This window comes from Amblyomma americanum, chromosome 6, assembly GCF_052857255.1.
Source record: "Amblyomma americanum isolate KBUSLIRL-KWMA chromosome 6, ASM5285725v1, whole genome shotgun sequence".
NCBI classification, from domain to species: domain Eukaryota; kingdom Metazoa; phylum Arthropoda; class Arachnida; order Ixodida; family Ixodidae; genus Amblyomma; species Amblyomma americanum.
This window is the reverse complement of record NC_135502.1, coordinates 115,421,957-115,482,904: the sequence shown is the minus strand read 5'-3', so window position 1 is coordinate 115,482,904 and position 60,948 is coordinate 115,421,957. Positions and strand designations below refer to the sequence as shown.

The window sequence follows — 60,948 nt, the reverse complement described above, 5'->3', positions numbered from 1 at the left end:
TGTGAGCTGCCAAAAGGTGGCCAAGGTAGCTGACCAAACACTGGAATGTGTGCAGTACATTACAAACAGCGGCATGTTACTTGCTCCTCAACCCGGTATGGAAAGCGCACACGTCAATACTATGTACCTGCCTCATTCAATTGTTTGCCACCTAGTGGATTTCGCATGAATACTAAATAGACTCTGAAAAAAATTTTGCAGTCTGTCTCTGCATTGCTTCCTGCCCTTTATTTCATCTGATCTCATTGTCTTAATTTCAAATTACTGTCATCTCTCTTGATGGCATAACAGTTGTGTCAATATTTGTCTCTCTGTGTTGCTGACTTTTTTTTCCAAATTCATTAAGTCTTTATTTTCCTTTGCTTTACCATTGCTCACTATCTGCCAGACACTGCCACTCATGCCATTTGAGGCTTTAGTAGGCATGATTTATGCTGTATGAAAAGTGACATGAAAGTGGCGCCCGCCCGAAATCAGCTCACAAGACTAGCCAATCACAGCAGCATTTGCGAAGGAACTTTTTTTAGCATGGTTTCAGCGAAGAAGCTGCCAATTCTTGCTTCATCTGAGCTATAGCTCGGTGAAATAGTTAAGCGAAAACTTGGTGGGCATAATAGAGCCAGGAAGGTCATTTAGGCTATTTATTATTAACTATTATGGTTGTGGGAGACTAAACTCACTTCTTGCCAAATTTTGGAACACTCACAGCATCCCTTAGAAATACAATATATTACTAGATTTTTCATTAGTACGGTAGTCATACTTCATGCTGCTGAGTCTTAAAAACGGGGAGTTAGTATAATTACACTTCTTCAATGCCGTGAGGCGAATGAACAAGGTGACGAGTGACAGGCGATTGTGTCGCGGGGCACACCACCAAAGAACATTAGTTCATGCAATTACTGCTTAAGAGTTTGGGAAGTGTGTCTGGTATACTGCAACCCCTCCAGTGCAGCAAGCAATAATTAGAATGCTTTCAAGAGTATGCCAGCCGCCTCGAAATTGGACTTGGAAGGATAGCTGCATTGCAGTATCTGTGGGTACACACCTCAATACGCGGACGCTCTCTGAAAAAACAAAGGTCGATTGACGCAGGAAAGTTCAGGCTCTGAGAATAGCAAGGGGACTGTGTCACTGTCCGCTCGCCTTCACTTCTATCAAAACAGTTCGCAAATTCACGGTCACATGCAGGAGTTAACTTTTTCTACACGGTTTGTTTCCCCACGCACAAATATTGTTGCAAGGCACCACTATATTTGTCGCATCTTGTACTTACAGTCGTCAGCACACCTATTTAAAGCGCTACAACGCCACCGTGTACCACAAAGAAAGTGAAAGTTTAGAACCTGTACTCGGTTGTCAATATTATGCTGGTGCTAGACCGAAGGCGCACTGGCACGCTGTGCGTCCTGTCGACTGCACTGTACCAGATACAGAACAGCTGAGCCAATATTTCACTTTTACGGTTCCTCGGCAAACCGCTCCAGCGACCGCCAGGCTTGCTGACTGCACTTGCCTCGCACACGGTTAAGACAAGCATGAATCGGTACTCACGTCTGGGTTCAAGATGCCCACACAAGGCATCCGCTTCAGCGCAGCCGTCAAACTGCGGTTAAGCAAGCGACGAGTTGCCTCGGCGTCCGTCGAGGCAAAACACCGCGGCAACACCTTTGCCACAAGCACGACAGGTGCCACGTCGCGCACCAGAAGCAGGACAAGGGCCTGTGATACGAAAAGATGTATGACAATTCCGTACTGAAATCGACAGCAATTGGAAGTTCTCAGCAATTACGTACTACCTTAATTGACGTTAACGCATATCGCTTGCGGACCGGCATTAGGCCTCGCAAGGTCATTCCCTCCTACGTAAAGGATAACAAAATCTGCGGGCTTGAGATTAAGGCGCCGCACAGCGCTTGCGAGGTGCACAGCGTCGTAGCCCCCGAAGCTAAACGTACAGGTCTCAACCGACGGGCATAAACGTAGGCGACTTCTGCACAATCGCTTGAGTTGGCTGTCGCCGACAAGTACGTACAGCCGCGGTCAAAAATACGCGGCCCACGGCTCCGGCGCAAGGAGCGGATGCGGGGCCGCACCGCGGCGCTGCTACCTGCGTCGGGCGCTCAGTGCGAGGGTGTAGAGAGTGACGACAAAGCTTCGCCCTCACTCTTCCCTGAACACGCCACACGGCTGTTGAATATTAAGTGCAGCGTTCAACTGTTTCCCGGCGGACGTTCCGTACGAAAGAGGGCTCTGCAATGCATGCTGCGTGTGACTTTCATCGCCTACTCGGATATCTCGTATTCCCTATGCACAGAACGGCTACGGCAGGCGCGCGTTCTGCAGTTAATAATAATAATAATAATTGTTTTTTTGGGGGAAAGTAATGGCGCAGTATCTGTCTCATATATCTTTGGACACCTGAACCGCGCCGTAAGGGAAGGGATAAGGAAGGGAGTGAAAGAAGAAAGGAAGAAGGAGGTGCCGTAGTGGAGGGCTCCGGAATAATTTCGACCACCTGGGGATCTTTAACGTGCTCTGACATCGCACAGCACACGGGCGCCTTAGCGTTTTTCCTCCATAAAAACGCAGCCGCCGCGGTCGGGTTCGAACCCGGGAACTCCGGATCAGTAGTCGAGCGCCCTAACCACTGAGCCACCGCGGCGGGGCTTCTGCAGTTCGACTAAGCGCGTCTGCCTGCGAAGCGTCCAAGTTCGGTTCGCATTCCATACTCACGCGCGTCTCGCGTCCGGGTACGCCGGGCTCCAGTGCCCGGCGCTGGGTCGGGTTAACCCTAATTAGTAGCTGGAGCTCGCTCCTTTAAAAACGTTAATTCAAAGCTAAAAAAAATGTAAGCACGTTCCTGCTGCAACGAAATTACGAGTAACACACTACCAGAAACAAAACAGGGCTTCACCGAGTTCACAGACCGGGCTTCTGACGCGACAATAACTTGTTCTGCGCTATTTCTTGAGCACCGTAATGCCCTTGCACCAAGGCTCACCACGCATGGGCGCGTGGGGCATACGAGAGCGAAGCAGAATCGAGGCGGCAACGGCGAACCGCGCGCACTCCCCTTCAGCAGAACGCCGCACTTGACATTTATCAGCCGTGTGGCGTGCTCAGGGGAGAGTGAGGGCGAAGCTTTGTCGTAACTCCGTGCACCCTCGCACTAAGCGCCCGAAGCAGGCAGCAGCGCCGCGGTGCGGCCCTGCAGCCGCTCCTTGCGCCGGAGCCGTGGGCCGCGTATTTTTGACCGCGGCTGTACGTCCCGCATAGCCATTGCTAAACTGAAATAACGCAACCAATGTGGCCTAGGGCCTGTCAAGCTCTATGTTCAATAAGCTGAGCAGCTAAAAACGCTAGGCTCAACGCGCTAGGGACACTAGAGGGCTGGTGTACCTAGGGTGTTCCGCAGACAAGCGTTTCGGTGCAGGTGGGCTGGAAACGCTGATTGGTCAAACCAAATAAGACGTCACGCCTAAAACGTCACGTGACGTCATGGTCACGTGACTTTTAATGACGTCGTGTTCGGTTGGGAAGAGACATATTTTCCCTAGGTTCTTCTCGGAATTCCCCACGTTTTTGACAGCGCGCGCGGGTTCAAAAAGCGCACCTGATGCGCCGCGCTTTCACACACTGCATGCGCGTTTCTATATTTTTATTATATATGATATCCTTGAACTGCTGGTGTATTATTTTAGTGCGCTCGAACGGCGCGCTTCGTTGTGCATTTATTATAATCGCCACTGCCTGGCGGACCCGATACAGCTTTTGCAGACCTGAGAGGTTAAACACGTACTATCCATGCAAAGCCACGCAAATGCGCCTACAGGTGACCACGCCCGTCTATCAGCGCTCCGTCGAGTGCCTGCATTTACAATCGAGTGCTGTAGGACTATGAACCTGACCTAGAGCATACATATTATAATTTTTCCTTGTATTCTACATTCTCTACATGCAGGAGACTACACTCATAGCTTTCGTTAGTGCAGAAATTTCGTACAACCGTGTCAAAATTTGGCGGTCCGGTTTTTTTCTGCACGACGTTTTGGAGGAGAAAAGCATTGGGTCTTTGAAGGACGACAGTCTATATAAACTCCTATTCACTGTGTCGTCGTACCTATCGTAATTAATGACGACATATAAAGGCTTTTGATACAACTCTCGTGATTTAAAACAAAACTGTTCGTTAGCACTAACCCGCGAAAAAATATTGCGCGCAATCATTCGCCACAGCCCGTTGCTGCGTAATTTTTGTTTTGTGCGGATTTTCTTTTATAATATGACAGCTGCACGCGATAGCTTATATATATAGTTGCGCAGCCGACCACTGCAGGTACCAGTAAACACGTACCCCGTTTAGAATGAATTTAAAAACGCGGTCGGGAGTTGGAATTATTTGTCCGGGACGCTGCGGTCAAAGTTCGCAGTTTTGAAAATTGAAACACGGAAATTTTTGCGCATAGCTAGTCACTCTTGCATAAGTAAATATCTTATTCCTACCCATCATCCCCTTGTCAAAACACATATATTAATGAGAAAAACGACCCATTTGATGCAATTAAGTTCACAGTCCTACAGGGTGGGTTCCACAACAAAGAGAGCAACGGGAGTCGTACTTTATTTACAAATTTGTAACAATTCCTCACGGCATTAATGAAAGTCCGGATTTATTGACCTCCATCGCCCCTTTCAGAGCCAGTGCTCACCTTAGGAGTGCCGGCGCGTCAAACCTCGGTCGTTTGCCGCCAGCGGCATCTTTTTCAAGCTTCGCTGCCCGTCCGCTTACACAAAGCTCATAATTCATCCCCCACCCCTGTCTTCCCAGTTCGACGTACCACCTTGTCGAGCGGGGTGCAATTGAAGAACCGAAAACCCTTGATTAAATGCTCCTGCCATTCACCTTTACCCCCCCACAGGACACTTTCGCGAACTCGTATGTTTTGCCGCCTTTTTTCTTTTGTGTGTGTGTTTTATGCACAGTGCACGTGTGTGTAGTTAAGCTAACTGCGCCGCTGATTCCGCCTTCACTATTCGTACCGAAGACGCTCCTGGAACGTCTCCTGCCCTGTCTGAATTTATTGTTTATTTGTTTGCTCGTTTTGGCCGGCGGCACGGGCAGTACATGCATCTATGATTCTTATCTGCTCCGGGACTCCGCCAAAGTCTGTTATTGTTGCTTTGAGGGCCCGGATGCCCTCCCTCCCCTCGTTATTCCTTTTTTCCCCCGGGCTGGCCTCCCGCGCAAGCTCGCTGGGCGGCAGGGGACAAAGCGTTTTTCTTTTTCTCTGTATTTCTTTCTCCTTTTTCTAGTATTTTTCTTTTGTGCCCATCAAGGGTTCTTGGTTCTTCAATTGCACCCCGCTCGGCAAGGTGGTGCGTCGAACTGGCAAGACAGGGGGGGGGGATGAATTCAGAGCTTTGTGTAAGCGGGCAGCGAAGCTTGAAAAAGATGCCGCTGGCGACAAACGACCGAGGTTTGTCGCGCCGGAATTCCTAAGGTCAGCATTGGCTCTGCAAGGGGCGATGTAGGTCAATACACCCGGACTTTCATTAATGCCGTGAGGAATTGTTATTAAATTTGTAAATAAAGTACGACTCGCGTTGCTCGAGATCTCTTTGTTGTGGAACCCACCCTGTAGGACTGCTAACTTAATTGCATCAAATGGGTCGTTTTTCTCATTAATATATGTGTTTTGACAAGGGGAGGTAGGGATAAAATATGCGCTCGGTGGTTATTAAAGCGAATTCGTATAAAGTTAACGGTCTGCCCAATGTACTGCGTACTGCACACACTGCATCCTAGGAGGTATATTACGTTGCAGAAATCCCAATCAGAGTTGTCATTAATTTTCCATTTGAATCCTGAAGCTGTGCTTATTTCACAGCTTGATGTTTGTAATGTGTTTGCAGACCTGGAATCTACTTTTTCCACAAGGTCGACACCCCAAAACCGGCTCTTTATGTGACTGAGTGTATTAGAATGTTTCGAATGTTTTTCGGTCGTCTGTAGACTGCATGAGGGAGAGCAGTGAAAATTTTGGCGAGGCGCTAGCTCGCTTTGTTTGAGAATGTTGAAATGTTTTTTTGAAGATTTTGTTTACGTACGTTAGGCGGCTGGTTACTGGTGAAGGGGAGTACGAGATTTGCCTGATGGTCTGTTTGCTCGCTGTATCGACGTCACTCCAGTATTTGCTCTCGGTTGGGTTTAGATGTCCTTTGAATGGCATCGTCGGCAATGGCGACGGGTATCGCTGCTTAATGAGGACTTCTTGCATGCGTTTGGAATTTTTTACGAAGTCTTCATCTTGGGAACATATTCCTTTAGATCGATGTGCCTGAGAGTATGGGATGCTTGTTTTAGAGTGACGAGGATGGCAGCTTTGGAAGTGTACGTATTGTTGACGGTCCGTCGGTTTACTGGTGGTGAGTGAGCTTTCGTTTACCAAAATCTCAACATCTAGGAAGTTAATTGTGGTGTGGGCGCACGTGTAAGTGAAAGATATGTTGGGGTGGACGAGGTGTGTCAGTCCAAATTAAAAAGATGTCATCCAAGTAGCGTTTGTATAGGGTGGGCTTAATGGGTCAATCTTTCAAAAATTTACTTATTACTATGCATGAAGATGTTGACGTAGGTGTGGGCCATCCTTGTACCCATGGCTGTGCCGTTAATTTGTGAATAGTGTTGATTGATGAATTCGAAGTTGTTATATTCGAGTACGATTTTCGACAGTATTTATAAAACACTTGGAGCAGGGGAGCATCAAATCACTGATCGAAGCGTATGAACGAAACAGAAAGGAGGAATCCCCTGCTGCACGTGCATTAGATATGTTGTTCACAGCAACATCTTGCATGAAGCTGCAGGGAAGAGAAAACTCGATGAGACGTAGCCAGTTGTACTTGAGCCGTCTACATCGAAGGATTCACCACCGATCCTCTCACCAGGTTTCGTGAAGCTTGCGCTTTATCGTGCCCGTTTTAGCACTGTCCTTCTTGCTAGTGAAGCGATTATTTTTTTAATGTTCTCTTTTTGCCCCATTTGCCATCTGCCATTTTTGATCGTGCCATCTTCTGGGCAAGTACTACGTTTGAGGTTCGAAAAAGATGCATAAGCGATCACGACCTATGCAAACAATAACAAAGACGAAACACGCTACAAGAGCACCACTAGCTGCATATCTGCATATCGCGCGCACACGTGCGACTGATTTTCGCTGACGATCGGCCGCTCCCGCTGTATTCAATTAGCTGTGTCGCCAGATCGTCTGTCGCGAGGCGCTTTCGCTGTGCCCGCATGACCGCTTGTCTTGACCTTCCAGGGGAATTGCGCGTTGCTCGCGCGCGGCTTAGCCCGAAGCCGGTAAACCGGCTGGCCACCGCCACATCTGGACCTGGTTTGACTCAAATTGGTCTCAGCCGCGTCTTGTTCCGTTCGGGCGCGAACAATACGCGAGATTCAAAGCGCTCGGCCGTCTCTGTCTCTATGGGGGGGGGGGGGGGCACTTGACCCCAAGGGCGCTCCTTTTCAACACCACCCCGCCGTCGCCCGCCTCCGATTGAACAGGCGGGGGGTTCAAAGGGGAGCTGCCGCGGAGAGGCCGGGCAGCTCGTCCTAATGACAGCGCAGAACATGCGTCACTGACAGCCCCCTTCCTTTCGCCGTCTTGTCCATCGTGCGTCGCGCCGAGCCCGACAAAGAAAAGGCCGTCACCCCCCCCCCCCTTCCCCTTCTGAATCGGGGGGCGGGGGACGGAAATTCCGCAAATAGTTTCCCAGAGGCATCCTTTTTTTTTTCATGGGGTCAAGAGAAGCAAGCTTACACTGCAAAATTAAACCTTGTCTTTCTCTTCCAAATGCAATTAACTAGGAGTCCTGTCCAACCATTCCAGCTTGTTATAGGGGCACCCCCAACCATTTTTTATTTCCGTGTAACTCGCAGCCCTTCTTCACCTTGGTCATTGTAGCCGCTATTGTTTCTCAAGTACCATGCAACATCTTGTTATTAGCAGTTGCTAATTCAAGCCTTCTGCAGGGTTTGAAGGACCTTTTTAATTGGAAACGAGAACATGTGCACAGGGTGGAAAGCGCGTGATCTGCCAGGAAACACTAAAGCGGCCCCGAGAAGGGATCTTTATTAAGGATGACAGCCATCTTGGGCCTCTCCACTTGGCAACGACGACACAGCGTGTGCGGTCCCTATGGTTAGGCCCCAGCTGTGGAAGCCATCCTCGGACACGACCATGACCTTCGACATCTGATGTTTTTATTTAAAAACACAGGGACCAAAGTCGTGCTGTATGCAGTGCGATCGCCATGTGGTTCCATAATCATCCACCTAGCCCGGCTCTTTGGACGGATTCAGGAAACGACTGAAAAGAACAAAAGTAACGAGCAAACAAAGGTGCGTTGCATAAAAGTTAGAACGCAAAGAAACGAAGGCGCGCTGCACTGGGATAATGCTGTAGCGAGGTCTAATATGTAAATTTCCATGGCTGGCGTGGATTTCCACAAAGCGCAAGTAGTCGCTACGGAGACAAACAAAGGCGCACAGGAGCTGGGTATGTATCATGTTTAACTGCGCAAAGAAACGAAGACAGAGAACAAGAAGGCACGACACGAGCGCAATCTATCAACAGATTTTTTATTCAAGGAAAAAAGGCCTATATATGCATCTTCATCCCGCGAAAAACATGCTAAAAACCCGAAAGCGCAAACCCTATCACACACCATCTTGGCACATGTAACGTGATGCCACTGATCACAACCTGAAAGCAATCTCCGCATCGTCAGAGACAAGATACAAAACAAACAAACAGCGAACTCACAGGCACACTCCTGCCAAGCTAGCGCTCCACACCGCCTGCTTGCGCTAAAGAAACTGCGCAAAAAAGGTATCTCCCCATCAATGAGGCCTACAGATGGTGATGCTACACAGTCATCTGATTCCTTGATCTGGTACGCTTCCACCAACTCCCTGCAAACCTGATCCCTGTGTTTAAACAAGACGCTGGTCTTGTTCAATCGTGGGAAGCAATCTTTGCACTCTTTGCAGTGCAGGGCGAGATTAGAGGAAGGTGCGCCCTTCAACGACCTGCGATGTTCTGCTAACATCTCGTTAATACATCGACCCGTCTGGCCGATGTACTTCTTCCCACACGAGAGGGGGACTTCGTATACGACTCCAGTCTTACACTCTGTGAGCCTGGTTTTCTGTCTGTGCGCTATCGAGCACTCAGCTCCAGCACGATTGCTCTCAGGCTCGAGCTTCTTTCGCACAGCACTACAAATCCTTGAAAGCTTATTCTTTGCCATGAAAATCACGTCCGCCCCGTATCTCGCCCCAACTTTTTTGAGCCGGTGTGAAATTACATTCCCTGAACGTTCAGGACAATCATATCCGAGCGCAACACTTGGCAGCATGTTGTGTCGGGATTTCTACAGCGACATTTGAGCTCACTCAAGCTTTCGGATCCTTTCTTGGTGAACAATTCCGCAAGTGTGGTTAAGTACCTGTCTGGGTTGGATAAGAAAAAGTACTCTACCTTCAGCATCGATGTGGAGGACTTATTTTATTCGCTACCCCATGCTCAGCTCATGCAGAGAGTGAAAGACTGCATTGTAAAAGACAATGACGAGTTGGTGTTCGTGGCGGGGTGCGGGGGTTTCCATAGAAAGTTTCCTGGAGCTGCTATCATTTTACCTAGAGTCAACCGTTGTTGGGCGGGGCGAAAAGGTGTACGTCCAAAAATCGGGTGTGTGCATCGGCTCCCGTGTGGCACCCGTTTTGATGATGATTATGATTATGGATTTTTATGGCGCAAGGGCAGCTATGGCCAAAGAGCGCCATGTCACAAGGTATTTTTTCTTTTTCTCAAGGTGGGGTCAGAGACCCATTTCCCAAGCATTTCACCCTAAATAAGCCGAGCACCAGACCAGGGGAAAGCTTGTACCCATTGTATCACCGGTGGGTACCCGGCGGCACTGGGGATCGAACCCCGCACTTCCCGCATACGAGGCGGATGCTCAACCACTTGGCCACCGCTGCGGTCTGCACCCGTTTTGAGCGATATTTACTTGAGCAGGATGGATCAAGAACTGGCACAAAATCTTGCTGACCTCGCGCTAAAAGTGTTCCGTTACGTCGATGATTTTTTAATCATTCTTAAGTCGAACTCTCCCAGGGCAGTTCCGGACGTCGTCAAAATCGTCAAAGATACAGGTAGTGGCCTGCGATTCACCTTCGAACTACCCAGCTCAGCTACCCTGCAGTTTTTAGACCGACCGCAGCGGTGGCCAAGTGGTTGAGCATCCGCCTCGCATGCGGGAGGTGCGGGGTTCGATCCCCAGTGCCGGGGATACAATGGGTACAAGCTTTTCCCTGGTCTGGTGCTCGGCTTATTTAGGGTGAAATGCTTGGGAAATGGGTCTTTGACCCCACCTTGAGAAAAAGAAAATACCTTGTGTCAAGGCGTATTTGGCCATAGATGCCCTTGCGCCATAAAAAAAAGTTTTTATACCTCCGGATCCATTATCTAGAGAGCAGGGTCTGTTGCGAATATCACCATAGGACAAAAAAAAACCTCTCTTGAACGTCAGTTAGGGGCATTCCACACTCGTCAAGGCGGGTATAGCGACTTCATGCTTAAAAGAGCTCTTGGGAAATCCTGTACACACAGAGCGGAGGCTAGCTTCCTGGGGCAGGTAGAGAGGCTGAAAGAAGCCGGGTGTCCTGATCTGAGTTGGCTCAGATCTCCGAAAGGATCCTGTTCAAAGGAGGGAGGCCCATGCTAGTAAAAAAGAGGACGGTGGACGTAGACAAGTGGTGTGGGCATTCCATACATCCATTGAATTTCACACCGGCTCAAAAAAATTGGGGCGAGATACGGGGAGGACGTGATTTTCACGGCAATGAATAAGCTTGCAAGGAATGTTATCGGCGGTCGCACGTGCATGACAATCCTTTCGACATGCGTGACGATGCCCACCGAAGGCATTTCAGGCTGTCGAAGGGACTTGTACGCTGGCTAAGCGAAGAGCGCGGAACATGCGTCACTGACAGCCCCCTTCCATTCGCCGTCTTGTCCATCGTGCGTCGCGCCGAGCCCGACAAAGAGGAGGCCGTCACCCCCCCCCCCCCCACCCACCCTTCCCTCCTGAATGGGGGGGGGGGGCGGGGGGCGGAGATTCCGCAAATAGTTTCCCAGAGGCATCCTTTTTTTTTTCATGGGGTCAAGGAAGGTGGCCCAAGCAGTGTGAGGCAACGTTCTCTGTTCATTCTAGAGAAGCAAGCTTACATTGCAAAATTAAACCTTGTCTTTCTCTTCCAAATGCAATTAACTAGGAGTCCTGTCCAAATCCATTTCAGGTTGTTATGTGGGCACCCCCAACCTTTTTTATTTCCGTGTAACTCCAGCACTTCTTCACCTTTGTCATTGTAGCCGCTATTGTTCAAGTACCATGCAACATCTTGTTATTAAAGGACCTTTTTAATTGGAAATGAGAGCATGTGCACAGGGTGGAAAGCGCGTTATCTGCCAGGAAACACTAAAGCGGCCCCGAGAAGGGATCTTTATTAAGGATGCCAGCCATCTTGGGCCTCTCCACTTGGCAACGACGACAAAGCGTGTGCGGTCCCTATGGTTAGGCCCCAGCTGTGGAAGCCATCCTCGGACACGACCATGACCTTCGACATCTGATGTTTTTATTTAAAAACACAGGGACCAAAGTCGTGCTGTATGCAGTGCAATCGCCATGTGGTTCCATAATCATCCATTTAGCCCGGCTCTTTGGACGGATTCAGGAAACGACTGAAAAGAACAAAAGTAACGAGCAAACAAAGGTGCGCTGCATAAAAGTTAGAACGTAAAGAGACGAAGGCACGCTGCGCTAATGCTGTAGCGAGGTCTAACATGTAAAATTTCGCGGCTGGCGTCGATTTCTACAAAGCGCGAGTAGTGCCTACGGAAATAAACAAAGGCGCATTGGAGATGGGTAAGTCTGTATACAAGCACGAGTTTTTGTCTCTACCAGCGATTTACTAGCTCACACCGCGCGATTTTGATGTCTGGCGTCGATTTCGACAGAGAGGGAATACGGGCACGAAACGGGACGCTCGCGATCTGCCAGGAAACAATGAGGTGGCCCTAAAAAGGGCCGTTTGCAGGAGCACTTCAACCGCGACCTGCAGCGGCGTGGCGGCGCGGTGAGCAGTAGTCTTGTGCCCTTTGGCTCCGCACCGACGACACCGGTGCACGACGTACACCTCTCCTGGTCTTGCCCTTGAAGCCGACGCTATCCCTGGTCCGTAGATCTTGACGAGGGCCGCGACGATAATCTTTGACATCTGGTCGATGCCCCGGTCTGCGGCAAACAAGGACAGCATCGGCTCGCCAGAAGCATCCAGGAAACGATGCTGCAAAAAAAGTTACGTTACAAGCGCCCCAATTTGGCGAGTTCTGCACGAGAAAACTTGCGAAAAACGATGCTGCAAAAAAAGTTACGTTACAAGCGCCGCAATTTGGCGAGTTCTGCACGAGAAAACTTGCGAAAAACGATGCTGCAAAAAAAGTTACGTTACAAGCGCCGCAATTTGGCGAGTTCTGCACGAGAAAACTTGCGAAAACGTTGTTCAACCCTTACCTCGTGATTGAGAACGTGCACGCCAGACAAGCGCTTCATCGTGGCTGTCAGACGGCGGTTCAGATGGCGACGCCGGCGGTCCTCAAACCGCACCTTATGTGGGTCGTCGTAATGGAGTTGCAAAATTTTGAACACCAGCACGACGTGCTCCTGCAGCAGGAAAACGAGGTCCTGGAATGCGCAAGGCATGTAGGTAAGCGGTACAGCACTTCATGAAGCGAAATTTGAGATAAAATGCGTACCTGTATGTCGCTGGCGATTTCTCGCGGGTCAGCGCCTTTTGGGGGTCGTCGCAATGTCGTGGAAGCAAGAACTGTACAGAAATTTCAGCTGGCTGCGCCGACGAGCGCACCACGCAAAAAAAAAAAGCCATACCTGGACAGCTTCCGAAACGCGCGCGCCGCCGCCTACGCTCACGAAGAGAATGCCCGCAGACCACGCACGCCCGGCGGCCGGCCAGCCGGCCCTAGCGATTCCCTAGGCACTCTAGGGACAGGCCGAGAGAGGCGCGGCGAACCCACGTCCGGTTGAGAACGAGGGAGAAGCAGAAAAACGTCACGGAGAAGCGCATCCCATCGACCAATCAGCGTTTCCAGCCCACCTGCACCGAAACGCTTCTGTTCCGCAGAGGTTAGTCGCGTCCGTCTCGCCCCACAAGAAACGTGCCAGTCACAGCGCGAGCTCGCCTCACGTGACCCACGGCTTGCTTGCTACGAGCGAGAGATGGCGCTGGCCAGCGTCGCGGCATAATAATAATAATAATAATTGGTTTTGGGGGGAAAGGAAATGGTGCAGTATCTGTCTCATATATCGTTGGACACCTGAACCGCGCCGTAAGGGAAGGGTAAAGGAGGGAGTGAAAGAAGAAAGGAAGAGAGAGGTGCCGTAGTGGAGGGCTCCGGAATAATTTCGACCTCCTGGGGATCTTTAACGTGCACTGACATCGCACAGTACATGGGCGCCTTAGCGTTTTTCCTCCATAAAAACGCAGCCGCCGCGGTCGGGTTCGAACCTGGGGCGTCGCGGCATCCCCATCAGTGCTTCGGCGGTGGCGATGCGCTGGTGATTGGTGCGCTGGCGCAGAAAAAGAAGCTCCCCCCCCCCCCCCCTTTTTTTCTTTTCTTCGTCGGGAGATTCACGCGTCTTGCGCCACGAAAAGCTCCCGCTGCCAAGGAACAGAGAGCAGATGACGGTTTTATTTCATTTGGCAATATACGAGGCGTTCCAAGTAAACGAGTCTCCGACGAGTTTCGTGTTTGCACTGGGCGCGGGATATACGATAAACGAATTTGCATCTCCTGCGCTCAAGTAGCACCACTGTTGTGTATTTGCATTTCTCGCGCTATCTTTTACAGCTTGAAGCAAAAATTACTCGGGCGGTACCTTGCTGCGAACAAGAAGTTAATATTTAAAAAGCTAGCTAGTCAGTCTAAACTTATTAATCGACTGTGCAGTGCGAAAAACAAAGTTAGACAGGGTTTAATCATGGTTATACCAAAGGTCGAGCGAAAGCGTTTTGGCAATGGCCCAGACCAGATTGGAGGTTGTCATCGTGTCGGGAACGCTCACTTATGGTTGTACACTCAATGCGGTTGGACGCTCAGTTATGGTTGGCCAAATCGGCCGAGGTCAAATTTAGAGACTGCCATCGTGTCGAGCACATTGAAATTAGCCTGACAGTAGATTTTGGTCCAAATAAATGAAGGTGAAATTTCGGGGGTGGGATAGGCAACATTTCGGAAACGACCCAGGTCTAATTTGAGACACCATCGCATTGGCCAGTGAAAATATGATTGTCATCTGACTTCAAGCTGTATCTATGCAATCGCAAAGTGCGAAGGTCACTTTAATGTCATATACGCACACTTCAATGTCATATACGCATATACGCCTTGAATAGATACTGCAGAGTAGGCCACACGACCCTCAGCGGTTCTGAACCCATTTTACGCGCCAAGCACACTTCTGCAATTGTTAAAAACGTGGTGAAATTTAGCTAGACACCTGTTCAATTTACATGGAGAGAGAGAGAGAAACGTAGGGGAAAAATTAATCCCTTTACTCAACAAAACATTGCCTAGTTCCACAACTGTAAAATACAAGCATTTGCGAAAGACATGGTTGTACACAAAGATGCATATCAGAATAAAATGCATTAAAACAGACAGGAATGTAAGCAAAACGATCCGGTATGCAATGATATTAGCATGGCGGATTTATGTCTTTCAGACACTCATTGAGTTCTGCTATCGAGAAAAATCTGGAAATTTGCACGTGTATTAGCCGATACTGGTAAAATATTCTCCAAACTGTTTTGCTAGCCTAATTATCGAACATTCGTATAAAGACCAATCTAGCAAGCCCTGGCAAACCATTCCTGTATGTACAGCAGAGTTCATTACCACTTACATATGTTCGAATTCGTTCATATTGGGCAGAATAATGTGACTGCAGTGCGCGCAGCGCTTTAATAGTAGCTTGCTATATTCGTATAAATATGTTTTGGTGCTGTACGCGTGGTGTCTCGCTGTAAAAACTGTGGAGTTGTGAAAAGTTATACAACTAACTTCAAACTTTTGCCACCGCTTGCGATATCGCATTGTTTTTTCTGCGATAATAGTCATGCGAAGCAACGCAAGCAGACGACAACGACTTTCACCGCACCTTCGGCATCTCCTTCGGAACCAGCCGCCGCCACTGTTTCTTTTTTTTTTTTCCACGCGGGAGAGAAAAACAGCACTGGCGTAGAGTCACGTGGGCGCAACGAGTGACCGCCACACCTGGTTTGCCGGTGTCCGGCGCCTCTTTCGATTAGAACACCGCGCCGCTCCGTTAATGCCGCGGTTTTTGGCTCCGTCGGCGCCGCGCCGTAGAGTAGGGCGGCTGTGAGAATGTGGGCTTTAAACGTACATTGACCACCCGAGGCCGTGACAGAGCTTTAGGGAAAGGGGGAGGGGACGTTTTTCCCGGAACCTCCCCCTCCCCCTTCCCGAGGTCCCCGTTTTGCGGCGACAAAGCGGCTGCGCGCGGAGACAGGAGCAGTGACCCTGTCGAAGCCGCCATACGCCGGCCGCCCCATAGGTTCGGACGCTCCCGCTTGGCTGAGAACAATTAAGCGTAGCGTACGGTCAGCGCGGACGCGGCTTGCAGAAGCCCGAGGACGGTGCTTGCCTACGTTAAGCGGGCCGTCTTAACGAAACGTACATGTGCATAAGGTATGCGACGCACGTTCAGAGGCCGCAACGACAGGTTGGCATCGCTTTCCAGATTTTGAGGAGACGCCTGTCAACAGTCGTGACGAAGACGAGTAGCTTGTTAATCGCGGTGGTAGCGCCTCGTTTGAGATCGATAATTGGCGAAATGCTAGGAGCCGCCAAGGTAACGAGTTCTCAGGGAGTCGGCGACACGTGAGAGTGGTTTGGTGTATTTTCATGTGCTTCTCTTTTTACTTTTAAGGGAGAGAGTTTGAGTAACACTGTGGAAGTATGGGGCGTGGCACGTAAACGTAGTGGGCCAATCATTTTGTGGACCCATTCATGGATTGCCATTTTCTTTAAAGTAATTTTGATGTTCTTTTTGTGTTGTTTATTTTCGGGGGAGGGTTTTGAGCCTCGCCGAAACTGGAAGGCGTGCAATTCAGTTTTAAAGCAAACATGTGTTGGTTTGTTGTGATTAGGTGAGGCAAGGGGTGGGCCAAGAGTCTAGGTATTTAAAACCGGGCCTCGGATCCTGGGATATTGTTCTGAACTAGATTTAGATCCCTTGCATCTTCGACTATGTAAAGGAGGGAAGATTTTTCCTTAGCCAGATTCATGTAATCATGCTTCCTGTTTATTCTGTTGCATGTGAATTCCTGTATACAGCTTTAGTTTGCCTTCCTTCAGTAAAGTTTTGCCTGATATCGTCTGTTATACCATTTCGAATAGTGGGGCACCTGCTGTATAGCCCAAAGAACGAATATTAACATGTAGTCTTCGAATATGGCTATAAAGCATCAATAACTTACTTTTATGCTGTCAAATATACTGGCTTCTATGCTATTTGAGCTTTTATGCACGTAAGCCTAAAGCCTGTTTTCCCCGCGCAGATGAACTGAAACTGTTCACTTGTTCATGCGAAGGAGGCACTGATTATGAAGTTCAACTATATATTTACATAAGGATACATTCCAAATAAAAGTGCAAACTTACTAGGAATAGTCCGATTGAGTACACTGACTTGCGGTCACACTGGTGGAATTCATAAACACTTTGTAAGTTTCACCACAGAACGTCACTACACTCTGCATGAAGTCGTCGTCGGGACCAAATGATTTCTTATTTGAGCTTTAACAATAAGCCTCATTTTAATTCATCAATATCTTACATCATCCGGTATTACTCATTCCCTTGGGCACCCTTCGGCAGATATGAGATACAAAGCATGAGCCCGCGGCTGCTCTTGAGACAAGTGGCTTGTGACCTTGACCTCCACTATGCGGCAGTTCGGGCGGCATTCCACACGTTGTACTTTTTGCAGGCATCTAACCACGACGGTCATTTCGAATCCACCTGGTCTAACAAGTAACATACAACAACCTAATGAGTAGTGGATTATCAGGTGTTGCACTCCCAAACCTGAGTTTTCGAAACATCGCAGCTATCTGGGTGCACACTTACCATTAGAGCGAAGCTTGCACATTTTTCTGAAAGGAAAACTGAACGTGCTTTGCGGGGAGTTTTCTGGCTAGCCTAGTAGACTGCACTCGTAGTCAGCCGCTCGTGTGTTCGCAGCTTTCATCCCAAGCGGTCGCAGATTCTATGCACAGCGCTTCAACCTTCGACAATACTGCGTCCAATATACAGCCGGCCACCGTGTCTGGGTGCGGACTAATTCCGTCAGCGGAAACTCATGTAAAAGTTCCTAGGCAGGTTTTACTGGCAGCGCCGAGTTAGAAGCACCTCGGGGACTAGAACTATGAATGGCGGCCGACGGAACAGGACAGTTGCGAAAACGAGCTCTTTAATGCTATGGCGTTAAAACGCTAAAATTAGCAATTGGAGCTTGTTGCCGTTTCACCCCGCTACTCCCTGTAAGTATGGTCTAAATGAGCTAGCTGTTAGGAGTCTGCTATGCATCTGTAGCCGTCCACACACTAGCAATTCTTTGTAGCAACAAACCGCGGGCGTTAGACTACAACCGCCTGTAGTCGCTGGAAGGTGGTGGTGGTGAAAACATTTATTACGGATGAATAGGAGGTATGTTTGGATCAGCCCCGTAAGGGACCGATCCGTACAAGCACTAGGTGGAGGTCCCTAGTATGGGACCCCAGTGGCGGTTGCCGCCGCCCGGGCGCGCCCGACTAAGGCTTGTTGGGCCTGTAAGTCGTGGCAGCCGAGCAGGGTCGCCTCCCAGTCCTCCCGGGTTGGGTTGGGGATGGGGGGAATAGCGGGGTTGGAGGGGCAGGCCCAAACCATGTGATAGGTGTCAGAGGACACTGCACTACAGTGTGGGCAGCTGCCACTAAAGGAGGGGTCAAAATGTTTTAGCGCTGCCGGGCACAGCAATGTATTGGTGAGAAGGCGGAGAAGGGGCCGCTCATCCGCCTTCTTCAGGCCTTTACATGGACTAGGGTAAAGGCGATGACAATTTTGATAATATGTTGTAATATCTTTGAATGTATAGACCGGATTAAAATCGGGTTCCTGATCGGATGGGGAGGAGAAAGCAGCCCGGTGAGAGAGCACGCGGGCGGCTGCGTCTGCTGCCTCGTTTCCTGCCAACCCCTGATGAGCAGGGGCCCATATGAGGTAACGGTGTGCGGGGTCCGTATCCCGTATGCAATTTTGGTATATTCGATAGGCTAGGAAGGGAGTGCAGCCTTGTTCGACGTTCCGACAGGCCCCTCGCGAGTCGGTGATTATGTATTTTGAATTTGAATGTGAGGCCGCGAGAGCAATCGCGACCTCTTCTGCTTGTGTTACACTGCGGGCTCTGAAAGTTAGGCCGTTAACTGTGTTGCTGTTGTGAACTACCGCGGCCGTGTACCATCCCCCGTGGTGAGGGCCGGAGGCGTCCACGTAGTAGACACCTGTTTTGTTGCCATAATATCGGGCTAGCGCTTCCGCTCGTGCCAGGCGCCGACCATTATGGTCTTCGTGTGACATGTTTGCTGGAAGAGGCCGCACGTGGAGGGCACGTCTCCACAGTTCCGGGATGCGAAACCTGTCTTCCATTGGAGGGGTGTGTTGGATATGGAGTCGAGCAAGAAGGCGGCGACCCGACTCCGTTAGCGACAGGCGCGTGTACTGGTTTGTAAGGTGCGCCTCCCGGAGCTCCCGGAAAGTGTTCACCACCCCAAGAGCCATAAGCCGGCTGTTTGAAGTAGTGATGGGGAGGTCAAGGGCACGTTTAACAATTTTGCGAAGGATGACCTCAAGGGCGTCCTCCTCTTGTTTCCGTAGGTGGAGATAAGGAGTCGAATAGAGAATTCGACTAGTTACGAAGGCGTTTGCCAGCCGCAACGCATCCTTACTTCGTAACCCTACGCGTTTGTTGGAAACCCGGCGGACCATGCGGCCCACCTGGTCCCCCACCTTACGGAGTTTGGCCAATGTAGTGTCTGGCCGCCTGTGTTTGTGGATGTAGAGTCCGAGTACCCGTATCTCATCACTTTCGCGTATGGGACCGCTCTCAAGAGAGAGAGATATTTTAGTTGTGCACTTCTGTGAGGGGCGGAGGTGCACAAATTCCGATTTTTGAGGGGAACATTGAAGACCGCAGCGGCGGGCGTAGCGGTCTACTATCGTCGCCGCTGTTTGCAGGCTGGTTTCAATGTCTCCTGTGCTGCCCTGTGTGGCCCACAGAGTGATGTCATCGGCGTACAGGGCGTGCTGCACGCCGGCGACACCACTCAGCTGGGCCGGCAGGTGCATCATGGCCAGATTAAAGAGCAGCGGGGAAAGTACCGCGCCTTGAGGGGTTCCCCGCGTGCCGAGTAGGTAAGGACCATGGTCTCTATCTTGAATTCGAATGTAGGATTGACGATCCATTAAAAATTGGCTTATGTATTGGAATGTGTTGAGGCCACAGTCGGTGTGACTTAGGTTAGTGAGTATGATCTCATGTGTTACATTGTCAAATGCCCCTTTAAGATCCAGGGCGAGTACTACCCGGTCATTATGGGGGCATTCGAGGGGGTCAAGGACTTCCCGATTGAGTTGCAGGAGGACATCCTGTGCGGATCTGTGTGGGCGGAATCCGAACATGGTGCTCGCAAAGACTTGTTAGTGTTCAAGATATGTAGATAACCGATCCCGCACCATCGTCTCCATTAGTTTGCCCACACATGAGGTGAGAGAGATGGGGCGGAGGTTATCTGTGTCAATTGGTTTGCCAGCTTTAGGAATAAAAGTCACCAAAGCCGTTTTCCATTCGATTGGCAGGGGGGTGTCCCCGCGCCAAATCGCATTGACGTATTCCAGGAGGGACTGGTATGCCAAGTCGGGCAGGTTCGTCAAAAGCTTGACGGTGACCTTATCCCGTCCTGGCGCAGTGCCCCGTTTCATTTTGGCGAGAGCCGCCCGCAGATCATGGAGCTGGAAAGGTTGATCCAGCTCCGTGTTCTCTCTGCCTGCATAAGAGTACGCAGATCCACGGGGGTCTTGGGCTGTACACAGATACTGGTCCCGAAGTTTCTGTGCCAGTTGAATCGTGTTGCCAGGAAAATGGTGCATGGCTCGCTGCAAATGTTTTTGTGTTTCGGTTCGTGTTTGGGTTGGGTCGAGTAGGGCTCGAAAGAGACGCCAAGTGTTTCGGCTGGACATTTGTCGCTCGGCCGTGTTGCATCTATCTACCCAGTTGGAGTCGGCGAGTTGGGCCGCGTACTCTGCCGCTTTCTGGGTAAGCTCGGCAATTCGAGCTTTAAGCTTTCTGTTGTGTTTCTGGCGTCGCCAACGGCGGACGAGGCTGCGACGGGCTTCCCAGAGGTGTAGAAAGTGGTTATCCACGTCCGTGACCGACTCTGAGAGCTGGATGTGTGTTTCATGCGAGGAAAGGTGTGCCAGCAGCGGTTGGGACCATGCTGTGTAGCCTTGCGCGGATATGGGTGTATTATCAAGTGAGTTAAAATTTTGCCTGAATTTCGTCCAATCTGGGATATGGGCTTGTGTTCTGGGACGCCTGAGGGGGCGTGTGCGTAGTGTAGTGTTAATGATGCAGTGGTCGCTACCGAGGGTCTCCTCGGTGTTGAGCCAGTCTGCGTGTTGTATGTTGCGAGTGAAGGTTAAGTCCGGACACGTATCCCGTGTCACGGAATTTCCTAGCCGGGTTGGGTGGACAGGGTCCGTGTGGAGGGTGAGGCCCAACGTGGACGCAAGCTCCGCCAGCTTACGCCCGCGTGACTCCTCCTTGCGATACCCCCATTGCTGACTGGGAGCGTTAAAGTCGCCCACAATAAGCAGGGGATCGCGGCCCGCTAGTCTTAGCGCGCGGCTAAAGAGGTCCGCAAAAGTCACTCGCTTTAGTTTGGGAGAGCAGTACACGTTGAGTATATGCAACGGTGGGTCCCTGCGGCGGACTGGTAGGAGGGTCACCATTACATAAGAGTACTCTAGTGGGAGGTCGAGATCCACTAGATTTGCTGCGTAGTCTTTGTGGACAAGAAGACAAGACGCGGGATCCTGTTGGAACGTCGTGTAATTTGAAATTGTGGCGCCCAGGCCTGGCTCTTGGAGGGCAACCACGGCTGCTAAGGACTCGAAATTTTCAAGGTAGAGGCGGAAATTGGCCCGCTTAGTGCGGTCCTTAAAGCCTCTACAGTTCCACTGTGTTATTGAAGTTGACATGGCCGAATTGGAGATGGCGGAATTCCGTTGATTAAGGTGTCTCGCCATGATTTAAAATTCTTGGGGGGGGGAGGAGGAGGGATTGGCTGCCTCAGAGCCAGCTACTTGCGCCATCAAGGGGGTGATGACGGAAGGAGCGGGGCAGTTGTCCTCATTGTCCGAATCAATAATCAGACGGGTGAATTTTGAAGGGCGGGATACGTCCCTAATGGGTCCCGTCCGACGGAGGAGGCGGGGGTTGTCCGAGATGTGTTTTGAGACCACCGCGGGGACGGCAGATTTGACCTTTGTCAAGATCTGGTCCATGGCGGTCTCGATCATATATCGCAATTTAGAGGTTAAGCGCTCCTCCATCGCAGAGATGGCTGTCACGAGGGCAGGCGAGATCTCCGCGTCGCTCTCCATTGCGTCCGAGTTCTGCGGGCTCGGTGCGGCGGACGCCAATTTTGATTCTAAATTTTGAATTTTGTTGAGCAAAAGCTCATTTTGTGCCCGGAGCACGTCTATCTGTTTTTTGTATTCCGCGTCGAGTGCGGAGACGGTTACGGGGGAGGGTGAGGGATGGGAGGAAGAGGAGGCGATCTCAGCCCAGCTGCTCACCTGTTTGTGGTGTTGAGGCGCTGATGCCCGGGCGTCGACAACGCCAATTGTCTTGAGGGCCGGGAAGTGGCCAGTGTCTCTGCCGCTGGGCGGTGGAGGCGCCGTCTTCTTCCCGGGCGCTGGTTTCACCGACGGTGAAGAAGGTGACGATGTCTTGTGGTCGGTGCCGTGAGCACCACGCGGCGTTCCGCCACCGGCACCTGGTTTTGAATGACTTGGCTGCTTGCCAGGTCGCTGGTTTTTTGGCACCTCTGGGCGCTTAGCCTTGGGGCCATGCACCTTGAGCTGCCGGAATTTTCCCGTGCAGTCGCGGGAGTTGGTAGCGTGGGCTTGCCCACAGACTGCACAGGACAGACTGCATTCATGCTGCGCCTTGACTCCGTCGACGGTCGGCGCCGTTTGGCCACACAGGCCGCCCTTTTCATCCGGGCAGGGGCAGGTGTCTGCTCGGTGGCCCACAGTGCCGCACCGCACGCAGGCCGGAATGGTTCTCTTGTACGGACGCACAAGGGTCACCTCAGAGTTGTAATGCACATATCGCGGCACCACTTTTCCCACGAAAGTGAGCGACGTGACGTCGGATTTGCCAAGCTTGCGGATATCGGCAAGCTCTCCAGCACGCCACTGGATCTTGTTTTGGAGGGACTCACTGGTCTCGTGCTTGGCCACGGTGATGACGCCGCGGCACACGTCTCCAGTGAGTTTCAACTGGCCGTACATGGAGAGCTGGCCCTTCGGTGATGTTAGTTGAAAATCCCGCAGAAGCTTGTCCGCGACGTGCGGCTCTCTGGTGCCTGCGACGATCAGGTTTTGCTCCCATGTGGGGAGCAGGCTGAGGGATGCTGCGGCCTTGGCGCCCAGGTAGTCCGCGAACGCTGCTCCCAGCTCGCCATGTTGGTAGACATCCCTGAGAGCGACGGCCACCCGGGGCTTCAGGATGATGACGATGTCTTCTGGATGAAGACGCGGCAGTGGCTTTGGTTTCCAAGAGGGTCCGGTCTTAGACTGGGCCCCTCCGTGAAGCGCTGCAGCTCGCGCAGCAGCGCTGTGCCGTGTTGAGCGGCCTGCCGATGTGGCGTCCGCTTTCTTGGAGGCGGCGTCCCGCTTGCGAGAGCGGCGTTCCACTAGTTTGAAGAGCCTGGGGTTCTCGATGGGCGCAGAATCCGGACTCTCAGGCGTTGGAGCTGAAGGAACCTCGGACCAGGCCATGGCGTCCGGGTCGTAGCCGCGTTGTACTTTTTGGGCAGCCATCTTGACACGGGTGGGCGACTCACTCACGGCCGAGCGTCGGCGTAGGCGTTAGGCCTAGCGCCGTCGCCACGAAACGCAAGTGAGGATCGGCCCTAAAATGCGTAAATGTTGCCCCACCTGTGTGTGAGTGGTGTCCACAGGTAGCTGTCGACTTCGCGAACACAGACGCGGCTGTGTTGACGGGGTTCCGGCCGAGGAACCGTGGCTCCAGCCAAAAGTTGGTGGAGACGATGCGCTGTATACGTCAACTCGCTTCGCGCGCTCACAGCGCCACCCTCGCTGGAAGCACGCCGCCCCCCACAAAGACCTCACGTTTTTGACGAAAGGAAAGGGTGCATGCAACTCTAAGTTCTCGAATGTTTTACATTCTGAAAATGAAAACTGGTTTTGGGGGAAACGAAATGGCGCAGTATCTGTATCGTATATCGGCGGTCTCCTTGGCTACGTTTCTTGTCGAGTGACTGGCGGTTTCCATAGATAACCGTACTGACACACACACAGTAGTAGGAATTATTTGTTAAACATCTTGGTTTCTTCGAAACGACATTAAAGGCGGTCACGCAGGAAAGTAAATGACAATTGCTTTGGGGGGAAAGGGAATGGCGACTGTCTCACAGGCGGTCGAAATTATTCCGGAGCCTTCCACTACGGCACCTCTTCCTTGCTTTCTTCTTTCACTCCTTCCTTTATCCCGTCCCTTGCGGCGCTATTCGGGTTTCCACCAAGATATGTGAAACAGTTTCTGCGCCATTTACTTTCCCCAAGAACCGATTTTCCTTTACGCTCTGTTCGGGTGACAAATCGGCTTGCGGCGAGGCAGTGACGAAGCGCGAGGCTCACCTGTTGGGTCTCTCTTAAACCCCTTAAAAATTTTCAAGTAAAGACAACCTTAGCCGAACGCCGCCTTTCACTCTCCAGCGCTTGTCACCTCTTCCCATTGGTCAATGGTTTCGCGCACAAAACTACTTTCAAGGCCATATTGCTTGTATCCACCAAGATATCGCATAACTGATTTAATATCTGCTGCGAGTCCTCTGATCCAGGATATTAAACTTAATTTTAGAATAAGGCGGAATGCTTGGCTTGCATTCTGCCCGGGTCGGCCCGGTATTGTACTGCTTCCGGGATCGGCCCGGGCAAATTATCGCGCGGCTTTTCTTTCTATTTTGCTCTCTTATCCTTTACCTCTCCTATATTTCAGCACGCGGCAGCGAGCGTGGCTCGGTTTGAGCCAGTAGGAAGGCTTGTCCACTTTCCTATTCTTCCTATCAGCAATAGCAACATCAGCAGTCGCTCCAACCATGAACGGTAGGCACAGTTGAAAGCGATGCGGGCGTTGTCAACGTTGTGCCCGCACTTACTGTACAGAGCTGCTCCTTGTTTTGCTGCTATGCTGGGTGGTCTGACGAAGCGTATATACACATCAAGCTGTTTATTTCTGCGACATGACGGGTTCCTGCTCCTTTGGGTGCAACAACCGTCACGGCGGTGCTGGGAAGCGGTTGTCTGCTATACCATTGGGGAAGAACAACGCGGCCCGGTGGAAAGTTTGGATGCACAGAATAGGCCTGGTGAATTTCAAGGAAACGCCATCGACCAGACATTGCAAGGCAAGTAGCGCGTTCAATGGGCGCGCAGTGTTGCAATACATGGCCGTCTTCGAAGGGACTGATTATTTTCTTGTCAGAAGAACTCTTTTTTCTTGGGGGAGGAACGTTTTCTCCTACAGTGGTCGTGCCCATTCATTTCTGTTGCCAACGATCGCAATTTTCTCGTCTTTAGACCAAACTTGCGCTTAGGTCTTTTCTTTTTTTGGCTGTGTCAGATTATTGCTGTTTCATTCTTCTGGGAATAGGTATGCTATCCTGTCATAAATGGCTCACAAGCACTTCCTGTTAGTTGCTCAAAGATGCTTATGCTACCTCTTTAATTTTCTCGCCTTACATGCTTAGCGTCATGTCTACTTGCGAATGTCAATATATCCGGCAACCTTGGCATGTGTACGTATGTAAATAAAATTTTTGTCCAATCAGTAGCGGTCCTTTCAATGAATTTTGAAATTTCCTTTTCCGCGATACGCTGCGCGGTAGAGCTTCTTGCGCACAGGTTGCTGAGGGGCATTGCTTAGCTTTACTGGGCTCACGTTAAGCTGAGCAAGCGCAAACGCTTTAATTAAAAACGTGACGCGATGTACGCGTTATTGAATTATATAGTGTGGTGCCTTAAACTCGAACGCATGTCGCAGGTACGCATGCATGCGTAAGCATACTGCAGTATAATTGCTACATGCCTACATGAGCATACACAGCATTTTAATTATTGTGAGGCATAACAGAAAACACGCCTCTGCCTGTACCACTTTCGTAAAACAGCACAGCTCGAAATACGCTCAACCATGCTGAAACGCATGCGTTCCGTGGTAGTCTTATTCGTTTACGGAAAACTCCAGAGCTAGCGCGCCAGCACGCATCGTTAGAGTACCGCCGGCGAAAACGACAGTTAGCGCGCGCTGGCTACCTAAGATGGCTCAGACACTGGCTCTTGAAAACGGCCGATGTTCGTACCCTCTAAATTTGATCGCTTGTTGGAGAGGAGGGCGCAGTGGCATCCACAGTACAGCCATCGCAAGCACGTTGTTTGTTAGTTTGTTTTCTGTCATGAATCTGGTCTTCATTCTAGATCGCTGCTAATTCGCATCAAACCGTAATCGGCAAACCGCCGGCTACTTAAAATTCCGGTGCTCAGTATCCTGCACCCAAGCACCGTGCACACATAATTCTGTCTGCGCCTGCTTGAAGTCAGCCGCAATGTGAGAACTTTTGTTTGAAAGTGCGCAGGCTTTGCCTCGTCCAACGTCGAGTGTTCGAGCTGTGTGTGCTAAACAACTCCCGAACAATTTTTTTTCATGATTGTAGTCTGCCTTCCGTTTTGTTTAGGATCATTTCCCCGTCGACCAGTTTAAACCGTTGGTCTTTTGCAAGTTCGGTGTACAGAAGTTTAAGCGCGATGCCATAACGAGCATCTTTTCACACCGCAAGCAGCCCCGTCACTAGGAAGCCGCCTGCCAACGTAAGGGCGAAGTACAATTGCGTGTTATGGAGAAAACTGACCTTTTGTATAATGAATGTTTTTGCTGAGATAGAATACTGGAGTCTTTTGACCACTGACAAAATAAATATTAAAGCAGTATTTTTAATTTGTGCTATTGGCATATTTATTGTGAATTGAGATCCGTTATATTGATATACAGCCTTTGTCGAAAATATACAGACTAAGGAATTTGCTTGCAAACCATATAGCGGGGATCTCTAGCCTATTTGTCAGTCCTACGCTTAGATGGTTGAGGACGGGAGTCTTTTCCGGGGGCTTCTTGTGATTAGGGTTGAAGAGGATGCAAAATTAGCTATGCTGCAAGACTCTGAATGAAACCCCTTTGGCTGTATACTGGGCAAGAACTGTACCAAAGTGATCGGATTGCACGAAGGTACACCTACATGTTCATTTAATAGCTTTTTTTAAATGTCCCTATACGTTCAGCCAACACAACTTATTTTGCACGTGACCCACAAAGCAACACGAGCAGTGAGTGGGGTCTTGTTCAGGGCTATACGTCGGTTCATCCTCATGGTTTTCTATTTTTCTATATTAAGGTTCTCATGATCATGCACAGGAGTCAGAGGAGTGTACATCAGGAGGTAATGCAGGCAATCTTAACAGCCAGAGCCAATTTCTCAACTGTGCTCATTTTCTCCTCATTGCATTCACTGACTCCTTTTGTGCAGGCTCAAACGCTTTGCCAAATGCAAGTGGACTGGACTTGTTGCTGGAAGCTGCAAGGCATGTTGACTGTGAGAGTCTACCGCTGTGTAGTACCTATGAATTTTCTGATACACTTGATTTCACGACTTTTTTCATTCGCAGCTTCACAGCCAACAAGCACAGATGAAGGTCACATACAGGTTGCGCGCCAAGACATATGTGAGTATTGTTATGCATAATACAGTCGGGTTGCCTGCAGTCCACGTCTTATTGCTGATGTGCTGGTTTCCTTTTCCCTCAGCTTCCCAGCCCACTCCAGGTCACTCTGCGCCACAGTGCTCAAGGCAGGGTCTCAAGCCAGGGTAAGCTGCTAAGCGAAGTGTCCTGTCATGGGGAAATTTTCTACGACTTTCCTAGTCTTATGACTGTGCTCCTTATGCAGAATCTGCTACAGCGTGAGGGGTCGAGCAAAACATGGAAGAATCTTATGTGAGCTCGTGCAAGTCCTGGTTCGTTGTGCACTGTAATTGCACTGCACATTTCACAGCTCCTTTTTGTGATATTTTTGTTTTCAGCACATGCATTACGCCCTGACGTGTGTCGCTTGCAGACGGACCGCTCCTGGCAAGACGGAGATGGTGAGATTCTCTTTTCTGTAGGCTCTGCGGAAGTTTCCTCAGCTGGGTGAAATAAGAACGAATCTCACACCACCTTTGAGTGGCGCATTGTTGAGTGCTGTCATATTAGTGCCCAAACGCCTGTCTTCATTACCACTGTTTTATATTTGTATTTCTGACGGTTCGTCCCCTTGTGATCTTTCCGAGGGCATGGAAGATTGTACGCCTGAAGGTAATATCAGTATTTCCAACTACACCCCTTTCATTTCATTTCATTTATTAAGTCCTCAAAGGCCCCATTTAAGGGGTATTACATGAGGGGTGGGCGGGGAGTACGGCAGTTATGACAAAAAAAATGATTTTCGATGGCAGTCTTGAATTGTTGAAGATCTTCAAGGGAAGCGATATGGCCGGGAAGGTCGTTCCAGTCCAGGGCAGTACGGAGGAAAAATGATTTTTGGAACGTTGTGGTATGGGCGCGCTGGGGGTAGACTGCTTTGAGATGGCTGTGACGGGATAAACGATGGGCTGGGCGGATGAGTGCGTTGTTCGGTGGCAAGCTGTGAAAAAATGTATGATAAAGAGAAAGGCGAGCTAGTTGACGACGGGATGCTAGGGTACGAAGTTCAAGTCGAGATTTTAGTCCAGTTACACTAGCGCGATATGAGTACTCTGAAAGAATAAATCGCGAAGCGCGATTTTGGATAGATTCCAGTAAATTCGACAGGTTGGTTTGGTGAGGATCGAATATAGAACTGGCGTACTCTAGTTTAGGTCGGACAAGTGATATATAGGCAATTAGTTTGACGGAAGGGGGTGCTAAGGAAATGTTACGCCGTAAGTAGCCAAGGACGTGATTGGCTGAGTTAGCTATATTAGTAACATGACTGTGCCAGGATAGCTCACTGGAGATATGGACACCTAGGTACTTAATATTGTCGGTTTTACTTCTCTTCCTCTAATCACTCTCACTGACTGCTCTGTGCAGGCTCGCAAACTCTGTCATGTTAATGTCAGAGTGGACTCAATGTGTTGCTAGCAGCTGAAATGCATGCACACTGTGTATTTTCCCCTGCTCTTTATCCGTTCACCAGACAGGGTTGAAGAGTACATTCATGCCGCGTGCAAAAATACCTGTGAGAACTGTCTTGCTAGTACTGTAGCCAGCCCGTGGTTCAAACTTTGTCACTCTACGCTGGCGCCATTCTTCTGCAGCGTTACCAACTTCTCGGGACTGTTTTGAGCCGCATAGTTTTTGGCAAGGTAAGAAAAAAGAGTTTAACACATTCGTAGCAGATATGTGACATGCCTCGCTATTTCATTTTGACTTGCTCACTGACTTTGCTGCAGGTTCTGGTTTGCCCGTTGCTAGTGGTACTGAGGAGTCCGCCAGAGAAGCATGCTCCGCTATTGACTGTGAGTCGTACCCACTACTGAAACTTGTGTCTTGTCTCAAAATCCCTTTCACTTTGTCTTAGAGACAGTATTCCATGCGCCGGTGCAACTGCTGATCATGGAAGAGACGGATGCACTGATGTGTATGGTGAATAGCAATATTGAAATTGTACATTATACGGTAGCACCAACACCATGGTTTTATTCACTGCTTTCATTATCCTGTACTGTTACTAGGGGACTGCCCAACTACCCAAACTAATGCTACTGAAAATTTGGCGGCTCTACAGATGAGGATACGGAAATTGGAGTGCCAGCTGCAGCATGCTCGTCGTAGAGTGGCAGATGCACGAAAAATAAAAACAAGGCTGTTGAGCAGAAGAACAAGCTCCAAAGGCAGGTACAGCACTTCTTGGCGCCCGACCAGCTACGGTCTTTGGAAAGACCCAGCAGGTAGGGGACGCCACGGTCAAAAAGCATGATACAGAAGGCCCTCAAGGTGCGCCTGTCATGTGAAGGCCTGGGCTATAACGTTGTCCGGGAGCTTGGTGTGTCGTTGCCCATCAAACAGACGTTTCAGCGCCACTTAGAACATATTCAGTTTGCTCCTGGGATACAGCATAAAATCTACTTTCTTTTGCGGTCAGAGTAAGTAGGGCAAGTAATGGCAGCCGTTCTGTTGTAGACTTACTGGCTATGCATTGATGCCCTGGTTACGCAATGCCCACATGAGTGCAGAGGCGTGAGTGAGTCAATTTTTCGTAATCTATGAAGGATACAAACAATGCCTGCTATATTCTGCAAATTTCTTCGCCACCTGATTGATAGTGTGAATATAGCTTGTTGTCAAGCAGCCTTTACTAAACTCAGCCTGGCCCTCTGGCTGACTGTTGTTGCTCTAACAGTGGTTACATAAGTGAAGATCTTCTAAAAAGAGACATTAAGTTATATTGGCATTCTTCCAAGAATCCGGCACTCTCGAGATTTCGAGGCTTTCACATCATGCCATTTTATTTTCTGCAGGTGAGTGACATAGATGACTTCGAGCGGAATGCTGTCCTCATGCTGGATGAGATGCAGCTGACAGCGGGTCTCGCCTATGACTAGGCAACCGGAACTGTTATTGGAAAACCAACTCTCCCTCTAGCATACGCCACTCTGCCGGTGAATGCACTCGCTGCGCACGGCCTTGTTTTCAGGTAGGGTGGTGTTACTACCCATTGGAAACAATCTGTCGCATACCATCTCACTGGAAATTCCTTCAATTGCGATGCTACCAAAGATATCATTGTTCGCATACTGCAAGAGTGTGAAAAATAGCCATAACAGTTGACGCCATTGTCAGTGACATGGGAGGTGGGAATCAAGGTCTGTTGAGGTCGTTTGGTATTCTTGTAGGCAGACATTGCAAGAGCAGGGTCTCTTGCCCTCACCCCTGTGAGCCTAGCCGGCAGCTATAGTTTATGGCAGATGTTGCACACTTGCAGAAAACTTGCGTAACCACTTGACACGCGGCCAGTCTGTTATCTTGCAAAAAGTCATAATTCAAAAATACGCATTGCCGTGCAGCGAGGTAAACATTGCACAGATAAGAAAGCTTGTTGAAATAGATTCCAAGCTCCAATTGAACAAAGCCTCTAACCTCAATGAAGCTTGCCTTGATCCAATGCATTTTGAGAATATAAATGTTGGGCTGGCTTTTTCCTTCAATAATCATACCACAGCAGCAGCTCTGCGTTTCCTCATTCAAAGAGGGGCATTGAACGTGATGCCCTGACAACAGCCTTTTTCTCGAGATTGTGTTTAAGTGGATTAAGGTTCTCACTTCACGTCCAACGAATCTTGCAATTAGCAGGCTGGATGAGCAAAAGTAAAGTGAGGCAGTGGCTTTTCTTGAAGATGTTATACACCTCTTTGAAAGACTTGGAATTGGTGATGCTACCAAGCACTCTTGAAAGCCAGTTCAGACCGGCATTGTTTTGGGGACAACTGTTGCTTTGAAACTGTAGGAGTACTACCTCAACACAAAAGACCACATTTTTGCTTCTCAGCCGGCTTAGGCAGGATGCTCTGGAAAACATGTTTTCCACATCGCGGTCCAAAACTACAGTCCCAATGCCATTAGAATTTCGCTGCGCTATTCGAGCAGCGACTATGGCTCAGTTTCTAAGCCCGAGCAAAGATGCGAGCTACAGTATTGACACTCAATTTTTTCTCTCTGGTTTGAGCAAAGAAAACTAAAGGAAAATGCAAGCCCTTATGGTACACCAGTTTTCTTTTCAGACGAAATTCTAGCACTTAGGCATCACAAGGAAGAATCCCTTGTGTATCTTGCTCAGCATGTAACCAATGTGAAAAGAAAAACATGTGCTGGGCCGATTGCATAAGTGAAATGACTTGCGAAGAGGCTTGCACACTAACAAGCCTGAAATCTTATACTGAGAACACCAAGCTTTCCCTCGCGGCGCCTGCGATGGTGGAGTTATTGAAAATGGCTGAGAATTTCTTTCGAGCAAATGACATGAATCTTCTTCACAAGGAATTAACTCTTGCTCAATTGGAGGCCTCGGCTCCAGAGCGTGTGATGTCTGTTAACTGATTCCCCGATTGCGCTAACGTTGACGACAAATAGGTGAGTGTGTTTTGAGGGTCAGAATCCAGATTCTTTTGCGTAAAGAAAATAAGAGCGTCGTAGTTCACAGCAGATCAAGCGTACAATGTGGAAGCCGTAGTATTGGCAAGCAGGTTGCAACAAGTAATGTGAAATAACATGTTGGATGTAGTCAGTGCATAGCCCTTACTAAATTGTGTGACTTTGTGCCCTGGGGTAACACATCGGCTTTGAGGCCGATGTGTTACCCACTGAGCCCCTATGATAGGTATGGATTGCTTTCAATGTTGTGTTTTTGTTCTGTAGTTTTTTTTGGCAGTTTCTGTTCAGATCTTCGCTCATCCGCCTAGTTTGTAGTTGAATCCAATAATATTGCTAAAATGTGTGAATTCTGTTACTAGCATATGCATCAGTTGTTTCGTTGCTTGTGCAAAGCTTCAAAAATGAACTGACATTATGTGGAGTTTGACACTGGGAAGCTGAATGTGGCTCGTGAGGTGCAGTAGTGGAGGGGTTTCGTTCATTTCGACACCTGGTTTTCTCTTAAATGTGTGCATATTGCACACAATACACATTTTCTACCCTTTTGTGTGGAATTGAGTGGAATTTTGTGCAAATTGCAGTCTTTTGTATTTTTCACTATGGCTATTCGAAATATAGCTAGGCACTGTTGTATTTGCCCATGAACTTCACAAGAAGAGGGCAAATAGCTACTCGCAAGACGTCACCAATATTGGAGTGGAAAAACACTTCAACGCAGTCCGCTTGGTGCAGGTTCTGAATGAGGCATCCTCCTTCACCACTCCTGTGAATAATTCTATCATGGCTTCTGATGCAGTGAATGAGCCCTGATGGTATTTTTCTCATTTATACAACTAAATGTTACCGATTGCGAACGGTGAGAAAATGTGTTATTTCATATGCCAAGTTCGGTGTTCTATTTGAAGTTAGGTTACTACCTCTTGCCGCCAAGCACGTTTTCGACATGGTAATTAAGCGCCTCTACAGACAAATGCAACAGGCTTGGTGGAGGAGTGTGTCGTTTCAACAGTGGATGGATTTGATTTGGTGTGGAAGTGAAGCAGGGATGAATGTTTGCGCATGACGAGCCCCAGAGGGAGTGCTCAAAGCACGAGCTTTCGTTGCAGTTGTGACATTTCGCCTGGTCATTTGGGCATTGGTGGTGACAAGCAATGCGGAGGCTATGGACAGATTTTTGCTAGAATCATCTACATTGGTTGAGGGTGGTGGCGTAATCAGCAGCCTTGTCCTTTCTCTGAGTGCCTCGAGAAATGCGCGGCGTTCATAGCGGAGCATATTTTCCATTTTGCGTGGTTTCTAGGGCCCAGGCCATCGGCCGGAGTGCCCAAAAAATAGCTAGCATGGGCGAGTTTGTGGGTTCATTATATTTACTCCATTCTCCTGTAGCGGCGAATCAACTGATTTGCTATATTATTTGAAACGTTGCAGACAGATGAAGCTATGTAGCATACTGTGGGCGTAAAGGTGTGTTCTGCCATCGCAGAATTGCCTGCACGCTTCATGGCAGGTATTGTGAATAAATGTGTTTTTATACTGGTAATGAGGGCGTGTGATGATTTCTAGGGTTGCCGAGGATCCAGCATCCATGGGCGGAGGCGTTTCTGTGTGTTGAAGGATTTCAGTAAGTGGCCCTGTGACGGCTGCGGGACATGTCCCGGCAGCAAACGTTGCGTCGGTGTGCTAGGCGGTAATGGTTCATTAGTTTTGCTGTTGAGTGACTATATGCTCAGTTTACTGTTCACTGCGCTGTTCGAGCTTCTTTTGGTGCATGCCTTTGAAGTAGAAGAGGGAATGCCAGTAGGTGGGTTGTTGCGTACGCGATCAGCTGGAGCACACCTCTGCCTGTGGAGAGATCTGACTTGATTTCAGCCAGTCATTAGTTGGAGATGCATTCTGCTAATATGTTGAATAGCTTCATTCTTTCACAAGGGCGTTTGAAGTAAAACACAGAACCCCCTTTGCAAGCCGCGTTTATATATGCAGAAGCACCGGGCATTTTTTGGAGGGAAGGCAGTTGATGAAGTACTTATCACTAGACTACTGCTTATGTGAGTTTCCTTAGTGCATGTTCCTTGTGTCCTCAATCTCTAAAGCTGATTTTTCCTGAGCATATTGAGTCCTCTGTGAAAGCTGAGGACAGTTTTTCAGCCAGGCACTCATTTTTTCGTCTTCTTGCAGATGAAACCCAGCACTCTTAATTGAATACCAGGGGTTGTAAGGACTCTGTTCAAGGTGTCTGATGACATTTCATTGCTCCGTTCAACGGTGCTCGGATTGGTTACCCATGCTAGGGCAGTAGCAAATGTCGAAGTTTGAAATATAGGCTCATGTGGTGTTGAGATCTTCCTGGAAGATTGCTTTCTGACCTACGGAATCATCGTTGGACCAGATAGGTTTATTGACCACAAAACTGCTTTGACAAAATCTCTTGATTTGAGTTCTTGGATAGCCTGTCCATTATTATATTTTAAAACGTTGGCAATAGTAGCGAAGTCTGCACTGTTGTTCGTGTTCATGTTCGTGCGGGCTTTGAATAGCTCTTCGTTAGTTTATGGTAGCACAGTGCTGAATGTAATGGAGGAGTATTTATACATGAGAGTGTCTGGCTTGAGAGATGAGAGGCTGCGTAGGAATGCTGCATGATCAACTTTGTCGACTGTACATGTGCAAGTCTACACAATTTATGGTGCGACTTTTATTGAGACGGGGATTTATAGAATAATAAGGTGTTTATTCTGAGCTTTGTATTTTGAGAGTTAACACAATTTTTTAAATGTGTGTGGCTCCTAATTAACTTCTCATCGTTACTTCTGTGCAACGTTCTAACCAAACATTTAAAGAATGTTTGTATGTGTGAAGTTTCTACAGTGTCTGTGCGCTTATAACAATGCATGTGCCAGTTCACCCCGCTTATGAATTAAATGAGAAGAAAACGCCAGTATCTTTTAATGTCGTCTTTTTTGTTTCATTTGTTCCGCAAAAATGACTGCTTCCTTCCAGTTATGCTTTGCTTGGTGTCAGCCCTTTCAAGGGCGTTCTCTTTTGATACCTGTGGCTTGCAGGCTCATTTTTGGAGCCTTTAATCTTAATTGCGACTCTGTTTCTTGTGCTTTGATATGCATATGCATTCATTTTGATCCGTTCATTCAGTCGCACCTGTGATTTGTAGTATTGTTTGTGGAGCTTGTGCTGTAACTCTGCCCGTTTCTTGTTCCATTATCACTGCATTCACTCATTATGATGCATCTGTATTGGTGCTGCCTTATGAAAATAATTGCCAGTTTGCATTTGCTCCTCAATCCTCCATGGCTCACTTTTGCTTCAACCATTTTATCTGATAAATAATGCTAGCGTACCTTCAGTTCTGCTCACGTTAGGGTTTATATGAATTTTGTATGGTATTTTGCTTACCACACAAGTGATATGAAATAAGCTTTGCAAAAGATAGCTATAGCTTCAGGGTTCAATTTATCATTCTATGTCCATGGGTTGCACTAATTGGGATGTATATGTGATTATGCTTTTATTAATGCATTTCGCATTTCACTGCGGCCATTAGCTCATATTGAAGCTATTGCGAAATGTCTTCTGGGTTCAGTGTTGTTTTCACTTGTTTTTAGGATGCTCATGAATGTTTACTGCACTACTTAGATCACTTTGCTTGCAGCTTGTATTCTGTGTAATGGAGTCCACGTGGAAGAGTTTGAGTTTGGTGTATGGTGATATTAGTTTATGTTCCTTTACAAATTTTGTTGTCATCTTGCCATGTACATGCATGCATTCATTACATTGCACTCTAAATTTTTGTGATTTCTGAAGCCGTTGCCTTATGAGGTGCCCTTGAACAATAGGTTGATGTGTGTTGCTTACAGATTTAGAGCCTTACTTGTTTATTTTTACTTCAAGGTCAGGTTCCTAAATATTGTTTTCTGCAATCGGTCTCCAGAATAAAACCATTGTGGACATAATAAACTAATGTATTCTTCACCTGCTGCTTTTTGTATTTTCTTTCCTGTTCATGCTATTTGTTTTAACCGGGATCCTGCCGTGTGCTGCGGGTTTTCCTTTCATTATTTCAATATATGTGTGCAGTTAAAGCCCATCCTGTCATAATCTGAGATATTTACAGTCTCTTGAAGCAAACTATTTAATACGCTTTGTCAATAAGATATTCCAGAGTACGAGGCTGCACCGGTTCTCTAGGGAGCTCTTTGCATTAGTTCACGCAAGGTATTGTGAATTAGGGGCAGGGATAGTCAAAAACAAACATTTGATAAAACCAACAGGAAAATTTAAAATGTTGACTTCAAACAATAGCACAGGGGCTGTGTTCTGTGCCATGTCATTTTATTTTGCATTATTTTAACCAAAATGTTGCTGGACCAATTCGTACCCAGTTATATGCATGTGCGGCTGGAATCGCACGATGAGAACGGAAACGGAAAGGTTTACAAGCACACAACAAAAACAAACAACCCACAGTTGAATCAACTTTGGTCCATGAGTGCAACTTCACCATTCGTGATCTATGCGGCAGATTTGAAAATGCATGCGTCCAAGTATTTGGTGATTTGATATGCATTCAGCGCCGCATGCTTTTAATAACTGTTATAATGTCCGTCTGCTTTTTTGCGCTCTGTTTTAGAGGAATGTTACCAGCTCATCCCAGATCGTTCTATATCCACTATTTCCAATTCGTATAAACTGCACACTTAGGATCAAGCCCTGGTCCATTGTCATGCTGGCTGAAAGTTGATAAAACAAGCGACACTTCAGACCCCACATAAAGATGATCCATAAAAGTTTACTCTTAGCAAGAGAGAACACGCAACTGCGCCAAAACGTTCGGATGTACACATAGTGGATGCACTGTAATTCGCAGGTGTCAATGCATCCTTGATTCATTTCCTAAAAAGTCTTTTTATAAACACTGATGCCTGTTTTTGCGACCTGTATATTGTTAGCACTTATTGTACAGTACCCAAAGCAATATATATAGACCATACGAACACGGAAGATTATCAAGCGGCTGTGTCAAAAGCGAGATTTCTTCTCACTACGCAATAAATGAAATTAGACTGTTTAGGTAGGGACTTCATTATCACAGTGCAGGCTACAGATATTCGCGAGGTAATGTTTCCTCTTCATTAAGCAACTGCTACAAACAAAATGTTGATCTGACACTTTATTGTCCCAGTTAATTCACGCGAGCGAATATTCGTGCAGTCATACATATTATATCCGTAGCGCGGCCTTGATACCGTGTTCCGAGCACTGTTTTAAGTGATTTAGCTGGTTCGTGACACTCCAAAGAGGCCCGACGCCATAATCCAGTAGCCGTGCAAATGCAATTACGCGGACTTCAAATTCCTTCACTTGCATATGCACTTTCGCATGGCAGATGAGGAATACATGGCAGATGAGAATACGTGGTGGAAACCGCCTCCCGCGTATCCCGTCGCTCTAATTGCAGAACCTTCTTCACCGAACAGACCACGGCAGTTTCGCTCACAGCCTTGTCATTTAAGACCACGCTGAATGCTCGCCCCATCCTTAGAAGGCTGACGTGCCGCAAAGCGCCACAAAAGTCTGGTTGCGCTGCAGCGCTCACGGACACGACGAGCGGGCGGATATGTGCCAAAAATAGAGCACCTATGCCTGCTCTTTTCACTTTTTGCATTAGTGTGTCACCGAAGACTCCGAAGCATTTAAGCGACCAGACGCACGATATTCGACGAAAATTCACAATAAATTGAAGGGCACACAAACCGAGCCAGGCCTCCAACTGATTGAACTGGTCAGCTAGTTTCCTTGGAGCGGGCGAGGGGTCACCACCGCAGTCGCATGAAATCATAAAAAAAAACTGCGCTCGCCCGGAGCGAAGAGGAGGCGGCGGGAGGAATGGGCGAGTTGTCGCTACTTTAAAATTTCGAGAGACGAGTCATTTCTCATGGTTTGACCTCTACCTACATTCAATGTAAAACTTGTGGCCACACTGACCTCTAGGTACATTCAAGATCAAATTTTCGGCACCGCTGACGGCTTCAAAAGCTGGCGTAGTAAACCTTTTCGCTTCAAAAACAGAAGCAGTGTTGTTCTTGCGACTGCATGAAGGATAGAAAGGAAAGTGTACGGGCTTGCCTACTGACTCAAGCTGAGCCACAATCGCGGCCACGTGCAGACAGGAAAATTAAAAGAATTGGTCCTTCTTCAATTTACATGCATGGATCCCTGGGAGTCCTCCTGCCACACCTGGCGCAGTGGTGCAGTGGTTAAGCGATGCGCCACTTCGCCCGAGATGCTGCCGCCGCGGTGGCTCAGTGGTTACGGCGCTCGGCTGCTGACCCGAAAGACGCGGGTTCAATCCCGGCCGCGGCGGTCGAATTTCGATGGAGGCGAAATTCTAGAGGCCCGTGTACTGTGCGATGTCAGTGCACGTTAAAGAACCCCAGGTGGTCGAAATTTCTGGAGCCCTCTACTACAGCGTCCATCATAGCCTGAGTTGCTTTGGGACGTTAAACCCCAATAAACCAATAAACCAAACTTCCCCCGAGATGCTGGTGCCGCCACCGGTATGCCTTGTGCGACCCAGGTTGCTTTTCGCGAGCGACCAATCATTCTTCTTTAAATGCCACCTGCAACGGTGGGCGGTTGGCTCACAATCCAGTGGGCAGGTTGCCTGAAGGCGCGAGGTCAAGTGACACAGGTGGCCCAGCTGCCTCCTACGTTCCTTCTCTAGAGATCTGTCGTGCAATCTTTCGCTGATGGTCAACGACGCCAACGGCGGCGCCGGATTTTCTGTTAAACGAGCTCTTTAGCTCTACGGCGTTAAAATGAAAAAATTCTGAGTTGGAGCCTGTTGCAGTATCGTCAAGCGTCTGAAGAAGAAAAAATTGCAAGGCACACTGGAGCTCCGCCTTTAGAGTACAACGCGATAGCGTAATTATTTCATTTCCTTATATGCAGAATCGGTCATTCTCAACTTTCCATTCAAGGATCCCAGGGTAGGTAGGCAGGTAAAACCATTATCGATGAACCAAGTACACTTTAAGCAAAAAGGGGGTGAGAGGTTAGTCTCTTTGGTGACAAACTTATTTTCCACAACCATTAATCCTTTTCGGGATCAACTGCAAAGGGTGCAACTGGTGGTCGCCTAGGAAAGAGGTGCCGCAGTTAGTCCCCGGGAGAAACCTTTTCAAGAAAAAACGCAAACGAAGCGCGATCTGCAGTGCAAATTAGAGCGGGATTGTCCGGGCGGAAGCACTTAATACATATATTTATTTATTCAGTCCTCAAATTCCTCTTGGACAGGGGTTTTACATGAGGGGTGGGCGGCTTCACCGACGATTTCAAGGGTGGTGGCTTCATAAAAAAAATTTGCAATGGCTGTCCTGAAATTTGTCGGACTAGAGTTGTGAACCACTTCTTCAGGTAGATCATTCCAGTCTCTCTCTGAGGAAAAAACGAGTGAAGGTGCGAAGATGTGCGCGTGCGGTGAATATACAGACTTGGAATGACTGGTCCGGGATGAATGGCGGTGAGCGGGAGATATAACGCTGTTATCAATTGGAAAACAATAGAACTTAAGGTAGAGAATGAGCCTGGCTATTTTACTTCGAGTTTCAAGATTTGCGAAGATTTGCATTATATTTTAGAGGTGATACACTAGTATAGGAAGAATAGTCATTCAAAATAAACCGAGCTGCCTGGTTTTGAGAAAAGTAGTCTCATGAGGGTCCCAAACTGAGCATGCATATTCTAGCTTGGGCCTTACCGGTTTTAACCGGCCTTAAGGGTTTTACCAAAGGGGAGCAGAATTTAAAATTTCGCCTTAGAAAGCCGAGTGTGGTTAGCCTCGTTAGACATTTTGTCTATGCGAGAGGACCATGAAAGATTCTGTGTTAAAAGAAGACAAAGATATTTATAAGATGTGGCAGAGGACATAGCTGTGCTACCAAAAAAGTACGTGGGCACTACTTGAGAACGGCGGCGGTGAAAAGTAATTAATGACGTTTTGCTTGACATTTAAAAACATTAACCAATTTTAACACCATTTTTCTACTGTTTTTAAGCCGCGTTGAAGAATGAGGGCATCTGAACAATCGTTCATTGGTAGGTATATAGCACAATCATCAGCAAACAGACGGATATTAGAAGATATATCGTTAGGGAGGTCATTGATGTAGATTAAGAAGAGCAGTGCGCCGAGAACGGAACCCTGAGGCACACCAGAAATCACAGGAGACAGATGAGAGAAACGATTATTTCCGAAAACGAACTGATGACGGCCGATTAAAAAACTACGTAACCAGTTATAGACTGGGGGATGAAAATTTAGGCGTGAAAGTTTCAAGAAAAGTCGATTATGAGAAACTTTGTCAAAAGCATTCTCGAAGTCTAAAAACAGTGAATCTACAGGTATGTTGAAGTCTAGGTGGGAGTTGATGTCATTGATGAATAATGCAAGTTGTGTATCGAAAGATAAATTCTTAAGGAATTCATGCTGACTGGAATCAAAAAGTTGTTACAAATAGGAAAATTCATGATTTGGCAAAAATTATAAGCTCCATCAACTTAGAACAAACGCTAGTAATGGAAATTGGCCGGTAGTCAAGGCATGATGATGATGATCCTTTTTTTAGGAACTGGAATGACCTTACCTGTTTTCCAATCCAGCAGCACCGCTCCAGACGAAAGAGACTGTTGAAAAATGTACGACATGATGACACTGGTATTTCTTTTTGTGCTTTTGAGTACTTTAGCGTTGATGTCAACTCCAGCTGATCAGGTTAGCTTCAGTGGTTCGATTAATTTGCAAATGTCGTGAGGTTCAGAAGGGATGCATGGCATGCCAGGATGTTGAACGTTAGGAAAACAAGAGAGATTGCCTTCGCGTTCATTGGTGAAAACTGAACAAAATTCAGTGTTTGAAGTGGTTGACACCTTGGTATTAGGAATAGGAATGTCGTTTTGGTCAAGACTTGTGGATTTCTTCGGCCATGGATTTATTACGTTCCGAAATTTACGGGGGTTAGTACGCAGCATATCAGGAAGTGAGCTAGAAAAGAAAGATCGCTTAGTTTTTGCAGCTAGAGACGAGAACATTTTATCAGCGCTGCGGTACTTTTCCCATGCGCGTGAAGTGTTACTTTACTTGGCGACGCGATAGAGTCGTTTCTTTTTATTGTTAAGGTGTTTCAAGGTGTTATTGAATCGGGGGGGGGGGGGGGGGTAAACAGCCGTTCGGTTACGGTAATTGTGGGAATATGGGCTTTGATTAATTCCAGCATTTTTCATTTAAAAATTAGCCAGTTATTTTCGACCGAACGACATGAGAACGTATCAAGAAAAGAAAAACTAATCTGAGTTAACTTTTCATTGAAATCAATTTAATCGCCTCAGTCGTAGAGGGTTATTTTCTTCTTCACTTTTTTGGGTACGCTATACGAGATTGATAAGTAACGTGAATTACGGCATGATCGCTGAGCTCCGGGAAAAAAGCGCAGAAAGGTTATCAGGATGTGTGGGGAAAAAAATATCGAGCAGACTGGAAGACTGATTATTATGCCTTGTTGGGGCGCAGATAAGCTGTGACAAGCCAAACGTAAGGCGCGTGTTAAGATGATTCACTTTCGGTGTTGTTTTTCGACATTGTTAGTGCTATGTCCGGCCACATTATGGCTGGAAAGTTGAAATCCCCGAACAAAAGGATTGGTGTGCTAGGAAAGAGATTTGCCAGAATGCAAAATACCTCGGAGAAAAATGGGACAGAGCTTGGATCGGTGTCTGAGGGTCGGTAACATGCTCCTAGTATTAAAGGTGTGTGGGAAACTTTAGTGTAAACTTACAGTATTTCCAACGGAGAGGAGATATCAATTTTAAACCAGTGTAGACTACGGTTAGTTGCTATTAACAACCCTCCACCACTCCTCTCATCGCAATCACAGCGGAAGATATCAAACTTAGGTAAAGCAATTTGAAGTTCAGGTTTGGCTATGGTAGAATATAACCAGGTTTCAGTTAGAATGCCAACGTTGCTATCTGTTGTAGATACAAGGCTAGCAACTGAGTCAAGCTTTGGCAGAATGCTTCTAATGTTAGTATATAAAACGGAAAAAGGACATTGTGTTGGTTGCTCTTCGGACCTAACTCTGAGCTATGCAGAACGTTCAACAAATTTATCTGTAGAGTGATCATAAACATAGGTAGTGTGTTCCATGGTCAACCTGTCATGTCGAAGTTTATAACATTAACCTTTGGATTTCACAAATTCAACAAGCTTTTTGTCGGGCGAGCCGAGTGTTCGGTGAATAGTCCGATGACAACTTAAAATAGGTGTCCTTAAGGTTAACCGCGTTTTCCAGAATACGCTCTTTAACTTTGAAATGTTGAAATTTAACAATCATTGGTCTTGTCTTATTGACGGCGAAAGAGCCAATCCTGTGTGCACGTTCAATGTCGACAGTGTGTAAATGGATGTCAAGCTTTGTTTCGCAGAATTAAATCACCAAACCCTGGGCTTCATTCCTAGCTTCTTCTTGGCTATCTGATATGCCATAGAACAGAAGATTTGATCTGCGGGCCCTATCCTCGAACCAATCCACTTTTGACGACAGGCGGAAACGTTTGTCTGCATTTTCTTGAGTGACAGATTCTGCATCATCTAACATTTCGTTCTCTGCGGGAACAGAGGAACATTGTTGTTAAATTGCTAGAAGCCGGTTCCGAATTTCTTCGAATTCTTTGTCATTTTCTGATAGCTTTGCGTGCATTGCTTTCACTTCATTGAGTAATGATAACTGCCCTCATTTCAGTTCTTCGAGTGCAGACTGTGTGTCGCCAGTAGTTTCAGTGGAACGAAGATTAGGGCCCGGGTTTAAATCGACATCACCCGACAAAACTAACAAAGAGCAACTTTGGCACAGTCATACGCAATGGATAAACAACAGCGTGGGCTCGGCAACGCTACACAAACACTTACACAAACCACAGCCACATATTAGAACAAGAGATGAAACAGAAATCCACCCACATGAAAATACAAGGATTCGAACTCACCACCTTTGGATTGGGAACCAAGCAGAAATATAACCAAGCCACAACAGCAGAGAGTGCTGAGTTTAAAGTAAACGAATTATGTACGGATCACACACATTGTTTGGGTTTGAAGTTCGCAATTTAATGAAACGTATTGCTGTTCAGAGCAAATTACGGTGATTTTGCTGTCATCTGAACTTGCAGCAAGCTAAGGTAAGGCTTAAAGTACACGCAAAGGGGTTTAAATCGCGTTTCTGGCCAAAAAAGAAGTCTCGAACCGTGCATACATACCAGCCGTTACTTGACAACCGCAAATCCCTGATTTCTTTTTTTGCGGATAAAGTGCTCTTATTTGTAGCAACAGGCCGCTCATTGCGGCCTGTTGAAAATTAATACAGAAGGCCGTGGTTCACTTCGCTTTTTTTTTACTGGCGGGCAGCGGCATTGGGCAATAGAATATTTGCCGCTCATCGTTTCGCTAAGTGTCGCCACCACTTACGCAAAAATCAGCTCAGCTCGTAAACAAACGGCAACGAAATGAAACTACTTATGCTCGCTTAACGCTGAGCCTTTCAACTCACATTCGGTACGTATTGTGCTCGTAGTACTTGTTTATGCACTTTCCTAGCTGCCAGAAGCTTCGATTCTACGAAGCCTTTTTCTGACGCAAAACAGTCCATCTTCTTCGGCATGGACAGCGGCGGTGCTGTCACTGGCCGTATGGCTCAGTACACTTGGGCATTCGGCGCCGAGAGCGAGCGAAAATCCGACGCCGCCGCCGAAATGCTGCCTCGATCACAGTTCCCAGCCATCACCTCGCTGCTCTTGGCGTACACACATATGGTTAGAAAAGTGTATAAAATGACGCAGTCGGCATACCATTTGCGAATGCAAGCTTCCATACACTAAACGGAGGTATTTTGCGAGACTTAACGCCATATCTCACAACCCGTATTTTAGTTTGCGAACAGAGAATAAACGATAAGTGCTGTCTAGTGGCGCCATCAAGTTGTTAGCATGGCAGACATTTTCTCAACAAACCGACGCACTTCTTAAGCCTTGCAGCGGCAGAATCGTAAACCTAAATAAAAATAAAAGAAATTTATCAATCAAACGTTTTGTTATTGGGCAAATGAGACAGAGCGAAAAACTTGTGCCCCATTTTTTTCCCAGTGAATGCACTGAAAAGGCAGTAACAACGACAAAATCAGTGTCAAGCGAGCGGCAATTCTTTGAGCGGCGCCGCCATGTTTGGAGAGTAACGGCAAAGCAGAGGGAGCGAATTCTGTCGTTCGTCCTTCAGTTAGTCCTTTTCAGGCCAAGGACGAGGCATTTGGTCGGTAGCAGCGGCAGCGAAGAGTGCAGCAGCTATAGGAATTTTTCTGCATTTAAAGGCCCCCTCTCTGGATTGCATGGTCGACTACTTGCTACCATTATCAGCCCATGTGCCATCCGTAAACGGGCCATCAGCAAAAGTGCCATCAGCGAACGGGCCGTCAGCAAACGTGCCGCCAACAAGAGGGGCGGTGACCATCATTTCCTTGAGATAATGCGACGGTGCTTCCGCTGGTTGGCGCTAAGATCACCCCGGGTTGCTTAAAAGGACCTGGATCCGAGAGCCGGTCATCACAGCAGCAGCGGCAGCGAAGAGTGCAGCAGCTATAGGAATTTTTCGGCATTTACAGGCCCCCTCTCTGGATTGCATGGTCGACTACTTGCTACCATTATCAGCCTATGTGCCATCCGTAAACGGGCCATCAGCAGAAGTGCCATCAGCGAACGGGCCGTCAGCAAACGTGCCGCCCACAAGAGGGGCGGTGACCATCATTTCCTTGAGATAATGCGACGGTGCTTCCGCTGGTTGGCGCTAAGATCACCCCGGGTTGCTTAAAAGGACCTGGATCCGAGAGCCGGTCATGACAGCAGCAGCGGCAGCGAAGAGTGCAGCAGCTATAGGAATTTTTCTGCATTTAAAGGCCCCCTCTCGGGATTGCATGGTCGACTACTTGCTACCATTATCAGCCTATGTGCCATCCGTAAACGGGCCATCAGCAAAAGTGCCATCAGCGAACGGGCCGTCAGCAAACGTGCCGCCAACAAGAGGGGCGGTGACCATCATTTCCTTGAGATAATGCGACGGTGCTTCCGCTGGTTGGCGCTAAGATCACCCCGGGTTGCTTAAAAGGACCTGCATCCGAGAGCCGGTCATCACAGCAGCAGCGGCAGCGAAGAGTGCAGCAGCTATAGGAATTTTTCGGCATTTAAAGGCCCCCTCTCTGGATTGCATGGTCGACTACTTGCTACCATTATCATCCTATGTGCCATCCGTAAACGGGCCATCAGCAAAAGTGCCATCAGCGAACGGGCCGTCAGCAAACGTGCCGCCAACAAGAGGGGCGGTGACCATCATTTCCTAGAGATAATGCGACGGTGCTTCCGCTGGCTGGCGCTAAGATCACCCCGGGTTGCTTAAAAGGACCTGCATCCGAGAGCCGGTCATCACAGCAGCAGCGGCAGCGAAGAGTGCAGCAGCTATAGGAATTTTTCGGCATTTAAAGGCCCCCTCTCTGGATTGCATGGTCGACTACTTGCTACCATTATCAGCCTATGTGCCATCCGTAAACGGGCCATCAGCAAAAGTGCCATCAGCGAACGGGCCGTCAGCAAACGTGCCGCCAACAAGAGGGGCGGCGACCATCATTTCCTTGAGATAATGCGACGGTGCTTCCGCTGGTTGGCGCTAAGATCACCCCGCGTTGCTTAAAAGGACCTGGATCCGAGAGCCGGTCATGACAGCAGCAGCGGCAGCGAAGAGTGCAGCAGCTATAGGAATTTTTCGGCATTTACAGGCCCCCTCTCTGGATTGCATGGTCGACTACTTGCTACCATTATCAGCCTATGTGCCATCCGTAAACGGGCCATCAGCAAAAGTGCCATCAGCGAACGGGCCGTCAGCAAACGTGCCGCCAACAAGAGGGGCGGTGACCATCATTTCCTTGAGATAATGCGACGGTGCTTCCGCTGGTTGGCGCTAAGATCACCCCGGGTTGCTTAAAAGGACCTGGATCCGAGAGCCGGTCATCACAGCAGCAGCGGCAGCGAAGAGTGCAGCAGCTATAGGAATTTTTCTGCATTTAAAGGCCCCCTCTCTGGATTGCATGGTCGACTACTTGCTACCATTATCAGCCTATGTGCCATCCGTAAACGGGCCATCAGCAAAAGTGCCATCAGCGAACGGGCCGTCAGCAAACGTGCCGCCAACAAGAGGGGCGGTGACCATCATTTCCTTGAGATAATGCGACGGTGCTTCCGCTGGTTGGCGCTAAGATCACCCCGGGTTGCTTAAAAGGACCTGGATCCGAGAGCCGGTCATCACAGCAGCAGCGGCAGCGAAGAGTGCAGCAGCTATAGGAATTTTTCGGCATTTACAGGCCCCCTCTCTGGATTGCATGGTCGACTACTTGCTACCATTATCAGCCTATGTGCCATCCGTAAACGGGCCATCAGCAAAAGTGCCATCAGCGAACGGGCCGTCAGCAAACGTGCCGCCAACAAGAGGGGCGGTGACCATCATTTCCTTGAGATAATGCGACGGTGCTTCCGCTGGTTGGCGCTAAGATCACCCCGGGTTGCTTAAAAGGACCTGGATCCGAGAGCCGGTCATCACAGCAGCAGCGGCAGCGAAGAGTGCAGCAGCTATAGGAATTTTTCGGCATTTACAGGCCCCCTCTCTGGATTGCATGGTCGACTACTTGCTACCATTATCAGCCTATGTGCCATCCGTAAACGGGCCATCAGCAAAAGTGCCATCAGCGAACGGGCCGTCAGCAAACGTGCCGCCAACAAGAGGGGCGGCGACCATCATTTCCTTGAGATAATGCGACGGTGCTTCCTCTGGTTGGCGCTAAGATCAACCCGGGTTGCTTAAAAGGACCTGGATCCGAGAGCCGGTCATCACAGCAGCAGCGGCAGCGAAGAGTGCAGCAGCTATAGGAATTTTTCTGCATTTAAAGGCCCCCTCTCTGGATTGCATGGTCGACTACTTGGTACCATTATCAGCCTATGTGCCATCCGTAAACGGGCCATCAGCAAAAGTGCCATCAGCGAACGGGCCGTCAGCAAACGTGCCGCCAACAAGAGGGGCGGTGACCATCATTTCCTTGAGATAATGCGACGGTGCTTCCGCTGGTTGGCGCTAAGATCACCCCGGGTTGCTTAAAAGGACCTGGATCCGAGAGCCGGTCATCACAGCAGCAGCGGCAGCGAAGAGTGCAGCAGCTATAGGAATTTTTCGGCATTTAAAGGCCCCCTCTCTGGATTGCATGGTCGACTACTTGCTACCATTATCAGCCTATGTGCCATCCGTAAACGGGCCATCAGCAAAAGTGCCATCAGCGAACGGGCCGTCAGCAAACGTGCCGCCAACAAGAGGGGCGGTGACCATCATTTCCTTGAGATAATGCGACGGTGCTTCCGCTGGTTGGCGCTAAGATCACCCCGGGTTGCTTAAAAGGACCTGGATCCGAGAGCCGGTCATCACAGGAGCAGCGGCAGCGAAGAGTGCAGCAGCTATAGGAATTTTTCGGCATTTACAGGCCCCCTCTCTGGATTGCATGGTCGACTACTTGCTACCATTATCAGCCTATGTGCCATCCGTAAACGGGCCATCAGCAAAAGTGCCATCAGCGAACGGGCCGTCAGCAAACGTGCCGCCAACAAGAGGGGTGGTGACCATCATTTCCTTGAGATAATGCGACGGTGCTTCCGCTGGTTGGCGCTAAGATCACCCCGGGTTGCTTAAAAGGACCTGGATCCGAGAGCCGGTCATCACAGCAGCAGCGGCAGCGAAGAGTGCAGCAGCTATAGGAATTTTTCGGCATTTACAGGCCCCCTCTCTGGATTGCATGGTCGACTACTTGCTACCATTATCAGCCTATGTGCCATCCGTAAACGGGCCATCAGCAAAAGTGCCATCAGCGAACGGGCCGTCAGCAAACGTGCCGCCAACAAGAGGGGCGGTGACCATCATTTCCTTGAGATAATGCGACGGTGCTTCCGCTGGTTGGCGCTAAGATCACCCCGGTTTGCTTAAAAGGACCTGGATCCGAGAGCCGGTCATCACAGCAGCAGCGGCAGCGAAGAGTGCAGCAGCTATAGGAATTTTTCGGCATTTACAGGCCCCCTCTCTGGATTGCATGGTCGACTACTTGCTACCATTATCAGCCTATGTGCCATCCGTAAACGGGCCATCAGCAAAAGTGCCATCAGCGAACGGGCCGTCAGCAAACGTGCCGCCAACAAGAGGGGCGGTGACCATCATTTCCTTGAGATAATGCGACGGTGCTTCCGCTGGTTGGCGCTAAGATCACCCCGGGTTGCTTAAAAGGACCTGGATCCGAGAGCCGGTCATCACAGCAGCAGCGGCAGCGAAGAGTGCAGCAGCTATAGGAATTTTTCGGCATTTAAAGGCCCCCTTTCTGGATTGCATATGGTCGACTACTTGCTACCATTATCAGCCTATTTGCCATCCGTAAACGGGCCATCAGCAAAAGTGCCATCAGCGAACGGGCCGTCAGCAAACGTGCCGCTAACAAGAGGGCCGGTGACCATCATTTCCTTGAGATAATGCGACGGTGCTTCCGCTGGTTGGCGCTAAGATCACCCCGGGTTGCTTAAAAGGACCTGGATCCGAGAGCCGGTCATCACAGCAGCAGCGGCAGCGAAGAGTGCAGCAGCTATAGGAATTTTTCGGCATTTACAGGCCCCCTCTCTGGATTGCATGGTCGACTACTTGCTACCATTATCAGCCTATGTGCCATCCGTAAACGGGCCATCAGCAAAAGTGCCATCAGCGAACGGGCCGTCAGCAAACGTGCCGCCAACAAGAGGGGCGGTGACCATCATTTCCTTGAGATAATGCGACGGTGCTTCCGCTGGTTGGCGCTAAGATCACCCCGGGTTGCTTAAAAGGACCTGGATCCGAGAGCCGGTCATCACAACAGCAGCGGCAGCGAAGAGTGCAGCAGCTATAGGAATTTTTCGGCATTTAAAGGCCCCCTCTTTGGATTGCATATGGTCGACTACTTGCTACCATTATCAGCCTATTTGCCATCCGTAAACGGGCCATCAGCAAAAGTGCCATCAGCGAACGGGCCGTCAGCAAACGTGCCGCCAACAAGAGGGGCGGTGACCATCATTTCCTTGAGATAATGCGACGGTGCTTCCGCTGGTTGGCGCTAAGATCACCCCGGGTTGCTTAAAAGGACCTGGATCCGAGAGCCGGTCATCACAGCAGCAGCGGCAGCGAAGAGTGCAGCAGCTATAGGAATTTTTCGGCATTTACAGGCCCCCTCTCTGGATTGCATGGTCGACTACTTGCTACTATTATCAGCCTATGTGCCATCCGTAAACGGGCCATCAGCAAAAGTGCCATCAGCGAACGGGCCGTCAGCAAACGTGCCGCCAACAAGAGGGGCGGTGACCATCATTTCCTTGAGATAATGCGACGGTGCTTCCGCTGGTTGACGCTAAGATCACCCCGGGTTGCTTAAAAGGACCTGGATCCGAGAGCCGGTCATCACAGCAACAGCGGCAGCGAAGAGTGCAGCAGCTATAGGAATTTTTCGGCATTTACAGGCCCCCTCTCTGGATTGCATGGTCGACTACTTGCTACCATTATCAGCCTATGTGCCATCCGTAAACGGGCCATCAGCAAAAGTGCCATCAGCGAACGGGCCGTCAGCAAACGTGCCGCCAACAAGAGGGGCGGTGACCATCATTTCCTTGAGATAATGCGACGGTGCTTCCGCTGGTTGGCGCTAAGATCACCCCGGGTAGCTTAAAAGGACCTGGATCCGAGAGCCGGTCATCACAGCAGCAGCGGCAGCGAAGAGTGCAGCAGCTATAGGAATTTTTCGGCATTTACAGGCCCCCTCTCTGGATTGCATGGTCGACTACTTGCTACCATTATCAGCCTATGTGCCATCCGTAAACGGGCCATCAGCAAAAGTGCCATCAGCGAACGGGCCGTCAGCAAACGTGCCGCCAACAAGAGGGGCGGTGACCATCATTTCCTTGAGATAATGCGACGGTGCTTCCGCTGGTTGGCGCTAAGATCACCCCGGGTTGCTTAAAAGGACCTGGATCCGAGAGCCGGTCATCACAGCAGCAGCGGCAGCGAAGAGTGCAGCAGCTATAGGAATTTTTCGGCATTTACAGGCCCCCTCTCTGGATTGCATGGTCGACTACTTGCTACCATTATCAGCCTATGTGCCATCCGTAAACGGGCCATCAGCAAAAGTGCCATCAGCGAACGGGCCGTCAGCAAACGTGCCGCCAACAAGAGGGGCGGTGACCATCATTTCCTTGAGATAATGCGACGGTGCTTCCGCTGGTTGGCGCTAAGATCACCCCGGGTTGCTTAAAAGGACCTGGATCCGAGAGCCGGTCATCACAGCAGCAGCGGCAGCGAAGAGTGCAGCAGCTATAGGAATTTTTCGGCATTTACAGGCCCCCTCTCTGGATTGCATGGTCGACTACTTGCTACCATTATCAGCCTATGTGCCATCCGTAAGCGGGCCATCAGCAAAAGTGCCATCAGCGAACGGGCCGCCAACAAGAGGGGCGGTGACCATCATTTCCTTGAGATAATGCGACGGTGCTTCCGGTGGTTGGCGCTAAGATCACCCCGGGTTGCTTAAAAGGACCTGGATCCGAGAGCCGGTCATCACAGCAGCAGCGGCAGCGAAGAGTGCAGCAGCTATAGGAATTTTTCGGCATTTAAAGGCCCCCTCTCTGGATTGCATGGTCGACTACTTGCTACCATTATCAGCCTATGTGCCATCCGTAAACGGGCCATCAGCAAAAGTGCCATCAGCGAACGGGCCGTCAGCAAACGTGCCGCCAACAAGAGGGGCGGTGACCATCATTTCCTTGAGATAATGCGACGGTGCTTCCGCTGGTTGGCGCTAAGATCACCCCGGGTTGCTTAAAAGGACCTGGATCCGAGAGCCGGTCATCACAGCAGCAGCGGCAGCGAAGAGTGCAGCAGCTATAGGAATTTTTCGGCAATTACAGGCCCCCTCTCTGGATTGCATGGTCGACTACTTGCTACCATTATCAGCCTATGTGCCATCCGTAAACGGGCCATCAGCAAAAGTGCCATCAGCGAACGGGCCGTCAGCAAACGTGCCGCCAACAAGAGGGGCGGTACCATCATTTCCTTGAGATAATGCGACGGTGCTTCCGCTGGTTGGCGCTAAGATCACCCCGGGTTGCTTAAAAGGACCTGGATCCGAGAGCCGGTCATCACAGCAGCAGCGGCAGCGAAGAGTGCAGCAGCTATAGGAATTTTTCTGCATTTAAAGGCCCCCTCTCTGGATTGCATGGTCGACTACTTGCTACCATTATCAGCCTATGTGCCATCCGTAAACGGGCCATCAGCAAAAGTGCCATCAGGGAACGGGCCGTCAGCAAACGTGCCGCCAACAAGAGGGGCGGTGACCATCATTTCCTTGAGATAATGCGACGGTGCTTCCGCTGGTTGGCGCTAAGATCACCCCGGGTTGCTTAAAAGGACCTGGATCCGAGAGCCGGTCATCACAGCAGCAGCAAGGCGGATTTAAAGTGGTGGCGAAGGCTGGGCCGAAAAGTGGTTTAGCACGACTGTAGCACAACCAGAGGATGGGGGGCAAAACACTCATATAAAGAAATGATGAAGCTACAAAATTGGAATGTAATCTGCCAATAGAAAAGAAAAAATATATTGGCACCTTGTTTTATGAAAGAGGTAAGTCATTTTATTAAAACCTGGCAAATTTTGTATTTTTGCAACACTCTTTACCTGCCCCCTATTCATGAGTGTGCGGTGCATTACAGCGCGTCTTTGCAGGCCTTGTTTCGATACCCGGCTAACCCGCCCACGCCAGTGTCTGGAAGTGTTGCTACCTTTCTATGCTGCCCCTCCTTTACCAGTCACTTTCATTGCGTTCCCAATTGCACATTAACAAGGCCATAACTAGCAGGAACTCGAGCACACAAGGCGAGCACATTTGACTGGCAAAGGTTGGGGCGCGCTGAAAGGCAGCAACCTTCGAGAGGTACGGGCTCGAAAACGCGGATTCTGCAGAAAGATCGCTTTATAATTCGCGCCAAAGCATACGTATGCGTGACGTCATTCTACGTCACGTTTGCGTAGTTTGCCCCTCAAAATCCAGGGGGCGCTGGGGTGCCCACGAGCCGCCATTTTTTGGACCAATGGGCGTCTATGGAGCCTTCGCTACCAGTGTACATCTACCTTGGCAGCAGCGGCAGCGAAGAGTGCAGCAGCTATAGGAATATTTCGGCATTTAAAGGCCCCCTCTCTGGATTGCATGGTCGACTACTTGCTACCATTATCAGCCTATGTGCCATCCGTAAACGGGCCATCAGCAAAAGTGCCATCAGCGAACGGGCCGTCAGCAAACGTGCCGCCAACAAGAGGGGCGGTGACCATCATTTCCTTGAGATAATGCGACGGTGCTTCCGCTGGTTGGCGCTAAGATCACCCCGGGTTGCTTAAAAGGACCTGGATCCGAGAGCCGGTCATCACAGCAGCAGCGGCAGCGAAGAGTGCAGCAGCTATAGGAATTTTTCTGCATTTAAAGGCCCCCTCTCTGGATTGCATGGTCGACTACTTGCTACCATTATCAGCCCATGTGCCATCCGTAAACGGGCCATCAGCAAAAGTGCCATCAGCGAACGGGCCGTCAGCAAACGTGCCGCCAACAAGAGGGGCGGTGACCATCATTTCCTTGAGATAATGCGACGGTGCTTCCGCTGGTTGGCGCTAAGATCACCCCGGGTTGCTTAAAAGGACCTGGATCCGAGAGCCGGTCATCACAGCAGCAGCGGCAGCGAAGAGTGCAGCAGCTATAGGAATTTTTCGGCATTTACAGGCCCCCTCTCTGGATTGCATGGTCGACTACTTGCTACCATTATCAGCCTATGTGCCATCCGTAAACGGGCCATCAGCAGAAGTGCCATCAGCGAACGGGCCGTCAGCAAACGTGCCGCCCACAAGAGGGGCGGTGACCATCATTTCCTTGAGATAATGCGACGGTGCTTCCGCTGGTTGGCGCTAAGATCACCCCGGGTTGCTTAAAAGGACCTGGATCCGAGAGCCGGTCATGACAGCAGCAGCGGCAGCGAAGAGTGCAGCAGCTATAGGAATTTTTCTGCATTTAAAGGCCCCCTCTCGGGATTGCATGGTCGACTACTTGCTACCATTATCAGCCTATGTGCCATCCGTAAACGGGCCATCAGCAAAAGTGCCATCAGCGAACGGGCCGTCAGCAAACGTGCCGCCAACAAGAGGGGCGGTGACCATCATTTCCTTGAGATAATGCGACGGTGCTTCCGCTGGTTGGCGCTAAGATCACCCCGGGTTGCTTAAAAGGACCTGCATCCGAGAGCCGGTCATCACAGCAGCAGCGGCAGCGAAGAGTGCAGCAGCTATAGGAATTTTTCGGCATTTAAAGGCCCCCTCTCTGGATTGCATGGTCGACTACTTGCTACCATTATCATCCTATGTGCCATCCGTAAACGGGCCATCAGCAAAAGTGCCATCAGCGAACGGGCCGTCAGCAAACGTGCCGCCAACAAGAGGGGCGGTGACCATCATTTCCTAGAGATAATGCGACGGTGCTTCCGCTGGCTGGCGCTAAGATCACCCCGGGTTGCTTAAAAGGACCTGCATCCGAGAGCCGGTCATCACAGCAGCAGCGGCAGCGAAGAGTGCAGCAGCTATAGGAATTTTTCGGCATTTAAAGGCCCCCTCTCTGGATTGCATGGTCGACTACTTGCTACCATTATCAGCCTATGTGCCATCCGTAAACGGGCCATCAGCAAAAGTGCCATCAGCGAACGGGCCGTCAGCAAACGTGCCGCCAACAAGAGGGGCGGCGACCATCATTTCCTTGAGATAATGCGACGGTGCTTCCGCTGGTTGGCGCTAAGATCACCCCGCGTTGCTTAAAAGGACCTGGATCCGAGAGCCGGTCATGACAGCAGCAGCGGCAGCGAAGAGTGCAGCAGCTATAGGAATTTTTCGGCATTTACAGGCCCCCTCTCTGGATTGCATGGTCGACTACTTGCTACCATTATCAGCCTATGTGCCATCCGTAAACGGGCCATCAGCAAAAGTGCCATCAGCGAACGGGCCGTCAGCAAACGTGCCGCCAACAAGAGGGGCGGTGACCATCATTTCCTTGAGATAATGCGACGGTGCTTCCGCTGGTTGGCGCTAAGATCACCCCGGGTTGCTTAAAAGGACCTGGATCCGAGAGCCGGTCATCACAGCAGCAGCGGCAGCGAAGAGTGCAGCAGCTATAGGAATTTTTCTGCATTTAAAGGCCCCCTCTCTGGATTGCATGGTCGACTACTTGCTACCATTATCAGCCTATGTGCCATCCGTAAACGGGCCATCAGCAAAAGTGCCATCAGCGAACGGGCCGTCAGCAAACGTGCCGCCAACAAGAGGGGCGGTGACCATCATTTCCTTGAGATAATGCGACGGTGCTTCCGCTGGTTGGCGCTAAGATCACCCCGGGTTGCTTAAAAGGACCTGGATCCGAGAGCCGGTCATCACAGCAGCAGCGGCAGCGAAGAGTGCAGCAGCTATAGGAATTTTTCGGCATTTACAGGCCCCCTCTCTGGATTGCATGGTCGACTACTTGCTACCATTATCAGCCTATGTGCCATCCGTAAACGGGCCATCAGCAAAAGTGCCATCAGCGAACGGGCCGTCAGCAAACGTGCCGCCAACAAGAGGGGCGGTGACCATCATTTCCTTGAGATAATGCGACGGTGCTTCCGCTGGTTGGCGCTAAGATCACCCCGGGTTGCTTAAAAGGACCTGGATCCGAGAGCCGGTCATCACAGCAGCAGCGGCAGCGAAGAGTGCAGCAGCTATAGGAATTTTTCGGCATTTACAGGCCCCCTCTCTGGATTGCATGGTCGACTACTTGCTACCATTATCAGCCTATGTGCCATCCGTAAACGGGCCATCAGCAAAAGTGCCATCAGCGAACGGGCCGTCAGCAAACGTGCCGCCAACAAGAGGGGCGGCGACCATCATTTCCTTGAGATAATGCGACGGTGCTTCCTCTGGTTGGCGCTAAGATCAACCCGGGTTGCTTAAAAGGACCTGGATCCGAGAGCCGGTCATCACAGCAGCAGCGGCAGCGAAGAGTGCAGCAGCTATAGGAATTTTTCTGCATTTAAAGGCCCCCTCTCTGGATTGCATGGTCGACTACTTGGTACCATTATCAGCCTATGTGCCATCCGTAAACGGGCCATCAGCAAAAGTGCCATCAGCGAACGGGCCGTCAGCAAACGTGCCGCCAACAAGAGGGGCGGTGACCATCATTTCCTTGAGATAATGCGACGGTGCTTCCGCTGGTTGGCGCTAAGATCACCCCGGGTTGCTTAAAAGGACCTGGATCCGAGAGCCGGTCATCACAGCAGCAGCGGCAGCGAAGAGTGCAGCAGCTATAGGAATTTTTCGGCATTTAAAGGCCCCCTCTCTGGATTGCATGGTCGACTACTTGCTACCATTATCAGCCTATGTGCCATCCGTAAACGGGCCATCAGCAAAAGTGCCATCAGCGAACGGGCCGTCAGCAAACGTGCCGCCAACAAGAGGGGCGGTGACCATCATTTCCTTGAGATAATGCGACGGTGCTTCCGCTGGTTGGCGCTAAGATCACCCCGGGTTGCTTAAAAGGACCTGGATCCGAGAGCCGGTCATCACAGGAGCAGCGGCAGCGAAGAGTGCAGCAGCTATAGGAATTTTTCGGCATTTACAGGCCCCCTCTCTGGATTGCATGGTCGACTACTTGCTACCATTATCAGCCTATGTGCCATCCGTAAACGGGCCATCAGCAAAAGTGCCATCAGCGAACGGGCCGTCAGCAAACGTGCCGCCAACAAGAGGGGTGGTGACCATCATTTCCTTGAGATAATGCGACGGTGCTTCCGCTGGTTGGCGCTAAGATCACCCCGGGTTGCTTAAAAGGACCTGGATCCGAGAGCCGGTCATCACAGCAGCAGCGGCAGCGAAGAGTGCAGCAGCTATAGGAATTTTTCGGCATTTACAGGCCCCCTCTCTGGATTGCATGGTCGACTACTTGCTACCATTATCAGCCTATGTGCCATCCGTAAACGGGCCATCAGCAAAAGTGCCATCAGCGAACGGGCCGTCAGCAAACGTGCCGCCAACAAGAGGGGCGGTGACCATCATTTCCTTGAGATAATGCGACGGTGCTTCCGCTGGTTGGCGCTAAGATCACCCCGGTTTGCTTAAAAGGACCTGGATCCGAGAGCCGGTCATCACAGCAGCAGCGGCAGCGAAGAGTGCAGCAGCTATAGGAATTTTTCGGCATTTACAGGCCCCCTCTCTGGATTGCATGGTCGACTACTTGCTACCATTATCAGCCTATGTGCCATCCGTAAACGGGCCATCAGCAAAAGTGCCATCAGCGAACGGGCCGTCAGCAAACGTGCCGCCAACAAGAGGGGCGGTGACCATCATTTCCTTGAGATAATGCGACGGTGCTTCCGCTGGTTGGCGCTAAGATCACCCCGGGTTGCTTAAAAGGACCTGGATCCGAGAGCCGGTCATCACAGCAGCAGCGGCAGCGAAGAGTGCAGCAGCTATAGGAATTTTTCGGCATTTAAAGGCCCCCTTTCTGGATTGCATATGGTCGACTACTTGCTACCATTATCAGCCTATTTGCCATCCGTAAACGGGCCATCAGCAAAAGTGCCATCAGCGAACGGGCCGTCAGCAAACGTGCCGCTAACAAGAGGGGCGGTGACCATCATTTCCTTGAGATAATGCGACGGTGCTTCCGCTGGTTGGCGCTAAGATCACCCCGGGTTGCTTAAAAGGACCTGGATCCGAGAGCCGGTCATCACAGCAGCAGCGGCAGCGAAGAGTGCAGCAGCTATAGGAATTTTTCGGCATTTACAGGCCCCCTCTCTGGATTGCATGGTCGACTACTTGCTACCATTATCAGCCTATGTGCCATCCGTAAACGGGCCATCAGCAAAAGTGCCATCAGCGAACGGGCCGTCAGCAAACGTGCCGCCAACAAGAGGGGCGGTGACCATCATTTCCTTGAGATAATGCGACGGTGCTTCCGCTGGTTGGCGCTAAGATCACCCCGGGTTGCTTAAAAGGACCTGGATCCGAGAGCCGGTCATCACAACAGCAGCGGCAGCGAAGAGTGCAGCAGCTATAGGAATTTTTCGGCATTTAAAGGCCCCCTCTCTGGATTGCATATGGTCGACTACTTGCTACCATTATCAGCCTATTTGCCATCCGTAAACGGGCCATCAGCAAAAGTGCCATCAGCGAACGGGCCGTCAGCAAACGTGCCGCCAACAAGAGGGGCGGTGACCATCATTTCCTTGAGATAATGCGACGGTGCTTCCGCTGGTTGGCGCTAAGATCACCCCGGGTTGCTTAAAAGGACCTGGATCCGAGAGCCGGTCATCACAGCAGCAGCGGCAGCGAAGAGTGCAGCAGCTATAGGAATTTTTCGGCATTTACAGGCCCCCTCTCTGGATTGCATGGTCGGCTACTTGCTACTATTATCAGCCTATGTGCCATCCGTAAACGGGCCATCAGCAAAAGTGCCATCAGCGAACGGGCCGTCAGCAAACGTGCCGCCAACAAGAGGGGCGGTGACCATCATTTCCTTGAGATAATGCGACGGTGCTTCCGCTGGTTGACGCTAAGATCACCCCGGGTTGCTTAAAAGGACCTGGATCCGAGAGCCGGTCATCACAGCAACAGCGGCAGCGAAGAGTGCAGCAGCTATAGGAATTTTTCGGCATTTACAGGCCCCCTCTCTGGATTGCATGGTCGACTACTTGCTACCATTATCAGCCTATGTGCCATCCGTAAACGGGCCATCAGCAAAAGTGCCATCAGCGAACGGGCCGTCAGCAAACGTGCCGCCAACAAGAGGGGCGGTGACCATCATTTCCTTGAGATAATGCGACGGTGCTTCCGCTGGTTGGCGCTAAGATCACCCCGGGTAGCTTAAAAGGACCTGGATCCGAGAGCCGGTCATCACAGCAGCAGCGGCAGCGAAGAGTGCAGCAGCTATAGGAATTTTTCGGCATTTACAGGCCCCCTCTCTGGATTGCATGGTCGACTACTTGCTACCATTATCAGCCTATGTGCCATCCGTAAACGGGCCATCAGCAAAAGTGCCATCAGCGAACGGGCCGTCAGCAAACGTGCCGCCAACAAGAGGGGCGGTGACCATCATTTCCTTGAGATAATGCGACGGTGCTTCCGCTGGTTGGCGCTAAGATCACCCCGGGTTGCTTAAAAGGACCTGGATCCGAGAGCCGGTCATCACAGCAGCAGCGGCAGCGAAGAGTGCAGCAGCTATAGGAATTTTTCGGCATTTACAGGCCCCCTCTCTGGATTGCATGGTCGACTACTTGCTACCATTATCAGCCTATGTGCCATCCGTAAACGGGCCATCAGCAAAAGTGCCATCAGCGAACGGGCCGTCAGCAAACGTGCCGCCAACAAGAGGGGCGGTGACCATCATTTCCTTGAGATAATGCGACGGTGCTTCCGCTGGTTGGCGCTAAGATCACCCCGGGTTGCTTAAAAGGACCTGGATCCGAGAGCCGGTCATCACAGCAGCAGCGGCAGCGAAGAGTGCAGCAGCTATAGGAATTTTTCGGCATTTACAGGCCCCCTCTCTGGATTGCATGGTCGACTACTTGCTACCATTATCAGCCTATGTGCCATCCGTAAGCGGGCCATCAGCAAAAGTGCCATCAGCGAACGGGCCGCCAACAAGAGGGGCGGTGACCATCATTTCCTTGAGATAATGCGACGGTGCTTCCGGTGGTTGGCGCTAAGATCACCCCGGGTTGCTTAAAAGGACCTGGATCCGAGAGCCGGTCATCACAGCAGCAGCGGCAGCGAAGAGTGCAGCAGCTATAGGAATTTTTCGGCATTTAAAGGCCCCCTCTCTGGATTGCATGGTCGACTACTTGCTACCATTATCAGCCTATGTGCCATCCGTAAACGGGCCATCAGCAAAAGTGCCATCAGCGAACGGGCCGTCAGCAAACGTGCCGCCAACAAGAGGGGCGGTGACCATCATTTCCTTGAGATAATGCGACGGTGCTTCCGCTGGTTGGCGCTAAGATCACCCCGGGTTGCTTAAAAGGACCTGGATCCGAGAGCCGGTCATCACAGCAGCAGCGGCAGCGAAGAGTGCAGCAGCTATAGGAATTTTTCGGCAATTACAGGCCCCCTCTCTGGATTGCATGGTCGACTACTTGCTACCATTATCAGCCTATGTGCCATCCGTAAACGGGCCATCAGCAAAAGTGCCATCAGCGAACGGGCCGTCAGCAAACGTGCCGCCAACAAGAGGGGCGGTACCATCATTTCCTTGAGATAATGCGACGGTGCTTCCGCTGGTTGGCGCTAAGATCACCCCGGGTTGCTTAAAAGGACCTGGATCCGAGAGCCGGTCATCACAGCAGCAGCGGCAGCGAAGAGTGCAGCAGCTATAGGAATTTTTCTGCATTTAAAGGCCCCCTCTCTGGATTGCATGGTCGACTACTTGCTACCATTATCAGCCTATGTGCCATCCGTAAACGGGCCATCAGCAAAAGTGCCATCAGGGAACGGGCCGTCAGCAAACGTGCCGCCAACAAGAGGGGCGGTGACCATCATTTCCTTGAGATAATGCGACGGTGCTTCCGCTGGTTGGCGCTAAGATCACCCCGGGTTGCTTAAAAGGACCTGGATCCGAGAGCCGGTCATCACAGCAGCAGCAAGGCGGATTTAAAGTGGTGGCGAAGGCTGGGCCGAAAAGTGGTTTAGCACGACTGTAGCACAACCAGAGGATGGGGGGCAAAACACTCATATAAAGAAATGATGAAGCTACAAAATTGGAATGTAATCTGCCAATAGAAAAGAAAAAATATATTGGCACCTTGTTTTATGAAAGAGGTAAGTCATTTTATTAAAACCTGGCAAATTTTGTATTTTTGCAACACTCTTTACCTGCCCCCTATTCATGAGTGTGCGGTGCATTACAGCGCGTCTTTGCAGGCCTTGTTTCGATACCCGGCTAACCCGCCCACGCCAGTGTCTGGAAGTGTTGCTACCTTTCTATGCTGCCCCTCCTTTACCAGTCACTTTCATTGCGTTCCCAATTGCACATTAACAAGGCCATAACTAGCAGGAACTCGAGCACACAAGGCGAGCACATTTGACTGGCAAAGGTTGGGGCGCGCTGAAAGGCAGCAACCTTCGAGAGGTACGGGCTCGAAAACGCGGATTCTGCAGAAAGATCGCTTTATAATTCGCGCCAAAGCATACGTATGCGTGACGTCATTCTACGTCACGTTTGCGTAGTTTGCCCCTCAAAATCCAGGGGGCGCTGGGGTGCCCACGAGCCGCCATTTTTTGGACCAATGGGCGTCTATGGAGCCTTCGCTACCAGTGTACATCTACCTTGGCAGCAGCGGCAGCGAAGAGTGCAGCAGCTATAGGAATATTTCGGCATTTAAAGGCCCCCTCTCTGGATTGCATGGTCGACTACTTGCTACCATTATCAGCCTATGTGCCATCCGTAAACGGGCCATCAGCAAAAGTGCCATCAGCGAACGGGCCGTCAGCAAACGTGCCGCCAACAAGAGGGGCGGTGACCATCATTTCCTTGAGATAATGCGACGGTGCTTCCGCTGGTTGGCGCTAAGATCACCCCGGGTTGCTTAAAAGGACCTGGATCCGAGAGCCGGTCATCACAGCAGCAGCGGCAGCGAAGAGTGCAGCAGCTATAGGAATTTTTCGGCATTTACAGGCCCCCTCTCTGGATTGCATGGTCGACTACTTGCTACCATTATCAGCCTATGTGCCATCCGTAAACGGGCCATCAGCAAAAGTGCCATCAGCGAACGGGCCGTCAGCAAACGTGCCGCCAACAAGAGGGGCGGTGACCATCATTTCCTTGAGATAATGCGACGGTGCTTCCGCTGGTTGGCGCTAAGATCACCTCGGGTTGCTTAAAAGGACCTGGATCCGAGAGCCGGTCATCACAGCAGCAGCGGCAGCGAAGAGTGCAGCAGCTATAGG

General features: G+C 49.8%; 2 protein-coding genes and 1 pseudogene across 2 annotated transcripts; 2 read left to right on the top strand and 1 right to left on the bottom strand.

Annotated features, from left to right (window-relative positions):
* Positions 1-11,735: 11,735 nt before the first annotated feature.
* On the bottom strand, positions 11,736-12,861 carry LOC144094942 (uncharacterized). Its single transcript, XM_077628809.1, has 2 exons — positions 12,646-12,861; positions 11,736-12,418 (listed from the first exon to the last, which is right to left on the bottom strand). Exons 1-2 carry the CDS (start codon positions 12,832-12,834, stop codon positions 12,044-12,046), a joined length of 564 nt encoding a protein of 187 aa, XP_077484935.1. The 5' UTR covers positions 12,835-12,861; the 3' UTR covers positions 11,736-12,043.
* An 11,421-nt stretch (positions 12,862-24,282) lies between these two features.
* On the top strand, positions 24,283-24,462 carry LOC144095725 (U2 spliceosomal RNA; annotated as a pseudogene).
* A 2,521-nt stretch (positions 24,463-26,983) lies between these two features.
* On the top strand, positions 26,984-27,986 carry LOC144095473 (uncharacterized). Its single transcript, XM_077629202.1, has 4 exons — positions 26,984-27,016; positions 27,104-27,169; positions 27,243-27,299; positions 27,382-27,986. The coding sequence occupies exons 1-4, from the start codon at positions 26,984-26,986 to the stop codon at positions 27,571-27,573; spliced, it is 348 nt and encodes a 115-aa protein (XP_077485328.1). The 3' UTR covers positions 27,574-27,986.
* Positions 27,987-60,948: the final 32,962 nt, after the last annotated feature.

What these genes read in the sequence shown, in the direction of transcription:
- LOC144095473 (XM_077629202.1), top strand. Translation starts at nt 26,984, where the DNA reads ATGCACAGGAGTCAGAGGAGTGTACATCAGGAG. An exon ending in AGAGGAGTGTACATCAGGAG is followed by an intron (nt 27,017 to 27,103) that starts GTAATGCAGGCA and finishes CCTTTTGTGCAG; the next exon opens with GCTCAAACGCTTTGCCAAAT. An exon ending in AGCTGCAAGGCATGTTGACT is followed by an intron (nt 27,170 to 27,242) that starts GTGAGAGTCTAC and finishes TTTCATTCGCAG; the next exon opens with CTTCACAGCCAACAAGCACA.
- LOC144094942 (XM_077628809.1), bottom strand. Translation starts at nt 12,834, where the DNA reads ATGCCTTGCGCATTCCAGGACCTCGTTTTCCTGCTGCAGGAGCACGTC. An exon ending in TGCACGTTCTCAATCACGAG is followed by an intron (nt 12,419 to 12,645) that starts GTAAGGGTTGAA and finishes CTTTTTTTGCAG; the next exon opens with CATCGTTTCCTGGATGCTTC.